Source organism: Nicotiana sylvestris, chromosome 7 (assembly GCF_000393655.2).
Source record: "Nicotiana sylvestris chromosome 7, ASM39365v2, whole genome shotgun sequence".
Lineage (NCBI taxonomy): Eukaryota > Viridiplantae > Streptophyta > Magnoliopsida > Solanales > Solanaceae > Nicotiana > Nicotiana sylvestris.
The window spans coordinates 112,705,466-112,777,554 of NC_091063.1; the positions used below are offsets into that span (position 1 = coordinate 112,705,466).

The window sequence follows — 72,089 nt, forward strand, 5'->3', positions numbered from 1 at the left end:
GATGATGGTATGAGAGTATGTGTTTGTAAACACGTGATTTTTGCCCTATATGAGAATTACTCCCAAAAATTCAAAATAAAACAATTTTCCTTTTGTGTGCAATTTTGAGGATTTTGTGGCATTTTTGGATAATTATTTGTATTTGTCTGTGCATGTTTATTTGTTAAATTAATAAAAAATACAAAAATATGTCGCATTTGCATTTAGGATTTAATTCTACAATTAGGAGCAATTATATTTGTTTTACAAGAACAAAAAATCATAAAAATAACGTACATTGAATTTTTAGCATTTAATGTCCAAATTGTGTGATTTTATCGTAATTGCTATTTAATTGTGTGTTAATTTTTATTAAGAGTTAATTAGCATTTTTATAAATTGATTTAGTTCTATAGGTTAATTTAGGATTTTTAGAATTTTAGTTTTACTTTAAGAAAAATAAAATCAGATTGGGTCTTTTCTTCAATTTTAAACCACAGGCCCAAACCAAATAACCCCTTATCCAACCCAAACCCCCACCGGATCAACCCGACCCGGTCCGCCCCATAACCCAAACGAGTTACCCCCCCTCTTCCCATTTTTCATTCTTCATTTTCCCTAAACCCTAAAAACATCCGCCCCCTCTTCTCCAAACGACCCCAAGCTCCAGCTCCCATGGCTGACCCCAACCTCCAGCTCCTTCGTCGTCCATGGCTGTTCTTCCTCGTCTTCTTCGAACCAACAGCCCAGCCTCCATAACCACCAGCGACGCAGCCAACCAGACGATGCCATGGCTTCTTCTTCTTCTTCTTCTTCTTCGTCGGTCTGCTCAACGCGCACACATATAGCCTCACGTCCAAACGACCCCTCCAGTCGCCGGAAAAACCAGTACGACGCCTCCCTCACGTCCAAACAACCATAGCTGCTTCGTCATTCATCGAACACCAAACGCAGCTGCTTCCTTCTTCAGCCCATCGCACAGCCTCGCAAACACCATTTCCGTCCAGTTTCATCGTCAAACGACCACCCCTGGAAACTCAGCTGCTATCTCATTGTTCTTCAGGTTCAATCCGTCGAGATCGTCGTTTGTCGTTCTGAGTTCGTCGAGGTTAAAAGAGAAGGTGGGTTTTCGTTGAGTCGAGATCCGGTACGTCGAGGTTGCTGTCCGAGTTTCTATTCCGTTGCAGTCATTTCCGGTTAGTTGGTTTAAGTTTCATTTCTGTCCGTATTTTGTTTGATATTCTCGGATCTAAAATCAGTATATGTTTGATTCTTTTCTTGTTTGTTGTTTGTCATTTCTTGATTATTTATTCAGTTTGTTTTTATTCATTTGTTCTTGTTTAGTTTTAATATAGAAGTGTGTTAGTTTAATCACTTGAATCCTTTATCTTGGTTGTAATGTTGTTAGATTTAATTTGAAGTTCAATTGATTATTGAGTTTAGTGATTTGAATCTACTTGTTTGTTATGTTCAATTTGTTACTGTTATTGAATCTGAAAGTATGTTTGTTGTTAAAAATGTTGTTCAGTCAAAATGATTTCAGTTGTTTCTTTATTGTTCATCATATGGTTTGGTTCCCTGAATCCTTAGTCTTTGTTTTGATGATATTTGACATAATCTGAGTTTCTAGCGTAAATTTGTTGATGAAATTTGATTAGGAATTGGTTATAGCTGCTGTATTTTGGTTAATTGATTAGGTGAATTGGTTATAGCTGATGGGGGTAGAATGGTAAATTGCAGTATTTTCAGGGGTAGAATGGTAATTTCAGTAGTTTCAGGGGCATTTTCGGGATTTTAAGTTTTAAAAAATGATTAATTTGAGTGTTCTGTCCACTAAGTACTAATAATATTAAATTGATACATTTTTTAATACATGGTGGGGGACAAGACAAGTGGTAGTGAGAATTAATATATTTGTTTAATATAGTGGGAGACAAAGCATGCGGTGGTGGGGAATGAGAGAATTAAATAAAGAAAAGATATGTGTTAGTGGGAATTAATATTTTTTTAATATAGTGGGGGACAAAATATTAAGTAGTGGGATTCAAAATGGGGATGGGTAGAAGATGGTGAGAATTAATTTGAGTGCTTCAAGTTTGGCTATAAATAAGGGGGTTGACACAAGTTAAGGGAGCAGATTTTGAAGGGTAAAACATTAACTGGTCTTTCAATTTAAGTTTTAAAAAAAGGTGAGTAACTTAAGAAATAAAAACTGAAAGAGTGAGGTCTTGCTTTGACTACTGAAAATCAGAATTAGCGTTTTTTTGTTTTTGAATTGAAGTTCTGAGTTTCTTTCCTTAAGAGTCTGAAAGACAGAGAGTCAGAAATCGATTGTCCTATTGCATTTCTGGTTCACTTTGTTTCTGCCCGTTGATTGTTGTTGGTGTTACTGGGATTTCATTTGGTTTGTTCCTTGAGTTTGGTTGGTTATTTGTTATTGTTTCATTGGGGTGTTGCTGAAATTCTGCTGGTTTTATTAAACACTGTTACTGGGTTGTTCTATTTCCGTTACTGGTGTTGTTGCTACTGCTCCTGCTGATCCTTTTCTTCCTTTTCCTTGTGGTCCCTTTCCAGGTACACATTTCTGAGATTAGTACTGATGTGACTTCAAACTGCAAAAATGCTAAATTAAAAGGCTTAACTATTAAAGTGTGTTCAATTAATATATTAGAATGTACATTAGGAAATATTGTATATGTTTAAGCTCATCTTAAACATGTATTTACATTGTACAACTATACTGAAAATTGGACTGTGCTTAGAACTATTCTAAGTAGTTTGAATTGTTTTCTATATGCCTATGGGTACATGAATTGATAGATAGTCATTATTGGAGATTATTTTGATTTAAGAAGTATAACTCTAAATTCATGCAAACTGGAATAGAAATGAGTCAAAGCTTGTGAATTTTTAATCATGTTAGTAATGGAGATCTGTAAATATTAGACAGAATAAAAAATGGCCAATAATCTCGTATAATTAGTAGGCCCACTATATTTTAAGTTAGGATCGTAGTAGTAATTGCTAAGATCATTAATCCAATAGGCATGAGTTGAGTTCAAACAAGACGAATTAACGATTAAGTTTGACAAACTTTCGAATAAGCATTAGTGATTAAGGTTAATTCCAGTTTCAAATAGTTATAAACAATTAATTCCAACGGTTTAATTCATCTAACAATGTGGGTTTAAATTAGTTAGAGGATAATTAGTTTATTTTGGTAATATTATTTGTAAATTCCGTATTCTATTTATAATTTCAATTTTAGTAATATTCAATTACAGAATAAGGCATGACACAATCTCCCTTTGTCTCGATTGTAATTTTCAGTTTGCATTTGTCTTAATCCGATAAATAAGTAGCGGCCTTTTCAAGCATGTAATTAATTAGAATTTTTTTCTTTTTTAGAGACGAACTTAATAAAAATGTAGTCACTTTAGGATTGTCCTTTTAAAATAAATGAGATGAGCCTCGCCTAGCAAAATGCACAGATTGCGGGGCCCTCACAAATGAACGTATTAATTACTTAGAACTCGGGATCGGCCGCTTAGCGAACTTCGCGGCCTTTTCCCAAAACAACCGCGCGTTAGTCTCTTTAGGCGCGTACTTTAATAATTTACCTCCTTAAACTCGGGTGCACATTTATGTGACCCAAATCCAAATCTCAACAGAGTCGAGATGTGTCAACAACCACGGGTGCATTGATTGTGACGTGGTTCGAGATGCGTGTCCATGACGTTGCAAATTCCTTTAAAAAATAATGAATGAGACGAGCCTCGACAAACAAGAATACACAAATTGCGGGCCCCTCAACGGATAGTTATTTCGAATGCTTAGATTTCGAGACAGGTCGCATAGCAAACTTTACGACTTTTCTCAAAATAACAATGCGTTAGTCTTTGGGCGCGTATTTAATAATGTTATTTTCCTAAACTCGGGTGCACATTTATGTGACCCAAATCCAAATCTCAACGAAGTTGGAATGTATCAAAAATTGCGGGTACATTTATGTGGCGCAATTCGAGATGTATTCTCACGACGTTGCAATTCTTTGAATAAATAATAACAAAGCGGTAAACAGTTAAAATTTGAACGTAGGTTCATAATTGTATAAAATCAGATAATCAAGCCGAATATGACAGTTGAGCGATCGTTCTAGAACCACGGAACTCGGGAATGCCTAACACCTTCTCCCGGATTAACAGAATTCCTTATCCGGATTTCTGGTGCGCAGACTGTTAAACAGAGTCATTCTTTTCCTCGTTTCGGGATTCAACGGGTGACTTGGGACACCATAAATCTCCCAAGTGGCGACTCTGAAATAAATAAATAAATCCCATTTTGATTGTCCTTTAATTGGAAAAACTCCCTTCTGCGCCCCTTAGCGGGGGCACTGGTGAAAAAGGAGGTATGACAGTGTTAACTAATGAAAGAACGTTAATGTGTCCAAATGTGGGAATGTGTATAATGGCTAAAACCCTGCGTGGTAAGTAATGAAAGATGGTATTGTGAAATAACTTAAATGAGTTGAACGATTACGACAACACCTTGTACATGAATTACTGCTTGGTGACATCTATGGTGTCTTGGGCCCAAATGTATGAATTGTTGATATGAACTTATGCTTCCTTGAAATGATGATTCTTGTGATTAATATGCTTTAAACGTTGTTGGTTAAGTCTCGCGATATAATGGTGTAAGTAAATGGCAACAAACCAAGTGTGTGTGTGTGTGAATGTGTTCATGTGGTAAGAACTGTGTAACAAATGATGGAAAGAACTCGTAATTGATGCAATTGAAACAACTGTGGTAATATCATACGTGACTTGTTGCGGGCAATTATCGTTGTGACTTAAATTGTATACGGGCTGTTGCATATGATGGAAATGGTATTGATGTTATGAAATTTTTTTTGTGAATTATTGTTGTTGTCGTGTGAAATTTGATTGTCCGGTGGGATCGGGTTGCGCGCTGCAACACAAAGTTATAAGGTGTGGGTTGTGGTGATAAGGGTGGCCGAGGTAATAAGGGTGGAAAAGTGATCGAAATCACTATTGAAATGAAAATATGTGAAAGTTGTGAAACCATTGATGTGATGAAATAATGTTGAAAGGGGAAAATGAGAGATTGTGGAACTTATTTGGCTTTAGTTGTTCCTTTCATGTGCATTGGATTGTTCATTCTATTACTGTTTGTTACCTGTGTATTTCTTGATTTTACTTGGGGTAAAGTTTGTTCATACATACCAGTACAATTCAAATGTACTGACATCCCTTTTGCCGGGGGCGCTACATTCGTGTTATGATTGTAGGTGGTTCTATAACAGGTACTCCAGTCCACCGACAGTAGCACTCCTTCACTCTCCGTCATCTATATTGGTGAGCCCCTTTTTCCTCTCGGGGCCTTGCATGGCTTATGCCGCTTTTCCCTCACGGCAATCTTATTTTAGTATTTGCGTAAGGTATAGCCGGAGCCTTGTTACCGGCAAGTATTGTAACACTCTTTTGTATCCCTAGAGGCTCCGTAGACAGGAAATGTGGGTTATGCACTTATGTATTTTGTATTTGCGCAGTGTAACATGTAAACCACGCTAAGTAACTATGTATGTTATGTAAATCTTGTAAGAATGTGTTCAAATTTACAAATGGATATTTTACTTGGTTGACGGATAAAGGAAAATGCGGGGTAACACGTGGGATAGGAAAGGCACCCAGGTACGCTTGACTGGGGCTACCCGGTCAAGCACTGGTCGCGCCCCTCGGTTTTGGGACGTGACAAACTTGATATCTGTAAAATGAAAAAAAACTGAAAAAATATATTTTGTAGAGGGCTACAATCAAGCCCATGACATAAGGGTCATGGCCACCACTCAACCTACCATTTAACTAGTGCACCATCCTTTACCTTTGTTGCCCACTTTGTTGGTTAAGTACACTTGAAGCACATAACGCATGCCTTCCATGCGCTATGTGACCCCTCCCCCCACCCACCCACATAGTGCATTATCATTAACCGGGAGCGTTATCAAAAAGAAGAAGAAAGAACGGGCGGCGATCATTAACCTGGAGCGTTATCAAAAAGTCATATAGCGCATTGCATGTATGCGCTATATGTCTTTGTGTTCTTTTTTTATTTATTTATATATATTAGTTTGCTTCTTCCAGTTATTTTTTCCCTTACTTTGGTTTTAGACTGAGGCCACTGTTACTGAAGGTGCTTGTTCCATCTCAATTTCGTACAACACATTATTTTATTTTGGAATGTTTGAAATTGTTTGACACAATTTTATATGCAACTTTCATAACTTTTAAATTTTGATCATTGATGTGATTTTTACCTTATAAACTGACTTTTTAGTCATTACTTCATATTCTTCCTATCCTTTCTTCTTTTTTTTCTCTCTCTCTATATATGATCCAGAGAAGTAAGGATTATTATTCTTGTTTTTAACTTGCTCTTTTGTGGTATTGACGGATAAAAATTTTAGATCTATATATACATATACATATATTGTGATCCTTACTAATCTACACTGTAAGTTGTTATGTTAAGGAAAAATTACTAGACATTCCCAAAAAGGTAATTAGTAGGCTTCAGATGGTTATTTATAACTATTGGGTCATCTAATTGTTGATAACTAATTTTTTCCTATGTATTTCTTTTACATGCAAATACTTTCAAATATCATATACATACATATATAAGTATGCCCAAGTGTTTTAGTATTTTTTCAATTTTTAAAAGATTTTTAAATTGATTTATTGCTCAATAATTATTCCCAAAATTATCACTTTGGTGAATAACTTATCTTATTCTTATATTTATACCAAAATATAGGTAGGTTACTTTTCATATATTTTTACAAATTAATTTGGTATTTTAAAATCTAAATTGCATATAATTGCAATTTTAGCCTGCTTTAAGATTTAATAGCATTTTATAATTATGAAACTGGTTCCAATATTTTTAAATTAATATTTATATACTATTAACGGATCCAGTGCTTTTAATTTGCTTTCAAAATCATTTTTTACTATTTTTATAAAATAAAAAGGGAAAACTGGCTATTTAAATTTTGGCCTCAGTTCGTTTCAATTGTAGCCCCATTACATTTCGATTTTAGCCTAAAATTGACCCAATTTCAAACTCAAATTCGGACTAGCCCAATTCCTTTTGACCCAACCCCTAACCCAACTCAAACGACCCAACCCGGTTCCCCATCTACCTTCTTAAATCTAGGCCGTTGATCATTCGGATCAACGACCACTATTCGCCCTACCATAATTAAACACAGGTGACTACCCTAATCCCTTATTCTCACCTGGCCCGCCGCCTTTGAATCCCAAACCCTCTCAAATCCTCTCAAAAACTCTCCGAAACCCTAGCCTCCTCTTACCCCATTTTCAACCACCGGTCACCGGAATCCATGGCTTCTCAGGCCATGGATAGTTGGTACTCACCTATCTTCACCAATAATCTAGGGTTGTTCGAAGCTTCGAGGCCTGACCTCGACGATTCCCTCTCCGATCTTCTCAGACCTTTGATTTCATGGCTCCTCCGGCCATGCTCCGGCATATTCAAGACTCAGGAGCCTGATTCTTGACCTCTCCGACTCAAGATCGGACATGTTTTCAAGCCTTTCTTATTTCTAGGGTTTCTCCGAAACCCTAAGCTATTCAAGGTCCTTTTACCGTTATTTGCTTAGATCTATACTGTATCTATGCTTTTCTTGCCATCTAAAGTGTTTTCCCCAAAAGTTTCTTTTCAAAATCGTTTCTCTTTGATTTTAGGGTTTCTGAAAGGATTTTTTAGGAAAAACCTTTCTGATTTTTCTTCTTCTTTACTTTATGTGTGTTTGTCCATACCCTGCTGGTGTGATTACTCTTTATTATGCATGTACTTCTTCTACCTTTTCTTTTCTGCTATGCATGTTACTCCTGTTAATCCCTGCTTAGTTTTCTTTACTCTTTTACTATGTGTGTTTACCGTTACGTTATTTGATCTTGTTTACTGGACTCTGTTCATGTTCTTACATGTTTCATCTACTTGTGTTCACGTTTGTATTATCTCCTTCTTCTGAACTTGTTTAGCTTCCGAGATTTCTCAAATATGTTCTTCATGATTTTTTCTTCCTTTGTCATTCAAACATGCTATCATATCTGTTTTGTTGAGACTCTGAAACAAATGACTTGCTTTCTCACTTCCATGTCTGATTCAATTTTGAAACCCTAGGATTTGGGGGGTTTCCTTTGACGATTTTGATTTTTGTGTTCGAGTTAAGGCTCCACTTTGGGACCCTGAACTCTCAGACTCACTATGAGTCTGCAAATTGAACCTGTATCTTTTTGCTTATGATTCTGAACTTCTCTTCGATTAAACTCTCTTCTAAATAATTTGACAGCCTCTTCTTGATTCACATATTTGTGTGCTTTATATATGAGAACTCTTCTTTCAAAAGGTTTTGCCAACTACTAATTGATTCCGAATTCCTTTAATGGTGTTTACTTGATTGTTACTGATTTTCCCTAATTGAACCTTTCTTTACCCTTTTTCTGACTTGGTTCATTCGAACAAAGCTTGCAGCTTTGATTTTACTAACTGTTTGATTGATTCCCTTTCCTTATTTTTAACAAACCATGTACCATTGGACTTTTGCCTTAAATAAACCCTGCGTATTTACCCTTATTATGTTACTTTGGAAAAGGTTTTAATCAAATTCTTTCCTTAATTGTCTTATGCCCGTTCGAAATCAAAATCCCTTAACCAAAGGGAGACTTTATGTGATTGATTGCAAACTATTTTCTTACCTTTTCTTACTTGTTTTCTGCACTATAAAAGGGGACTACCCTTCTGCACTTGAACACACTTTGAATTGCATACTCTTACACACACACACACTCTCAATTACAATACTCTTTCAATTCCCTACTCTCTTCTGAGATCTTTTGTACTGCTTGCTTGCAATTTAGCTTACAAGACTTCTGCTTTCACTTATTTGTTTCCCTGAAACTGGTATGTCCTAATTTTGATTCCAGCATCATCCCTATGTGTTTACTTTACAGTTGCTACACTCTTGGCTACTTTCCTGTTCATGTTCTGTATTGAATATGCTACTTTCTCTTTGCATATGTTGTTTGTTGTGAATTCCCCATACCCCTACTCCATTCTATGTGTTTGAGTTAAGGTTTATGGCCTGGCAGTATCCAAATTGCTGCTCAGGTCTGAACCTGATCCTCAATGGATCTTAACTCCCAAAATGTGGCCTAGTAGACTGGTTAGGGTGTGCCAGCACTCCTTATTGTTGGGTATGACCACCAGTTTACGCAAGACTTCCCCTAATTCCCCTCTATTGCACTTGCACTTACTCCTAGCCTCTAAGTTCCGCCCCCCTCCTATGAGCCTTGCCTTGGGACTTTGAGTTCCCTCTGAGCTTGGACATTTAAGGGCTGGCCCTTCCACACTGCACTATAATCTAATTCTGCAATAATATTTGGGGGTGTAAGCATTGCATGGAGTTCTTGACGCTCCTTGGAACTTTGACACATCCCAAATAAGATAAAGGCTTTGGAAATCTGATCTTTGGAAGTTGGTTTATTTCATATTTCAGACCCAGGGTTTGAATTAGGCTCTCCTTGGTTGGAATCTTTAATTTCTGATATATTTCTTATCTTTTTCTTATTCATTCTGGTATGTAATAATCTTGTAATAAACTGTTGGGGTGTTAGTGAAAAAGGGAGGGTCAGTCCTGCATGCAAAAGGGTAGATACCATGTTCATAGGGAATTACTATACTTCTGAAATTCTGCATCTCATGTAGATACCATGTTCATAGGGAATTACTATACTTCTGAAATTCTGCATCTCATGTAGATACCATGTTCATAGGGAATTCCTATACTTCTGAAATTCTGCATTTCATGTAAATACCATGTTCATAGGTTTTTCTGCACTTCATATAGATACTATGTCTATAAGTCGTTTTTGAAATTCTGCATATCATATAGGTAATATGCCTATAGGACTTCCTGCATTTTGCATATGCATCTGTCACTAGGCAAACCTGTTTATAAGATTTAAATAACTAACTGCATATAGATGACCTGCCTATAGGATTTCTGCATGACAATAACAACGCTTAAAATCAGTAACGCCTAGAAAGCATGCCTACAGGAGCTATCAACCAAACCTGAATCGTCAACTCGCTTATAAGCCTAAAATCAGTAGCAATAATGCTTAACGCCTGCAGATCTTATGTCCTTGTAATTGACAATTCTTTTTTCTACAATCAGTTTACTTCTTTATTTCTGAACTAATAGATATCATGCCTATAGGTTCCGTTTAACACCTAGGCAAGCTTTAGGGTAAAAACTATAATTGCACCAGTCATTGATAATTACAACCAGCAGGCAGGCCTAATTCGGACTTCTTATCTGAAAAATATGTGATAAATCAGCCTGCCTTAATGTTTAAGTTTAATTCAGACCTAATCAGTACGTGTAAGACATGCTAAACTATATGATTTTCTCTGATTTAAGGAGGTTTATTTGAGCCATATCTGCTTACTTGCTTTCCCAATACTTGATGTATATGTTTTGAATGTCGCCTTAGAATTTTATCCTTTTAAAAAACTGCAAAAGCCCCAGCTCCCCCCCTTTAGGATTAGTAGTCCCATATGCCTCCGGGACTGATAGGATTTGGACGAGTAATAGCATGCAATAAGTAACGATACTATTCAGCACTTTAATACCTTAACGGGGTGTGAAGGGTAGATATGGAGATGATGACCGATGCGCTAATATCACGTGCGACCCCTCTTTTTGAGGAGTGATTGCTGGGTATTGCATTGAAGTGATCCATATTAATCGTAAACCTAGGACCCCCTCTCCTTATTTGCTTTCATCTCTTCTCGTGAAACCATTCAAATCTTTTTTTCATAAATTTCTGTTCTCTCTACTTACCTTCAAAAGTTTTCAACCTAATTGCAATGTTGTATGCAAGTCCTTATTTGAGCCTTGACTGTTTACTTGTAAAGTCACAATTGTAACTTGGCCGGGACCACACTAGTGGATCTTGAGGGGTGCCTAACACCTTCCTCTCGAGATAATTTCTAGCCCTTACCCGAACTCTGGTTTTTTTCCAACTCAAACCTTTCTTAAAGTGTCCTAATGCACTATAATCATTAGGTGGCGACTCTTCAAAATTCCAAAACCCAATTCTCGAAAGGGAAAGAGTTGTCATCCCAATGTTGTATACCCGATTTCGACCCATAGAAAAAGGGGGCGTCGACACTAATAAGAAGAACTTATTAGAAAATGATCAGATTTGGCTATTATGTATAAAAGAAACCATGTATCCATTTATTTAACTTCTAGATCAAATTTTTATGTGTAATATTAAGTTAGGAACTTAAATATTTTGAGCCGAGAATAGGAAGCATTTAAGTTATTATTGTACTTTTTCCAACTAGTTACTTGGAGGACTAACTATGGCATTCTTCCACCCTTTCTTTTCCTCTTCCAAAAACTCCTTTCCTTCTCCAGCTTCTTCTTCTTCCTCCTCATCTAATTCTAAGCTCAAAGAAGAGATTAGCTTTTTTGATTAGTAGAAATCAATTGATGACTAGAAAATCCCTAAACATTCTTAGTCCATTATTTACAAGTCTTCAAGATGGCTCTTAACCAATGATTATCATAGTTCAACCATCAAGCTAACCATTCCTCTTGAGTCAGATCGTGAGGACATTAGACTTTTAAACCCTAAGTCTATAGAGAAATATAGACGAAAATACAACTATCTCCATTTTGGTTTAGTTCAAATTGTAGCTACACCACTTTTTCAGAGAAGGTCTAGACAAATCTCTGCTCCTCTGTCTTAGAGATTCTAGATATCTAGACTTTAATGATTCCCACTTAGGAATGGTAGAAATCAGCCAATTATAAGACCAAACTGGGATCCCTTCCAGAAGCCATTATTTATAGAATTCAATATAAGGTAATGAGTTCAGCCTTTAATACTAGAGCTATGAAAATCCTCCATAAGGGTGAAATTGTTCTTTTCCAAATAGATTTACATAGGTCTCATTTGTCAATTCCAAAACCCATTTCCAGGAGCCAAGTCTCTCTGCACAGAACTGGTTGTTGCAAGATACTACTCCAGCTGAGAAGCCAAGAAAAACTAATATCTCTCAAATTCAGTAGTATTCTAGCGAATCTGTAGCCATTTCCTTCCGAATATCCCTTAGTCAAAGAGTCCCTACCTCTTTGTTGCTCCCAATTACACACACAAGTATACATGATCAACAAGTAATATAGTGATGAACAGAGTGTCAAACCCACACAGACTTGTTATCAACTACCTATTAATTCAACTAGAATTATTATCAAATCAAGTCGAGCAAATGGTTGAGTGTTGTTATTATCAACTAAGACGAATAATTAAAAACAGAGATCTAGACTAGCACAACAGAGAATTTGTTGTTGAAGTTGCTTCAATAGAGATAAACATTCGAAGGTTGTAATCAATTCACTAGTCCTATTGAGTTTTAGTTAATTCCCCTTTAATGCAATTCGCTTATACCTGCTAATTTACCGGATTGTATTTACTTTTAATTCCCTTTTAATGCAATTCGCTTATACCTGCTAATATACCGAATTGTATTTACTTGTATTACTACTCGCCTTCTCAGGATAGATTAACTTCTATATTTCTATGAAATTAACCTACCAAGAACGTATTAAGATCACAATATTCAGTTATGCTATGTGAGTATTTATAATTCTGTCCTCACCACCTTAGAGTTAAGATCATACTCTCATCAATCCTTCTCTAATCTAAACCTAGTTTTATCAAGCATAATCTAGATATTTGCTAGAACTTGACCGTTGGTCAGACAATCAAGCAATTAAGCATACAATTGAAGAAACAATCATAGAATAGCAAATTATATTTACTGAGAAAATAATGTCAAACGTCAATATTTATGGATAATCATAACCCAAAACTAATGGGTTTTAGCCACACATGATAATTCTAATCAAATTCCCAAGTGTTTGAATAATTGAAAATACTAAGATGAATGAAAGAAAACTGATAATCCTTGTTACAAAGTGCTCCCCACGTGTAGTTATCTCCAAAAGTGGCGTGTCTCCCCCAAATTAGGTTTAGGATCCTTTTTATACGACTTAGGTCGTGTAGGGACGAAAAAATAAAGTCTTGGGTGAAATAGGTGATTTTTTGGACCTAGCGTCCAGGGCAGCGAGTCACGCTAGCCCTGCACTGGCCAGCTTTTTTACTTCATTCACGTCTGACTCCAGCGCCATAGGCAGTGCCTAGCGCTGGTCTACGCATAGGAAATTTCCTTGTGCCTGTTTCCATCTTATTTTGTTCTATCTCTTACCTTTTTCGTTCCAATTCGTTTCTTGTTGGATCCTACATATAACAACACCAAGAAATGTATTCGTAATTGCGAGAAATGTGTCGCATTTGTGACATTGGTGAATCTAAAGGTAACTTCCCAATTGCGAAGCATGGATCGCTTTTGCGGAAGCGGGGGTATTCGTATTTGCTAATGGTTTTGTCGCATTTGCGAAATCTCTGGATCAGGAGCTGGTTCGCAATTGTGAGTTGTTCACCCTTGCGATACCTCCAGCTGGGTAAAATATTGGTATTTCAGGACTTAGCTCATTTTATTTCATTTTTGAAAATTAGACTCCATAAAGGCAATTTTTGGAGAGTAATAACTTCATAGGTTAGTAACTTTAACTTATTTTCATTCAATATCCATTAATTTTTCATAAACTTCATTATCAAATTCATGGAGTAGAAATTGGGAGTTTTGGGTAGAAACTAGGAATTTTCGTAAAATTGAGATTTAGACCTCAAATTGGGGTCAGGTATCGAAACAAATCACATATTTGGATTCGGGGATGAATGGATAATCGTGATTTGGTCTTAATTAAGAATTTTAACCATGTGGACTTGGGTTGATTTTTTGTTATTTTTTTCCAATTATGTTAAAGAGCATACCTTTTTCGTACGAGGGTAGTTTCTAAAGCTTGTTTTGACTTGTTTCAATAATAATTGACTAGATTCAAGTGGTTTAGAGGCTTGTTCTAAAGGAAAAGCCGTGTTGAGTTGTTAATCTTGTTCCGGAAAGAGGTAAGCATCATGGTTAACCATGATTTGAGTGAATTAAAATATGATTGGTCTATTTGCTACGTGATCTATGGTTGGGGACGGCGTATATATAAGGTGATGAGTGTATATGTGTTGTCATGTGTTTAAGCATGTAGGGTGTATTACTTTATTTTGCGTCTTTAATTATGCCATTTCTTTACTTATTTCTTGTTATTACTTGTTAGGTGCTCACTCTTGATATCTTACTTGATATATGTGTCCTTACTTGTTATATGTCCTTAATTATTACATGTTCTAGCTTATTTCATACTTTTAATTATTGTACGCCTTTATTTGTTACGTGCTCTTACATGTTATTAGATAGATGATTTTATCTGTCTCATGTCTTTACTTGCCTTGCCGTTACTTTTTCCTGTTTCACTGTACTAAGTTATGTTGGATTGCCTTAGAGAATTATGCATTTTAGTTCCCTTATATGTTAAATTGTGGTATTCGACGTATTTGGTTGTTTCTGATATATTGGATCGGGTTACACGCTGCAACAATATTATTATATATTAGATCAATTTGCACACCGCAATAATATTATTATACATATTGGATCGGTTGCACACCGCAAAATTATTAATATATATTGGATCGTGTTGTATGCCACAACAGTATTATTATATATATTATATCGGATTGTGCGCTGTAAAAATAATAATATATATATATATATAATATATATAATATATGTAAAAAAAATAATATATATATAAAAGATCGGGTTGCGCACCGCAATGATATTGTTAGTGATAGTTGGGATCGGGTTGTGCCGCAACGGGAAGGATATTATGTCGTTATTCTAGGTTGTATGCTCCATTATTGTATTGTGTTGTAAGGTTGCGAAGTGATGTTTTATCTGGGGTCCTTTGTTATCTACTTCTTTTTATTTCTTTCGTTATGAAATTAATCGTTTCTCTACACTATTATTGTTTCTCTGCTTAATACTCATACAATTTTACAGTGCGCGCTTGTCATAGCCTCGTCACTACTTCTTCGAGGTTAGACTCTGTCACGCCCCGAACCTGGAGGGCGAGACCGGCACCCGGTTCCTCACCTAACCTTGCGTACCAACTTGCGACTAAGGGACTCTGAGCATATAATGTCATACTTTGGCCATGAGACTATATTGCAATACAATTTGCGAAGCAAAACATAAAACTGAACGGAAATTAACGCTGACTAAACATCAATATAATAATGGACCGACAAGGCCGTCATAACTACTACAGCTGGCAAACCAACAAAATATGCATATAAGGTCTACAAGCCCAACATACTCCACTAACTGACATGATATGTCTACAAACCTTTACTGATGGATATATTATGATCGGAATAGGGCCTCGACCTACCCATAACATATATACATATATACGTAAGATGTACACAAAACTCTAGACCCGGCAACTCCGAAGGACGTGAAGCTTACCGATCAGGCTAAACTCGGGAAACACCTACTGAGGAGGTCTACCCGTCTGTCTGTCTGCACCTGCATGCATGAAATGCATCGCCCCCATAAAAGAGATGTCAGTACGAAATAATGTACCAAGTATGTAAGGCAATAAAATAACTGAAAGCTGAAACTGAACTGATAATATGATAACTTGGAGTCAAAGATGATCTGGAGATATACTTACCTACTGATACTGATTCAACTCTCTCAATATAGTAAGTAAATAAATGTCCGGCCCTATAAGGCTCGGAACGTGTAACTGCTCCGCCATAGTAGGCTCGCTCATAAGTGCTCGGCCATACTAGGCTCTGTATCTCGGCTATTCTGGGCTCGTTCATATGCGCTCAGCCACAGTAGGCTTGGTATATAATTTACCATCTGATCTGAGGTTGCCCAATAGGGGCCTACCCATCGATTATAACTCGATGGTGGTGAGAATACTGTAATACTGTGTATATATTTATATATAGACCCTCTGCTCTCTTGACTGGAAGAAGATAATACTCAATTGAATATAAAATCCCGATAAGGGAGAATATTGTAACTTATGAGACTAAGATAATGTATATAAATTCGGGAGTATGAACTTCTCTTTATGCCTCATTATCCGACACACGTAGTTATGAGATCATGCCAAAATAAAGGAAGGGCTTAGCCTTAATATACCTTTTTACAATCTTTCCAATCACCAAGTTTAACTCACCTCTTTGCACCTTAATCTACAACACCGATAATGATACTATTATTAAGTTATGGAAGATACAACTATCGCACAACGAATGACAAGCTTATTTTGTATAAAAATGGGCAACATCTCCCCTATAATCCTTACTTCCTCCAAATTCAAGATAACTCCAACAACACAAGAACAAAATAATAACAACATATATACATTATTTTTCAGCCATATATTTCACCATCAAATACTACAAAACAGCCCAACACACCCCAATCTTTTCATATACAAAACAACCACCGTAGCAGCGTCAAACGACCCAGAAATGTTATGACGAATGGTCAGACCACCACCCTACATTTATATGGTGTTTCTCCACACCCTTCCTTCTCCAAATCTCCATAAAATAGTAGTAAAACACGCAGCCCAACAACAATACAAAACAATCCGCTACAAGTGAATAACTCGAACTCAGGGCTTCCAATCACCGTCCCGTGAGTTCTTACAAGTATAGAACGACCTACCATGAAATTACAGCAGAAAAAATAGATGAAAGAGAGAACTAGACTTACCTTACTTATTGGATAACTCAGCCCCTATCTTGGTTCTTCAAACTCTAGGTTTTACCCCCTTAAATGCGCTCTTTGGCCGACCCAAAATTGCTTCTTTTTGACAGCTTGTCATAGATCTGTATATGTTCATAAAGTGAGGCCTATAGATTGGCTAAAAGCTGCAGGACAATGGGGAGAAAAATCACATATATGCAGGACAGAGTTGTACAGGCTGCATGACATAAGGTAGCAACAGTTATGAGATTGGAAGCATTCCGACCACAAGTTGTGGTGTTAGAAAGAGGCCTAAAGAGGGAAATGCCCTAGACTTCGGATTTATTAACAGAACAGTTGCCTAGATGGAAAGGATAGTATTAAAATATTCATAACAGCTATGGGTTATGAGACTGATAAGTGCATCAGCCAACATTCGAGGACGAATGTTCCAAGGGGGGGGGATGATGTTACACCCCATGTTTTCGTACGTAAGAGTACATCTTAAGACAATTGATGTAGGATCAGAAATGAGATCATCTTTGAAAGTAAATAAAGTAAGTTATCATGATACCATGGAGGTTATAAATATTTAAGATCATGAATACCAAGTACCAAGAGGGTTGGGACGCATAGAAGCTAAACCAATTGAAAGTTTCAATGAAAGTCGACAAGTTGGGAATGTTATAACATGTACGTTTGGGGTGAGAATAGGGTGCTTAAAATGATAAGGATGTTATGCTATGAGTAATTTTAGCCATATGATAGACGTGTGTTATGTTTTGAAGCAGAGTGAGTTGCAGAATAAAAGTTGGAAAAGGTCATCTCAAGTTACATTCATAAATGTGTTGAAACTTAGGTCAAATACACCAGAGCTTTTCTCCCAATATGCTTGGAATTAGGGAATGATATACCTACCAAATAGAAGATCTACGAGTCTAGTTTTCGATGCATTAAACCGTTTGTCGATACTACATAGGAGTAGAGAGATATTTGCAATTTTACGAGACTTTGCAGACTGCATAGGTGACAAGTAGGTGTGTCACTAAAGTTTTTTGATCAATACATTTCGTGTGTTATATGAGGTATTTTTGGGACATTTTATATACCAAATTGAAGGTTTTGGAATGTAGTTTCTAATTCGCTTAACTGTTCTTTCATATGACATCCAGATAAAATGACATAAGCGTCTGTATAAGTGCCAATAATAGGGTACAAAGCTAGCACCTTTTTGACTTTTTAAAAATGGGTATATAGGCCTTATGTCGTCTCTTTCTTCACTTTTCCACATACGATGTAAGTATCGCTATATCACCTCTCTTTTTCTTTGTAGTTTGAGTTTTGGAAGGTACTTCATAGTTAATAAAACATATAATTTCTATAATTAAGCTTTAAATATCAAGGAAGGTTGATAAATTTATTTCCTAATAGTTAGAACTCACAGGACGGTGATTGGAAGCCGTGAGTTCGAGTTATTCGACTTGTAGTGGACTGTTTTGTGGGCTGTTTCGTGTTACTTTTGGGCTGTATATTTTGCTGATGTTTTATGGAGTTTTGGAGGATAAAAGGTGTGGAGAAACACACATAATGATGGAATGGTGGGCTGGTCATTCATCGTTACATTTTTAGGCTGTTTGACACTACTTTTGTTGTCGTTTTATGTATAAAGTGATTTGGGGGTGGGGGCTATTTTGTGATATATCGTGATGGAGATAAGGTTAGAAAATGATGCATACATGTTGTTATTATTTTGTTCTTGGTGTTGCTGGTATATGGTATTGGAGTAGGGCTTGTTATAGGGGAGATGCTGCCCAAATTTATGTAAACGAGCTACTAGTTTAAGTTGCGAACTTAGCCTTTACTCAGCACTGATTTTGAATCTTCTTATGTTGTAGTAGATTGAGTTGAGTTATTTGAAGAATTCCTTGGAAGGTATTAAAGACTCAACAGAATCAAGGTATGTTAAGGCTAAACCTTTCTTTCATTTTGGCATGATCCAGTAACTACATGTGTTTGATAACGAGACATAATGAGAAGATCATATTCCTGAATTTATGTGCATTTTCCTAGTTCATAAGTTACAACATTCTCCCTTATCGGGACTTTATGTTCAGTTTAGTTTTGTTTTTTGTCAGCCAAGAGAGAAAAGAGTCTATATATATATATACACACACACAATATTACAGTATTTTCACCATCATCGAGCTATAATCGATGGGCAGGCCCCTATTGGGCAACCTCTGATCAGATGGTGAATTATATACCAAGCCTACTGTGGCCAAGCGCCTATGAGCGAGACCAGAATAGCCGAGATACAAAACCTAGTATGGACGAGCGCCTATGAGCGAGCCTACTACTACAAAGCAGTTACACATACCGAGCCTTATAAGGCCGGACATCTATTTTACTTACTATATTGAGAGAGTTGAGTCAGTATCACCAGGTAAGCATATCTTCAGATTATCTTTGACTCCCAGTTACTTTCAGTTATTATATTATCATTTCAGTTTCAGCTTTCAGTTCTGTTGCCTTACATACTCGGTACATTATTTCGTACTGACGTCCCTTTTTTTGGGGACGCTGCATTTCATGCCTACAGGTCCTGATTGACAGTTGGATAGACCCTTCCAGCAAATAAAGTCAAATATCAGCTTGGTTGGTAAGCTTCACTTCCTCGGTGTTACCACGTTTAGACCTTGGAGTCTATTTTATATATACAAGTTTGATGGGTAGGTCGAGACCCTGTCCCGACCATGGTACAATTCAGTTATCTCTAGAGGCTTGTAGACGAGTCCTGTATATTTTTTATAGCAATAGATATTCATGGCGGCTTCGTCGGTCTGCACAATTATATATATCAACTTTTGGGCGTGTTTACCCCTCATATGAGAGACATTATTTTCAGATGATTCAGAATATGGCCTTATCGGCCAAAGTTGAGGGTTACCCCTCAAGAGTTCACAATTATAGAGTGGTACGCTCGACCCGAGTATGGCACTAGGTGCTGGCCACGCCTCTTCATGTTTGGGGCGTGACAGACTCGATACTTACTAAGTACATGGGATCGGGTGTACTTATACTATACTTCTACACTTTTTGTGCTTGCTTCCTTCAGCACTATTGCTTAGACTGTGATATTAAATGATAAATTTGAAGAAAGGGATGATTAAGTAAAAAATGGTGACCAATGATAGCTGCAAAGTGATGGAAAGACCCTCTTGAAAAGAATGTGACATGAAAAAAAAGAGAAAAAAAATTTGCTTTAAAAAGAATGTTCTTGATATGAGGGAAGTACTTGTGAAACAATTGATGAAGAGAGGGTTGAAAAATAAAATTAAGAGATGAAAATAACAGGTGATGAAGTTTAAAAGTGCAAAGTGCTTATGGAAGTGTAAGCCACTATTATATAGTTCTTCTATCCGCCCCCTATTACACTACATATTTTCGTACATGAAAATACGCCATAGATAAATTAATGAGAGCCCGTAAGTAAGATGTCACGCCCCGCAGTATTACATTACGGTGATGTCGCGTTTCGCAGTATTAAGTTACGACGATGATGCACCCTAAAGTATTGTACGTCAAAAATTTCGTTTTCAGTTAACCGATGTAAGACTCGGGGATGAGATCATCTTGACGTTAACGTACTTACGCTATTTATAGTAAGCAAGTAATAAGTGTTTTGAAGAATAAGAGGGTACACAGATTAAAGAAAACGAGCTTCGTTGAAAGTGGTCAATTTAGAATAAAATATGGGTCGAACGATAATACCCGATAATTATAAACTAGTACCATCGAAAGTGGTCAATTTGGAATAAACTACGGGTCGAACGAAAATACCCGATAATTATAAACTAGTACCATGTAAGGTACCATATGACCACAGTAGTATAATATATAAAGTATATATGAAGTATTTCAAAAATAAATAGAATTTTAAGTAATTTATGGTAATTTTTAAAATATGCGGGTAATGGATTAATTACCGGGTAACGAAACATTACCCGGTTAACTAATAAGTGGATAAGATTAAATCCCTCCCCCAAGAAAACGTGGCAGAAGGCCACATTTGAGAAAGTGACTCATATTGATCTTTGGGTAGGTGGCTGCCAAGGATCTATAAGTGTCAATTTGTATATTAATTCTCTTTCTTGATTCTCTTATGCCAACAGAAGAAGACTACGTGAGTTATCACAATTGTATAGCAACATTGATATTGCAAGGATGACTTTGATTTATAAAAATCCTCAAGTTAAAATACATAGATGTTGATGTCCCATAGGGACGAAAAAAACAACCATCCGTTGCTTTTAGTAGAAAGAATTAATTAGGCAGTTTCTAACATTCAGCAATCAATAAGTGCAATAAGCTGATCAACCACACTAGGATCAACCACACTGCTTTTAATTAGAAAGGAGTAACGTATCCATTCCTCAAAAAGCAAGAAAAATTTTCTTTCTTGGTTCAAATACGGTAACACCAAGAACAAAAGCTCAATCGTTCAAACATTTCAACGAGCAGAAGCTTAATTCCGTCCAAATTTTGCGGTTCTAAAAGAGTACAGACAATCTTCGCCAAGAATATTATACAGAGTTTTCTCTATCCCAGGTATGTTAAGGCTATTCCTTCTTTCTTTTGGCATGATCCATACGATACGAACGAAACGTGCAAATGCACAAATTCCATAAATGACTCTATTCATAGAAGTATTAGAGATATCTATGTTCCTGAATTTCCATGTGTCATACTATTTTATCATTTGTTCATGGGACTAAAAAAATATGAAAGTTGAGAAAAAAAAGTTTACTTTATGATATTACTCAAGACAAAATAGTCTTATGAAATTCCGAAAGATTTTATTAACGTACCTTTCATGCATTGCATTCATGTGCATTGACCCATGACCAGATGGCGTTATATACGTGTATATATGTAAATATATGTATATGGGATATGGGAAAAGGTTACGACGTTATATACGCACTACTACCTGACCAGCTGGTATATGATGATGATGTTGCCTAAAGTGGCTGTAATATGATTCAAATGGCGTTATATACACGTATGTTTTTGTATGCATATATATGTATATGGGATATGGGAAAGGTTATGGCGTTATATACACACCACCACCTGATCAGCTGGTATACGATGATGATTTTGCCCACAGTGGCCGATATGATATGATGGGATGCCCTCAGAGGCTGATGATGCTATAAAACATGTACCTATGCATGACATGACATACATATGCATATGCATGACGCTAAAAGTAATTTATAATTTACAAGTTATTCAGACTTATAGGTTGAGTCATGTACTCTATATTTCTTCCATGTCTCTTATGTATTTATTTATGTGCCTTACATACTTGGTACATTACTCGTACTAACGTCCCTTTTGCCTGGGGATGCTGCGTTTCATGCCCGCAGGTCCCGATAGACAGGTCGAGAGCCCTCCAAGTAGGCTATTAGCTCAGCGGAAGATGTTGCGCTCCAATTGATTCGGAGTTGCTTGTTTGGCTGTATGTATGTACTCTTAGAGGCTTGTAGACATATGTCGCGTACGTGAAAGATTGTACGGCCTGGCCGGACTATATTTTGAGTTTATAAAGGATCATGTTGGCCTATTAGGCCCGTATGTCATGTGTATATAATGATGTAATAAGAAAGATACGTTACATTGGTACTGAGTTGTGTAAGGTACCGGTTGCCCGTCGTGACCCATCGGTTTGAGTTGTGACAAAAGTGGTATCAGAGCAGTTCTGTCCTAGGGAGTCTACAAGCCGTGTCTAGTAGAGTCTTATTTATGGGTGTGTCGTGCACCACACTTATAAGCAGGAGGCTACAGGGCATTTAGGATTGTCACTCTTTCTTCTTACTCTAGATCGTGTGGTAGAACTCACTTATAAGAATTCAAGTCCCGAACTTCTATTCGTAATAAGACGATGCCTACATTCAGCAAGACGATCGATAAGAGATACATCTGTGGAATTATTGATTTAGTTTCATCCTGCTTATGATAAGTAAATATGAGGTCTTTAGCAAATCATGGGTTTACTGAAAGGTGTAAGCCTCTTAATAAGGGACCTTAAGGCAAGAATATTTATCCACTTTTATGGTAAAAGACAATGCTTTAAAGAAGTAAAAGAAGCAAGGTGAAGAAGGGTACGGGGCGCCTAGTTAATGAAGATTATCGATATTACAGTTCTGGTAGAAAAATATGAGCATTAAGAGTTACCCTCAACAGTAACAGAGATATGTACAATTGGCCGTACCCATCTCAGTTATGCCCTATGGGGGCTAACAGGTGTATTTTAAGAAAATGACAGAACATCAGGACCTGGCTGGGGTTAGAGTAAACCAAAATGGTGAATGGATTGTTTGTGTTAGTTGACATTTCCAAAGGATATTGCAAGTGTGCTAGTAGATCTCCTCGTGAGACACCTAGATGGTACACCCTAAAATATTAAAGCTAGATATGAGCACTGGAAGCCTTGAAGGAATAAATATTATCTTAGTATGGCTCCTGCCCCCAGTAAAGAAAGAATGTTAGGCAATTGAAAGAGCCAAGGGATGAAGCAAGGGGAGCCAAAGGCAAAAGAATTTTTTGTTCGAGTTTTTAGAATAAAGTAGTAGACATAGATAATTAGCGGGAGATAAGAAGAGAGTTAAGGAAGCATTATGAATAAGGTGTAATACATAGATGAAAACTGTAGAGTGTTACAGAACCTATAGTCAAATGAAAGAAGAGACGAAAGGTGATGGGCCTTAAGACAACAAAAGAGTACAGGCCATAAGGTTATATCCTTATTTCGAGAAATAAGTTCACAACTCCAACACGACTACTAGAGGGGAGAGTTAATCCCCAGAGTAACAGAGATATGGACTGGTAAACAAGATAAACTAAATATGAATTAGGGACTAAATGATTGGAAAGTACTCGGCATCATGGTATTTTCAGATTCTGTTCCGGCGGTAATAGAATGGACCACAGAAGAAGATTCATGATGAATTCAGAGAATGGTCATTCAGGGAGATGCTTCCCTAGAGCAAGCAATGTAAGCAGAGTTAAGCTTAAGAGACTGTATTTGCCAGTTACGCTAAGTGTCACCCTCACAAGTAAGGGAATTTGTCATCCTTGGTACAGAAGGATTGCCACAAGGCGAGTAAGGATCATTGATGTTGAGAAACGACGCCAAAAATGAAGAGTTAAAACATCTATAGGTAGATCCTCGTGGCTTCAGCTTTTTGTACACCACTGAAGGGGGGGAGGGGATATGGAGTGATGTGACATTAAGTCAGAATTAAGTGGTTTAAGTGACTATGGAATGATAAAGGAAGAACGCGATAAGAATGAGAAAGGGATGAGATTGTACTTATCAAAATGTTACAAATATGCTATGATTCTAGAACATTATGTAAGCACGACACCAAGAAAAGAAAGTAAGGGTTCCTGCCTGGAATGTTTTTGATAAATAAGGAGCCAGTGCGAGACGTAAGTCAAGACAAAAGAAATAACCCAAGAAAGATTACGAGGAATATTGATATGAAAATGGGTCAACGAGTAGTTAGTAATTGGTCAGGAAGATCCCAGTTATGGCTAAATAGGAAGTTCCAGACGAGTCATCAGATCGTGTAAGATAAACATAGTAGAACCCAACATGGAGAATTCAGCCTCAAAGAATATCATTATAATACTTGAGATATCTTCAAACAAGAGTCAGGATAGTTAAAGGTACCGTATGAGTGCTACGGGGATAAAATAATGTGCCACTGGGAAGGCAGTCAAGATATCAGTTCAGAAGCATCCATACAAGCACAAGGGCATGGAAATAAGCAACTACGGAAGATTATAGGCAAATAAGGACATAAAAAAAAGACCCGTAATAAGCTCACAACTTTACGAGAATCAAGGGTTCTCCCTAAGTACTACAACGAAAGACTAGCTGAGGAGATAAGAAAGAAGGCTTCAACCTAAGCATAATGACCTAAAGAGGAAATGGTCGTGTAACAACAATCTCGCAACAACATTGTAAGCATTCCAAAGGAAAGTGGCACCTACCGTGTCTAATGAACAGGAAGTAAGAATTAAAAGTAATATTCGAGATCATATGAGTTGTATGAAAAATCTGGCAAGTGTGGGCACTAAGATAAGCTAAGTATGGATGCAACAAGGGGGCAGAAAGACCAGGAAAAGTAATAGCTTACGTTGAAAGAAAGATAAGATGGAACGAAATAATTATTCGATCAATGATCCAGAGTTAGTACGTTATGGATACATTCAAGATTGTAGAGCATTATCTAGGCAGCATATTTGTTAACAATCATACAACCATAGAAGACTCTAATATAAGTTTAAAGAAAGAATTGAGCCCAGAGCATAGACAAAGGATTGAATTGTTAGAAGATTGTATCATGGATATTCCATAACGCCCATGAAAGGCTAAGGTAATTACGTAGGTAATAGCTTAAGCCTATGTAAAGGCTGATCAGAAGGAAGAGGAAACTAAAAAGTTACATCAACTAAGTAAATCAAGAGTTTGATTATTGAACCCAAAAAATTATGGACATAGTGATTGAGAGCATAGCAGAATCACTCTTAATATTGAGGCGCAAAAGAGATAGCACAACAACCATAATCTATAATGGCTCTATAAGAAAGCCAGTTAGAAGAAGTAACAGCCTCATAAGAAGTCAAAGCTCCCATCGGATAGTGTATGTAACAGAGGTGCGAGTATTATAATAGAGCTTCAAGTTATGGACGTGAATTATACCTATGTGGAGGGAAGGTCATGAAAGATATAGAAGATGCGATACGAAATTTTAAGGTAAGTAAGGTAAAGGTGAACAACGTACGAGATACTCAAAGGCAGAAGATCGTGAATAATCCATACTTCGGATAGAAGTCTATAAGTGCGGGGATTCAATATCCAGGAATGATAGCAGCGACGTCAGTAGCATATCTTCCAGCCTATGGTCTAGGTATCGAAAAGCCTGATTATGAGAGTAAATGATAGTTAAAGACGATGTGATGTCTCGCTTGATGTTCCAGAATAACATAAGAAAATCTATGGTGCAAGCAAGTTGAAGGAAAGTTTATAAATGGATATATATAGGTCGCAAGCTAAAGTATGGTAGAGCAATAAAGTTTTAAGGAAGCATGAGTAAGGATGAGGAAAGACAAGTGAAAAGGTGACGAGAATGGATCAATCTTTAGGTTTAAGCCCATGAAAACAAGAAGAGCAGATAGTTTCTCTATGTTATACAAATCTCGCTATAGCTTTAATGAACTCAAAGGAGTCTAAGATTAATAGCATTTAGAAGGAATGAAATGCTGACCTGGTAATAAAATGAGGGTATAATTGTAACATATACAAGATGACGTTTGGGCCTTTGTTTGAATAATAATTTAAAAAAAAGAGAGATGATAAGGAGAAAAGATTTCGCTGGCAGCATGAAATTAGAATACCCCCATAAGGTGAATCACATTGAGACACTATGAAATATGATTATGGGAATCACTTCGAATATTCCTTGAGGTAACGTAAGCCCTAGGGGCAAAGTATTACGTGAGAAGTTTCAAGTTATTAGTGGTATATTGTATATCAATATTGAGGTGAATCAACAATAGATGGACAAAAGTCACAAAGTATGAGATGAGATTGGGCCGTCATTCTAAAGATGAGCAGTAATGAGGAAGCATTAAAGGACTTAAATTTATACATATGGAATAAGCAACGACAGTAAGCTGGGATTTGGTAGCAGACCTTAGCAATGATATTTTAAAGTAAGAGTTATGGCAGTAAATTCACTTGAATGGCTAAACGGACCAAGGCGATGAGATATAGCAATATTTGTGAATTCAACAAAGTACCGAGCGAAGAACTTCAATATACTCATATATGCCGAAAGGGACATCTTATCAAGCTCTACATATGAATTCTAGAGATTGGGCACACTTACAAGGTCAGTATCGTAGAAGCTGCATGATGGGAGGTAGCAACAATTATGAGATTGGAAGGAATTTGATCACAAGTCATAGCGTGGGAAAGAGGCCTAAAGGGGGGGAATACCCTGGCCTTTGGACTTATTCACAGAACAGTTGCCTAGATGGCAAGATGACTACTAAAGTATTCGCAAGAGCTATAGGATATGAGAACGATAAGCGCATCAGTCAACATTCGAGGACGAATGTTCCAAAGGGGGGAATGATGTTACACCCCATAATTTCGTACATGAAAATACGCCATAAATAAATTAATGAGAGCCCGAAAGTGAGATGTCACGTCCCGCAGTATTACATTACGGTGATGTCGCGTTTCGCAGTATTAAGTTACGACCATGTTGTACCCTAAAGTATTGTACGTTAAAATTTCGTTTTCAGTTAACCGATGTAAGACTTAGGGATGAGATCATCTTGACGTTAACATACTTACGCTATTTATAGTAAGAAATAAATAAGTGTTATGAAGAATAAGATGGTACATAGATTAAAGAAAACGAGTTTCGTTGAAAGTGGTCAATTTGGAATAAAATAAGGGTCGAGTGATAATACCCGACAATTATAAACTAGTATCATGTAAGGTACCATATCACCACGGTAGTATAATATATAAAGTATATATGAAGTATTGTAAAAATAATAGAATTTTAAGTAATTTGTGATAATTTTTAAATTATGCGGGTAATGGATTAATTATCGGGTAACGAAACATTACCCAGTTAACTAATAAGTGGATAAGATTAAATCCCTCCCCCCCAAGAAAACGTGGCAGAAGGCCACATTTGAGAAAGTGACTCATATTGATCTTTGGGTAGGTGGCTGCCAAGGATCTATGAGTGTCAATTTATATATTAATTCTCTTTCTTGATTCTCTTATGCCAACAGAAGAAGACTACGTGAGTTATCACAATTGTATAGCAACATTGATGTTGCAAGGATGACTTTGATTTAGAAAAATACTCCAGTTAAAATACATAGATGTTGATGTCCCATAGGGACGAAAAAAACAACCATCCGTTGCTTTTAGTAAAAAGAATTAATTAGGCAGTTTCTAACATTCAGCAATCAACAAGTGCAATAAGCTGATCAACCACACTAGGATCAACCACACTGCTTCTAATTAGAAAGGAGTAACATATCCATTCCTCAAAAAGCAAGAAAAATTTTCTTTCTTGGTTCAAATACGGTAACACCAAGAACAGAAGCTCAATCGTTCAAACATTTCAACCAGCAGAAGCTTAATTCTATCTAAATTTTGCGATTCTAAAAGAGTACGATGTAATCTTCGTCAAGAATATTATACGGAGTTTTCTCTACCCCAGATATGTTAATACTATCCATTCTTTCTTTTGGCATGATCCATACGATACGACGAAATGTGCAAAGGAACAAATTCCATAAATGACTCTATTCATAGAAGTATTAGAGATATCTATGTTCCTGAATTTTTATGTGTCATACTATTTTATCATCTGTTCATGGGTCTCAGAAAAATATGAAAGTTAAGAAAAAGAAAGTTTACTTTATGATATTGCTCAAGACAAAATGGTCTTACGAAATTCCGAAAGATTTTATTAACGTACTTTTCATCATTGCATTCATGTGCATTGACCCATGACCAGATGGTGTTATATACGCGTATATATGTAAATATATGTATATGGGATATGGAAAAGGTTACAACGTTATATACGCACTACCACCTGATCAGCTGGTATATGATGATGATGTTGCCCACAGTGGCTGAAATATGATTCAAACGGCGTTATATACGCGTATATATGTATGTATGTATGTATGTATATATATGTATATGGGATATGGGAAAGGTTATGGCGTTATATACACACCACCACCTGATCAGCTTGTATACGATGATGATTTTGCCCACAGTGGCCGATATGATATGATGGGATGCCCTCAGAGGCTGATGATGCTATAAAACATGTACCTATGCATGACATGACATACATATGCATATGCATGACGCTAAAAGTAATTTATAATTTACAAAGTTATTCAGACTTATAGGTTGAGTCATGTACTCTATATTTCTTCCATGTCTCTTATGTATTTATTTATGTACCTTACATACTCGGTACATTACTCGTACTGACGTCCCTTTTGCCTGGGGACGGTGTGTTTCATGCCCGCAGGTCCCGATAGACAGGTCGAGAGCCCTCCAAGTAGGCTATCAGTTCAACGAAAGATGTTGGTGCGCTCCAATTGCTTCGGAGTTGCTTGTTTGGCTGGTATAATTTAGACGTGTATTGTTTGGTATGGCGGGACTATATCCCTACCTTTATGACATTTATGTACTCTTAGAGGCTTGTAGACATATGTCGTGTACGTGAAAAATTGTATGGCCTGACCGGACTATAAGTTTATAAAGGATCATGTTGGCCTATTAAGCCCGTATGACATGTGTATATAATGATGTAATAAGAAAGATACGTTACATTGGTACTCGGTTGAGTAAGGTACCGGGTGCCCGTTGCGGCCCATCGGTTTGGGTCGTGACACCCCCCTAACTAACATTACAACCCATTAAAATCTTATTTGATTCTAGTCGAGCATACTTAATTAGTAGAGATATACATAATGGGCAAGCCTATGGTTCTTTGTGCATACATGTGAATTCGTTTGTGTGTGCTAGAGTGTTCTTTGATGCTAAGTCCTTAAATTATATTCGTTCTTTGATTTGAGTGTGTTGACTATTTCTTCTTGTGAGAGCACTTGTTTCATGATAGATATGTGATGTTATTAGATTTCTTTGACAGAGTAGGTGAACAAGCTTAAATTGATAAGTTAGAATTCGTCTCTGAGGTTAGGAGGTTAGAAGTTTATTGTTTGTTTGTGACTTGTATATCTTGCACGATGATTAGGAAGTGTATATCTGGTGGATTGAGTTGAGTAGCTCTAGGGCCTAATTGTTAGTATCAACCGAAATAGTAGTGTTTCTAGGCTTGATTTATTGAGAGTGATTTTAATGCTTACTCGAGGACGAGCACGAGTTTAAGTGTGGGGTTGTGATATTTAGCCAAAAATACATATATTTACCCATTGTTACCTCACATTCTAATACTTTTAATCATCTTTTGAGTGTTAATTATATTACTTTATACTTAATATTATAATTTAACTGTGTAGGAATAAAACGGTATGAAGATAAAGAGATTTGGAGCAAAATTGAATAAAACGCGGAAGAAAAAAAAAAGAAAATTAAAAGAATAAAAAGGGGGGGTGGGGGGTGAGGACATCCTTTGGGTTTTGTCCCCCCAAAAGAAAATTAAGAGATTTGTGCTTATTTGATTGTTTGATCACCAATTAAATACTATCTAGGAATCTAGGATTGAACTCGAGAAAGAGAATTCTAGATTGCATATAAGATTAAGTAGAGCGAGATCTTGAACTTAGTATCGGGAATGAATTTTCGGTTAGGATAGGGATATATCTAATCGCCTTGCTTGGTTATTATACAGGAATTATTAGTGCGTTCTTGTTAAACCTAATTCCATAGGAATATATGCGTTAGGTTAGCTTGAATAGGCGAGTAGTACTTCGGGAGAATACTAGGAGTAATATTAACCCTGTAAAATCAATAAACCAGATAAATTAATTGGACAATTTAAGTGGAAGACTCAACGGGATTGTTAACTAACCCATAACTCTGGAATATTTTCTACCAATGAATTCATATCTAATCTTGCGACGTGCTTTCTTTAATTTCTTAGTTTTCAACTCTAGGTTACTTGTAGTTAATAATCTTTAGAAAAGTGCTTGAATAGATTAATTATTTTAGTTTAATTTAATAAATAGTTAATTACAAGTCTTTGTGGGTACGATATCTGGACTTAAATTTCTATATTACTTGTACGACCACGTATACTTGCGTGTGCATTTAGGAGCAACAGTTATCTATGTATTTTGGCCTATTTTTTACATACATATATATACACGAAGAAGAAACAGGAAAGAAAGGATACTAAAAAATGACATTGGTTACCAATTTTGAGATATACGATTTGGTCTCCAATATTAATTAAGGGCTACTTAACTAGTTAATTATGTGTAATATACTAATTTTACTAAATTAGTCTGGCAAATACTCCAATATTAGGGACGAAAACCACAGGGCATTCTTGTATTTTAATCATTATATTTTGACATAATCTTTGTTTTTCATGGACATCCTCAAGTTCATCGATATTTCCCTGCAGTATAATTTTAGCTTACATGCATGAATCCCCTACGTAAAGCTAAACAGTATAATTTTAGCTTCCTACTTTGGTTTAGAACCACCCCGCCCCCCCACCAAAAAGAAAAAAAAAAAACAAATGGCGAAGGTATTTGTCCATTAAAAATTGTTGAAACCGAATATGGGTCGTAAGTTGAGTCATCCAATTAAATTATCAAATTAATTGGGTGACTCAACTCGCGAATGGCGATTATAACAACATCACTACTTGACAAACAAAAAGCTAATTCACTATCTACCTTTACAAGAAATAATATATAGAGCAATATCAAATAAGTAGGTCGATTAATCAATGTCTTTACCAAGGAGAATTATCAATCAAATTTTCCAATATAACTCAAATTCAAAACCAACAATCCACACAAAAATAATTTTTACTTAGTGAAGAAGGAACGCAGGGGGAGCTAGGCGCAGACGACTGAAACAAAACTTGAACAAGTTTTGATTGGTTTTATTTATTTTGTAGCATACCTATTATGCTTCGGGTCAGAATAAATAGGTTCTGTGATTTTAAAGATGAGGTTTTAATATGACAAAAAGAAATGCCAATAATAATAACAGCAAAGTGGAAAATACACATATAGCAATATAAAACAAGGCAGAGCATACGGACAACAGTAACAAAAAGGTGGCAAATGATAGAAATTAAGGTAGGAGAACATAAATTTCACTAAAAGTAGAAGGTTTAGATGAGAGCACAACAAACGAGAAAAGACATAGATGTAAATATAACAAACAAGACGGAAAGCATGATTGTGACTACATAACATATAGAAAGCGTGGATAGAACACTAATAATTAAGGTACGAGGCAAAGACGTGACAACAACAACAAGAAGTCACATAGAAAGCATAGGTGCAACAATGAAAATTCAGAATGAAGACATAAATGTATATGCAATGGCATGACATCACCCTTCATGGTTTACACTCTTCCTCACATGATAATGTAAAATAATGGCACGACAGTATCTTTCGTGCGTAATAATGTATATGAAATGGCATGACATCACCCTTGGTGCTTTACACTCTTCCTCACATGATAATGTATATGCAATGGAACGACATCACTCTTCGTGCTTTACACTCTTTCTCGCATGATAATATATATGCAGTGGCATGGCATCACCCTTCGTTCTTTACACTCTTCCTCACTAAGCACATGTATATCAATAACAAGTAAAGTAGGAAGCATGAATAACATCAAGAAGAGTGTTTAAGCAAATACACCAAGTGAACATCAATCACGGCTCTTGAACCAATACATAATTCAATAAACATCAAAAACCTTATTGTTCAAGTATCTCAACAAAGCTCGAACATGCTTTTCAACAAAAGTATCGAACCCAAGTACCTTAGAATTACGGTCATAGACATGTATTTGTGATTAGGTATAGTGATGACCAAATTTAGCACATCAAAAGTTTCATAAAGAGGCCGCCAAATTTAATCTAGTTATGACAAGCTGAAACAAGATTTCTTACATCGAAATTCATATTTATATTATTATAAAAGTCAAGTAAAATATGAGGCAAGAAAATCACATAATCCAGCAAGGCACAACGAACCAAATAATCAACCCCGAGCATAGATAACCCTAGCATATGCATATACGCTCGTCATTTCGCATATACATCATCCCCGCATGCAGCAAATGATATCATTTTATTTGGAAAAATACCCTCAACAAATCTAGGCAAGACACTTACCTCAAACAAGACAAATCGAAACACTAGAAGCACCACCCCGCACGAATCGACCTCCGAACGGCTCGAAACTAGCCAAAAATAACTCAAATTTATCAAATAGTGCCATAGGAATCGAATCCAAACGAAAAAGGTCAAATCTTTAATCAAATGCTCAAAGTCAACCAAAAATTCAACTCGGGCCCGCACCTCAAAATATGACAAAATTTACAAATTCTGACAACCATTCGAATACGAGTCCAACCATACTAATTTCACTCAAATCTGACTCCAAATCGATGTTCAAATCTCAAATATTCACTTTAGAAAAGCTTTGACAAAAATCCCCAATTTCTCTTTTAAATTCACCAATCAATTTCCAAAATCGAAGATGGAATCATGTAATATAATCAAAACTGAGTCAAAAATACTTGTCCCAATTCAAATCGTGAAAATCGCCTCCAAGATCGCCCAAATTCGAGCTCTATCACTCAAAATGTGATAAAATAACTAAAACTTTCGAAATAGAGTACTTTATAATATTGCTTCAGGGATACCTATCGCGATCGTGGGAAAATCTTCGCGATCTCGAAGCACAAAAGTCACTGCCCAAAAAGACCTTCAGCGTTCGCCTCTCCAGTACAACAAGCGCGATTCACTAATTTGCCAAGCCTTCGCGAATGCGGCACCTCACCTACGAACACGAAGAACAACTCATGCCTGCCACATTCCTACTATGCGAACGCGGAAGCCTCACCGAGAACGCGATTAACAACCCAGTCAGCTAACAAAATACTCATCGCAATCGAGTTTGTTCTCCCGCGAACGTGAAGTTCAACTGGAACACCAGAAAACCAACAACTCATGCAAACTCCGAATGGTCCGAAATGAATTCGAAGAACACCCGACCCTCTTAGGACCCCATCCGAACATACCAACGAGTCCCAAAATATAAGGACCTACTCGAGTTCTGAAATCACGCAAAATAACATCAAAACTACGAATCGTCGATCAAGATCGAACTCTTAAGTTCATAAACTTCAAACTTCAACCAAGCGTCCGGTTCAAGCCTAACCAATCTGGAATGAACCAAAATCTTGCACACAAGTTTCAAATGACATAAGAACCTATTCTAAATCCTAGGACAATAATCTAAACCCGATAATATAGAAGTCAACTCCCGATAAAACCTATGAACTTTCCAAATCTTTAAATCACCAATTTTCGCCAATTAGAGTTAAAACCCTCTAGAAATATCCAAATGCAAATCTGGGCATAGTCCCAAGTCCAGAATTACCATCCAGACCTAGTGGAACTATAAAAACTCCTATCCGAGGTCAAATTCATAAAAGTCAAACTAGGTCAATTCTTCTAACTTAAAGCTTCAATAATAATAAGCATTCTTCCAAATCAACCCCGAATCATTCGAAAACCAACACCGATGATACACACAAGTCATAATACACTATATGAAGCTATTTATGACCTCAAACTACCAAACTGAATGCAAATTATCAAAACGATCGGTCTGGTCGTTACAAGGTATGAGTGGCCCCTGTGAAGGACAAGATGTGGGAAGCTAGGCTGAGGTGGTATGAGCACGTGAAGAGGAGGTGCACAGATGCCCCAGTGAGGAGGTGCAAGAGGTTGGCCATGATAGGGCTAAGAAGAGGTAGAGGTAGAGGTAGACATAAGAAGTCTTGGGGAGAGGTGATTAGGCGGGATATGGCGCGACTCCGGCTTATTGAGGACATGACCTTTGATAGGAGAGTCCGGAGGTTGAAGATTATGGTCGAAGGTTAGTCTATAGGTGGGTGTGTCTCCTTTTCATTCCAGTTGCATTAGCATTAGCCACTTTTATCTTTTGAATAGATAACAAATATAAAAGTGGTGCCAAGTTCAGCTATCAAAGCAAGCCCTTGCAAATTCTAACTAGAGAACTTTGTCATATGCCCAGAAATTAAAACTTGAAATGCCCTAATTTACAGTAGAAAGAGCTCAAGAAAATCTATGGAGATAAAAAATTAGGATCACTCAAACATTGAAGCAAAGAGGGCATAAAAAAGCCAGAAAGCAAGTCAAATTGAAAATAAACAACACATATCGAAAAAGTACAATCACATCCACAAGAAAATAACACTTCTCCAATTAATTGCATAAATTTAAGCAATCAACCCCAAAAATATACTTACGACTGACTACATAGCAGCTGAACCAACGAATCTTATCTACTATCCACCCAATTTCTAGCCAAATCCTAGCCTTGTCATTGTAAAGGGATGGTAGTAGCATTGCGAAAGGGGTAGAGAAGATTGAAAAGATCAAAAGGAGTTGTGGAATTTGGAAAAGTGATTTATAAGTCGAAGATATGAAATTGCCGGTCGAAATTTCTCCGGAAGAGGCTAGATGAATTTGGGAAAGGGCAGATAGGGGTTTATGGGGACGTTTAGGGGAAATGAGATTCTAGGGTATGTTGGGGGCAGGCATGGGGTGGGATATGGGCTTATGGATAGAAAATTTTGGTTTGAGTCTGACCACTTAGAGTTTCTTTGTTATTTGGTTACTTTTACTTTTTTTCACTTTTAATTATTAAAAATAAGAAAAATATGGGTTGAGTATGATTTCATTTATATGTTTAATTGATGAGTACTGTAGCTTCACCTCCTACAAATTGAAGAATATAATAATATCCTACATTCATCTATAATTTTTTATGTTTATTTTTACATTATATAAATCCTAATAAATTTATTTTTTTAATATCAAATATTCAGGAGAGTAATTGTATATTTAGACAACTTAATATTTATAATGTGAATTTAAATTAATTAGTGGTATTTTTTTTTCTTGTAGTTGTTTTAATAGTTGGGATGATTAAAAAGTCACCATAAAAGCATTACCTTTCGTGGCGAGTAAGTCGCCATAAAAACATGTGTTATTTTTTTTTTAACAAATATGCCACTAGGCTTATTTCCTAGTGGCTAAGTTATATATATATAATTAATCCCAAATAGGGTCCATATTTTACAAATTGTTCAACTACTACCAATTGATCTAACCTCCTATAAGGAATAAATATTGTCACAACCCTAAATTCGTACCCGGTTGTGATGACGCCTATCGTGAAACAAGGCCAGCCGACACAACTCCCAATTCATTTTTAAATAATTAGAATAACACAATTTAAGTCCTTAACATACTAATAATCTCATAATAAAAGTGAACTAGTACAATTTGGGGAACCAACACAGCCCAACATCGGGGTGTCACCAGTCATGAGCATCTAACATAAGTCTAAGAGTATGAAAGAGTTTATACAGTCTATTACAGAACTAGAACAAGGAAAATAAAATAGGAGGGATAAATACTGGGCTGCGAACACCGAGCAGCTACCTAGTGGACTCCGAATAGCCTGCTGGGAGCAATCAACCCTTACTGGCGGGATTCGAAGCTCCTGAATCTGTACACAGGGTACAGGGAGTAAAGTGAGTACTCCAACTCAGTGAGTAATAAAAGTAAAAGCAGCCGAGAGATAAGAAATCACGTAAAGCACAACAACATGCTATAAAGAGACAGTATAAAATCAATACAATGCAACAAAATAGTAAAAACACCTCAGTTCAGTAAATACCTTTATAAAACATCTTTTAATAGTTAAATATGTGAATTAAAAGCAGTGAGAAAAGATAAACACATAAAATCAGCCCCTCGGGCACAATACCAAGAGAAATCAGTCGCTCCGGCAATAACATGGAACAACCTCAGCCCCTCGGGCTATATCACATATCTTACTGGGTACCCGCGCTCACTTGGGGTGTACAGACTCCAGGAGGGGCCCCTTACGGCCCAAGTGCAATATCGAGCCATCTCGTTGCATAATCAATAGGCTCTCGGCCTCATATCAAGCCACCTTATGGCATAGCAACTCAAGCCCTCGGCCTTATAATCATAAATCAAACAACACTGCTGCGGCGTGCAGCCCGATCCCATAATAGCCTCACAACACAGGCTCTCGGCCTTACTCAGTTAGAAATCTCTAAAAGCCACTCGGGCACAGTAAAAATATAATGCTTAGCCCAAATTATCATTTAAGATGTAAAACAGAGTAAACATGGCTGAGTTATGAAAACAGTAAAATATAGCATGACTGAGTACAAGTATAAAGTCAAAACAGTGAGAAATAGTAGTAAAATCCCCCTAAGGGTCCAAAACAGTTTGCACGAGGCCCAAATATGGCATTCAGCCCGAAACATGATGATAACAAACCGTTTTCAATCAAATACGCAGTAAAACAATCATTTGGGATAGACTAAGTCACAATCCCCAATAGTGCACGACCCAACGCTCGTCATCTAGCGTGTGCGTCACCTCACAATAGCACAACAATGTGAAATACGGAATTTCATACCCTCAGGACAACGTTTACAATCATTACTCACCTCTATCCGGTCCAAACTCTAGCCCGCGATGCCTTTGCCTCTTGAATCGGCCTTCGAATGCTCCAAATCTAACCAGAAGTAGTGTAAAACCATCAATATATGCTAAGGGAACAAAGCCCATTCGAAAAAAATCAAATTACAACATAAATCTCGAAATTTGCCAAAGCCGACCCCCGAGTCTACGTCTCGGATTCCGCTAAAAATTACATCAATAGACTCCTTATCACTCCCCGAGTTCATTCATATCAAAAGTACCAAAATCCAACCACAAACGACCCCTCAAATCCCAAATTCTAAGTCTCCAATTATAAGCCCTAGTTCTTCAATATTTAGGCTTAAATTCTACAAATTCCATGATTAATTAGGTAGAAATCATATTAGGATGAGTATTAAGTCCATAATCTTACCTCCAAGTATTTCCCCTTGATTCCCTCTTCAATCCCCTTCAAAATCACCCCAAAATGGAGGAACTTAGGCTAAAAATCGCGGAAATGGGCCTTTTAAACATTCTTTGCAACACTTAAAAATCCTTCATCGCTAACGCGGTCAACACCTCGCGTTCGCGAAGCACAATTTGAGTTGACCAATTTTTCCTTCATCGCGATCGCGACTCCCAGTACGCGAACGTGAAGGCTTAGCTTCCTTACTCACCGCAAATGCGACTCCCCATCCGCGAACGCGAAGAACAAACCAACCTGGACCCAGATGCTCACCTTTCCTCTACGCGAACGCGATGACCATTTGCCTCAACCCTTCGCGATTGCGAGACCACCTTAGTGAATGCGAAGGCCAACTTCACAGCCTCCCATCCTAACCCTTCGCGAACGCGAGGGTCCACTCCCGAATGCGAAGAAAAACTGTCTGCAACATCAACAACAGATTTTCTACAATTTTATCCAACTTGAAATGGTCCGTTTAACCACCCGAAACTCACCTGAGGCCCTCGGGATCTCAACCAAAAATGTCAACATATCCCATAACATAATTCAAACTTGTTTCAACCTTTGGAATGCTGAAAACAACATCAAAACACCAAAATTGCATCGGATTCAAGCCTAAGAATTCTAAAAACTTCCAAATTCCGCTTTCAATCAAAAGTCTATCAAACCACGTCCGAATGACCTGAAATTTTGCACACACATCCCAAATGACACAACAGACCTACTACAACTCCCGGAATTCTATTCTGACCCATATATCAAAATCTCACCTATCAACCGGAAAACGCCAAAATTCCAATTTTGCCAATTCAAGCCTAAATCTACTCTGAACCTCCAAAATACATTATGATCACGCTCCTAAGTCCCAAATCACCTCCTGAATCTATCCGAACCATCGGAACTCACATCCGATACCTTTAACACATAAGTCAACATCCAGTTGACTTTTCCAACTTAATCTTACTCAAAAGATACTAAGTGTCTCAAACCTTACCAAAACCTCTCCGAACCCGAGCCAACCAACCCGGTAACACAAAATACAGGTGAGCAAGGCAATAAGAAGCAGAAATGGGGGAAATAGAGTGGTAACTCATGAAACGACCGGCCGGGTCGTTACATCCCCCCCACTTAAACAAACGTTCGTCCTCGAACGAGTCAAGAAACATACCTGAAGCCTCAAATAGGTGAGGATATCTGCTCCGCATCTCACGCTCGATCTCCCAGGTAGCCTCCTCCACGGGCCGACCTCTCCACTGCACTTTCATTGAAGCTATATCCTTTGATCTCAACTTTCAAACCTGACGCTCCAAAACAGCCACTGGCTCCATATCATAAGTCAAATCACCATCTAACTGAATTGTGCTGAAATCGAAAACATGAGACAGATCCCCAATATACATCCAGAGCATAGAAACATGAAATACCGGATGCACACTTGACAAGCTGGGTGGCAAAGCAAGCACATAAGCCACCTCCCCAATCCTCTGAAGCACCTCAAAAGGCCCAGTGAACCGCAAACTCAATTTACCTTTCTTCCCAAATCTCATAACACCCTTCATGGGTGAAACCTTCAACAGAACCTTCTCACCAACCATGTAGGACACATCCTGAACCTTCATGTCAGCATAATTCTTTTGTCTCGACTACGTTGTACGAAACCTCTCTCGAATCACTTTCACCTTGTCTAAAGCATACTGCCCCAAGTTTGTACCCAATAGCCTAGCCTCACCCGGCTCAAACCAACCAACTAGAGATCTATATTGCCTCCCATACAAAGCCTCATATAGAGCCATCTGAATACTCGACTGGTAACTGTTGTTATAAGCAAACTCTACGAGCGGTAGAAACTGATCCCATGACCCTCCGAAATCAATGACACAAGCGCGCAACATGTTCTCCAATATCTAAATAGTGCGCTCGGACTGCCTGTCCGTCTGAGGGTGAAAAGCTATGCTCAACTCAACCTGAGTACCCAACTCTCGCTGCACAGACCTCCAAAACTGCAAAGTAAACTGAGTGCCCCTATCTGAAATGATGGAAATTGGGACACCATGCAAATGAACAATCTCTCGGATATAGATCTCTGCCAACCGCTCTGAAGAATAGGTAGTACACACAGGAATGAAGTGCGCAGACTTAGTCAGCCGATCCACAATCACCCAAATACATCGAACTTCTTCAAAGTCCGTGGGAGCCCAACAACAAAGTCCATGGTGATCCGCTCCCACTTCCACTCTGGAATATCCATCTACTAAAGCAAGCCACCTAGTCTCTAATGCTCATATTTCACCTGCTGACAATTGAGACACCGAGCTACAAATCCCACAATGTCCTTCTTCATTCTCCTCCACCAATAATGCTGTCTCAAATCCTGATACATCTTTGCTGCACCCGGATGAATAGAATATCGCGAGCTATGGGGCTCCTCCAGAATCAACTCCCGAAGCCCATCTACATTGGGCACACTTATCCAGTCCTGCATCCTCAACACCCCATCATCACCAATAGTCACATCTCTGGCATCATCGTGCTGAACTCTGTCCTTAAGGACAAGCAAATGAGGATCATCATACTGGCACTCTCTGGCGATCAAATAAGGAAAACTAAGAAATCACACAAGCCAATACCCGACTGGGCTCCGAAATATCCAATCTCACGAACCGATTGGCCAAGGCCTGAACATCAACTGCAAGAGGTCTCTCTCCAACTGGAATATACGCCAAACTCCCCATACTCACCGCCTTCCTATTCAAGGCATCAGCCACCACATTGGCCTTCCCCAGATGGTACATAATAGTAATATCATAATCCTTTAGCAACTCCAACCATCTCCGCTGCCACAAATTGAGATCCTTCTGCTTGAACAAGTGCTGGAGGATACGATGATCAGTAAACACCTCACAAGACACACCATACAAGTAATGCATCCAAATCTTCAACGCGTGAACAATGACAGCCAACTCTAAATCATGAACAAGGTAGTTCTTCTCATGGGGCTTCAACTGACGAGAAGCATAAGCAATAACTCTACCCTCCTGCATCAACACAAACCCCAATACTAACTCTCGAAGCATCACAATACACGGTATATAAACCTGAAGCTGATGGAAAAACTAACACTGGAGCTGTGGTCAAGGTTGTCTTGAGCTTCTAAAAGCTCTCCTCACACTCGTCCGAACACATGAATGGAACACCCTTCTGAGCCAACTTGGTCAAGGGTGATGCGATCGATGAGAATCCCTGAACAAACCAGCGGTAATAACCTGCCAAACCAAGAAAGCTGCGAATCCCTGTGGATGAGGACGGTCTGGGCCAACTCTGAACCGCCTCTATATTCTTCAAATCAACCTGAATACCCTCACTGGACACCACGTGCCCCAAGAAAGCCACTAAACTGAGCCAAAACTCACACTTGGAGAACTTTCCATAAAGCTTCTCCTCCCTCAATCTCTGCAACACAAATCTCAAATACTTCGCGTGCTCCTCTTGGCTACGCGAATACACCAGAATATCATCAATGAAAACTATGACAAATGAGTCGAGATAAGACCGGAACACGCTGTTCATCAAATGCATGAATGTTGCTGGGGCATTGGTCAACCCAAAAGACATCACCAAGACTCATAATGACCATATGGGGTCCTGAAAGCTATCTTAAGAATAGCCGAGTCCCTGATCTTCAACTGGTGATAACCTGAACAGAGATCAATCTTGGAGAACACTCTCGCTCCCTGAAGCTAGTCAAACAAATCATCAACGCGAGGAAGAGGATACTTGTTCTTAATTGTTACTTTGTTCAACTGCCTATAATCAATGCACATCCTTATAGTGCCATCCTTCTTCTTCACAAATAGAACCGATGCACCCCAAAGCGACACACTAGGCCGAATGAACCCCTTATCAAGGAGTTCCTAAAGCTCCCCCTTTAACTCCTTCAACTCCGCTGGTGCCATACGATACGGTAGAATAGAAATGGACTGAGTGCCTGGCACCATATCAATACCAAAATCAATATCCCTATCCGGTGGCATGCCCGACAGGTCTGCAGGAAACATCGGAAGATTCCCTCACAATATGAATAAAATCAATACTATGAGTCTCTGCACCGACATCCCTCACAAAGGCTAGATATGAAAGACAACTCTTCCCAACCATCCGCTGGGCCTTAAAGAATGAAATTACCCTACTAGGAACATAATCAGTCGAACCTCGCCACTCAATCCTTGGCATACCCGGTATAGCCAATGTCACTATCTTAGCATGACAGTCCAAAATAGCACGACACAGAGATAGCCAATCTATGCCTAGTATAACATCGAAGTCTACCATACTTAACAACAACAGATCCACTCGGGTCTCCAAACCCCCAATAGTCACCACACATGCCCGGTACATATAGTTTACAACAACAGTATCGCCTACCGGAGTAGATACAGAAACAGATGAAATAAGAGACTCACGTGGCGTATCCAAATAACAAGCAAAGTATGATGACCCATAAGAATAAGTGGAACCTAGATCAAATAATACAGAGGCATCTCTGTGTCAGACTAAGACAATACCTGTGATCACGACGTCTGAAGTAATAACATCGGGTCGAGCTGGAAGTGCATAGAAACGGGTCTGACCACCACCTGAATGACCTCCCCCTCTGGGACGGCCCCTAGCTGACTGTCCTCCACCCCAAGTTGGCTGGGTGGGTGATGGTGAAGTAACTGGTGCTGAAGATGATGGTTGACTCCTCTGCTGAGATGAACCCCCGAGACAACGAGGACACTACCTCCACATATAACCCAACTCTCCACACTCATAGCAACTCCTTAGTGATGGAGACGGGGACTGAAGGGAACCCCTAGCACCGAAATGACTAGCAGATGCACCTGGCATAGAAGAGCCCTGAACTGATGGAGCATAGGACGAACTCTAAGCTGGAAGGGCACTAAGTGATGGCTGGCCCTTATGAGAACTATGAGAACCATGACCCAATGACATCCCACGATAACTTGGGCGAGCTGGCTGAGCATGCCTGAATGGATGGCCTCTACCATGCTGAAATTGACCTCTTGAAGGAGCACCACCATAACTACCAGATCCCCGAGGCCTCTTGGCCTCCCTCTCATCTCGCTCCTGGTGATGAACAGACTCAATCTCACGGGCAATGTCAACAACCTCCTCAAAAGTAGCACCAGACACCCTCTCCATGGTCATGAGAATACGAAGCTGATAAGTGAGGCCATCAACGAACCTCCAAATCCTCTCTCTCTCTCTGTAGGAACCAACCAAATAGCATGACGATCTAACTCAGAGAACCTCATCTCATACTACATCACAGTCATCTCTCCCTAACGCAACCACTCGAACTGCCTGCGCAACTCCTCTCTGCGAGACTGTGGCACATACTTCTCCAAAAAGAGAATGGAGAACTGCTGCTAGGTAAGGGGTGCTGCACCAATAGGCCTACGCCTCTCATAAGCCTCCCACCAAGTGAAGACAACTCCAAAAAACTAAAAAGTAGTGAAAGCGACCCCGTTGGTCTCCAGAATACCCGCTGTACGAAGTCCTCTAACACTTGTCCAAGAAACCCTGGGCATCCTCGCCCTCTACACCACTGAAAGTTGGAGGCTGAAGTCTACCAAACCTCTCCAACCTGCGTTGCTCGTCCTCTAGCATGGCAGGAGCTACATAGTCCTGAACAGTTGTAACCGACTGGGCTGGATGTGCCCCCAGTGTTTGAAGTCCCTGTACGACCTGCTCAGGTGTACGAGCGGCGGGTGTCTGAGTGCCTCCCCCAGCCTGAGAAATAGCTGCGGCTGTAGTAATTGAGACCGCCTGAGCTAGGCCAGTGTATACTGATAGAATCTGAGCTAGGGCCTCCTAAAGACCTGGAATCACAATGGGCATAGCTGGTGCTGCTGGAGTATCCACAACTGGGACCAGATCCTGAACTAGGGCGGCTAATGGATCTGTAGGTGCTGCCCTAGCTGCTGTACGGGCTACACCCCTGCCCCTACCGCGACCTCGACCACGTCCTCGGCCTCTAGTGGCCACAACTGGTGGTATTGGTGGTCGTCCATCCTGACCGGTCGCTCGTGTCCTCACCATATATGAGAGAATAAAATAACAAAAGTTTAGTACTCGGATCAACAAATTCGCACGACAAGAATTTCAAGAATATGAAGTTTTTCCTAAAGGTTCTACAGCCTCTCGAGGATAAATACAGGCGTCTCCGTACCGATTCGCGAGACTCTACTAAACCTGCTCATGACTCGTGAGGCCTACATAACCTAGGCTCTTATACCAACTTGTCATGACCCTAAATCCGTACCCGGTTGTGATGGCGCCTATAGTGAAACAAGGCCAGCTGACACAACTCCTAATTCATTTTTAAACAATTAGAATAACAAAATTTAAGTCATTAACATACTAATCATTCCAAAATAAAAGTGAACTAGTACAATTTGCGGAACCAGCACAGCCCGACATCGGGGTGTCACAAGTCAAGAGCATCTAACATAAGTGTAAGAGTATGAAAGAGTTTATACAATCTATTATAGAACTAGAACAAGGGAAATAAAATAGGAGGGAGAAACACTAGGTTGCGAACGCCGAGCAGCTACCTAGTAGACTCCGAATAGCCTGCTAGGAGTAATCAATCCTCACTAGCGGGACCCAAAGCTCCTAAATCTGCACACAGGGTGCAGGGAGTAAAGTGAGTACTCCAACTCAATGAGTAATAAAAGTAAAAGTAGCTGAGAGATAAGAAATCATGTAAAGCACAACAACATGCTATAAAGAGGCAGTTTAAAATCAATACAATGCAACAAAACAGTGAAAACTTGTAAAAACACCTAAGTTCAGTAAATACCTCTATAAAACATCTTTTAATAGTTAAACAGGTTAATGAAAAGCAACAAGAAAACATAAACACATAAAATCAGCCCCTCGGGCACAATACTAACAGAAATCAGTCCCTCGGGCAATAACATGGAACAACCTCAGCCCCTCGGGCTATATCACATATCTCACTGGGTACCCACGCTCACTAGGGGTGTACAGACTCTGGGAGGGTCCCCTTACGCCCCAAGCACAATATCGAGCCATCTCGTGGCATAATCAATAGTCTCTCAGCCTCATATCAAGCCACCTCGTGGCATAACAACTCAGTCCCTCAGCCTTATAATCATAAATCAGTACAACATTGTTGCGGCTTGTAGTCCGATCCCATAATAACCTCACAAAACAGGCCCTCGGCCCTACTCAGTCAGAAATCTCTAAAAGCCACTCGGGCACAGTAAAAATGTAATGCTCAGCCCAAATTATCATTTAAGATGTAAAAATAGAGTAAACATGGCTGAGTTATGAAAACAGTAAAATATAAATTGACTGAGTACAAGTATAAAGTCAAAACAGTGAGGAATAATAGTAAAAATCTCCTAAGTGTCCAAAACAGTTGGCACGAGGCCCAAATATAGCATTCAGCCCCAAACATGATGATGACAAACAGTTTTCAATCAAATACGCAGTAAAATAGTCATTCGGGATGGACTAAGTCACAATCCCCAACAGTGCACGACCCCACACTCATCATCTAGTGTGTGTGTCACCTCACAATAGCACAACGATGTGAAATTCGAGGTTTCATACCCTCAGGACAACATTTACAATCATTACTCACCTCTATCTGGTTCAAACTCTAGCCCGCGATGCCTTTACCTCTCGAATCAGCCTTTGGATACTGCAAATATAACCAAAATTAGTGCAAAACCATCAATATATGCTAAGGGAATAAAGCGCACTCGAAAGAAATCAAATTACAACACAAATCCCGAAATTGGCCAAACCTGACCCCCGGGCCTACGTTTCGGATTCCGATAAAAATTACATCAATAGACTCCTTATCACTCCCCGTGTTTATTCATACCAAAAGTACCAAAATCCAACCACAAACGACCCCTCAAATCCCAAATTCTAGATCTCCAATTACAAGCCCTAGTTCTTCAATATTTAGGCTTAAATTTTACAAATTCCATGATTAATTAGGTAGAAATCACATTAGGATTAAGTATTGAGTCCATAAATATTACCTCCAAGTGTTCTCCCTTGATTCCCTCTTCAATCCCCTTCAAAAAGCTTCAAAATAGCCCAAAAATGGAGGAACTTAGGCTAAAAATCGCGGAAATGGGTCTTTTAAACATTCTATCCAGCACTTAAAAATCCTTCATCGCGAACGCGGTCAATGCCTCGCATTAGTGAAGCACAATTTGAGTTGACCAATTTTTCCTTCCTCACAATCACGACTCCCAGTATGCGAACGCGAAGGCTTAGCTTCCTTACTCACCGCGAACGCGACTCCCCATCCACGAATGCGAAGAACAAACCAACCTGGACCCAGCTGCTCACCTTTCCTCTACGCGAACGCGATGACCATTGGCCTCAACCCTTTGCTATCATGGGACCACCTTCGCGAATGCGAAGGCCAACTTCACAGCCTCCCATCCTAACCCTTCGTGAACGCGAAGAACAACTGTCTGCAATATCAACAACATATATTCTGCAATTTTATCCAACTTGAAATGGTCCGTTTAACCACCCGAAACTCACCCGAGGCCATCGAGACCTGAACCAAATATGACAACATATCCCATAACATCATTCAAACTCTTCCAACCTTCGGAACGCTCAAAACAACATCAAAAGACCAAATTTGCATCGGATTCAAGCCTAAGAATTCTAAAAACATCCAAATTCCTCTTTCGATCAAAAAGTCTATCAAACCACGTTCGAATGACCTGAAATTTTGCACACACATCCCAAATGACACAACAGACCTACTGCTACTTCCGGAATTTCATTCCGACCCCTATATCAAAATCTCACTTATCAATCGGAAAACGCCAAAATTCCAATTTCGCCAATTCAAGCCTAAATATACTCTGAATCTCCAAAATACATTTCGATCATGCTCCTAAGTCCCAAATCACCTCCCAAATCTATCTGAACCGTCAGAACTCATATCCTAGCCCTTTAACACATAAGTCAATATCCGGTTAACTTTTCCAACTTAAGCTTACTCAAAAGAGACTAAGTGTCTCAAACCTTACCAAAACCTCTCCGAACCCGACCCAAATAACTCGATAACACAAAATATAGCTGAACAAGGCAATAAGAAGTAGAAATGAGGGAAATGGAGCGGTAACTCATGAAACAACCGGCTGGGTCATTACAAATATGCAGATAATTAAACTAGCTATTACATAAGCATCAGACGAATAATTCAATAGGAATATGGTGTATGTAACTTCACAAGCCAAGTGCAAACACCCCACAGTAGCACCTATAAAACTCTCACCGGGCGCCAGGTTTTGTGTTCCAAAGGACAAGGCAAATGTGAAACTCCTATGACTACATCACTCCTTAGCAGCCGTCTAAAAGACTCTGCCAATATATATGCAGTATGTAGCCTTTAATGAGATCGTGTGAGCTCTAACTAACCTCGCTTCAATTTGGTAATGTGCAGTTATGAACCTCGCCTCCAGCATGATATAAATTGGCCAATACTTGTACCAATACGTAGTAATCCAACTATCTTGGATGCTTCTTGCATGACTGCATGTATGAAGACATAGAAGTACCCGTATGTGACTTTGTGTACTCATATATGCAATAGAAGATCTCATGCATGCTGTAATTGCTTCGTACATTATAGAGCCACCACCAGATTAAGCATGTAACCATGCTAATACCATTGGCAAGCAACTCAACAACATACAAAGTCTAGTGAAGATAGCCAAGGCAGACAGTGTTATAGTATCAACTAACATCAGTCTGGTTCTCTTCTTTTTGCTATCCTAACACTAAAGTTAGGTAATTGAGCCTTTTCAATGTTAAGTAGTCTCCTTCCTGCACTTGGCAGTTCAGAGAAAGAGTGAAACTCAAGTGTACCTACAAAGAAAATACAAGGTTAGTTAAAAAATCTACCAGTGTGTTGGCTTCTCTCAGAACATGCTGGAATAGCACATTGAAGTGCTCCTTAATCCCCTGTATCCTCCTAACCTCAGTTATAATACACAATAGTGGATCCCATTCCCCTTCAATAATCTTTTTCATCCCCAAATAATCTATTTCCAATATGAGATGGTGTAGGTCGTGAGCCATACAGTAAGATAAGCCTCTTCAATGGCCTTAGCCTCAACAACAATATTTGTTATGTCCTCCAGTACTTTTGCTTTGCATACACCAGGTACCTACATCATCCCTCACACAGAATACTATAGAACTAGGTCCTGGATTTCCCCTCGAAGCTCCATCAGTATTGCAATTATACCATCCACTATGAGGCAGTTGCCAAGTCACCCTTCTTGTCATTACAACTGGCTTGTATCCCTCAAAAAATTTGATCATGTCTAGCCAAAGATATGCGATACCAGTAAGCCACTTGTATCTTGTTTTTGCTAAGAATTATATGGTCTTGTTTACAATAAAAATCTTGTGTTATTGTTTAGTTAATATTTGTGGCGACTTTACATTGTTTTGGTTTTGCAATTGTTTTTGTCGCCACAAATTTTTTTGCTTTTGTTGAGATTTTATAGGTTGCCACTACAAATATCATGGTATGTGGCGACTTTAATAGGTCGCCATGAAAACCCTTACTTGTTGTGGCAACTACGAGGGTCGTCACGAATCATCGCCACTAAAAACTCTATTTCGTGTAGTGTCTCGCTGTTGTTCCAATTGTTATTTCTTTTCCTTCTTTCCTTTTTTGAGTCGGGGGTCTATCTGAAGCAGTCTTTCTACCTTTACTAAGTAGGGGTAAGGTTTGCGTATACTCTATCCCCTCAGATCCCACTATGTGAGATTACAATAGGTTTGTTGTTGGTGTGGTAAATAAGAAAAAGAGTTTTCAACAACAAACTTTTGTGGCAAAAATAAGCTGCCACTATTTTTTCTTGAAATATTAATATCATATTATAACGATTATAAAACCCATATAACCTTTTTTCAAAAAAAATAAAAATTTAAACCATATAATGGGGGTTTATAAAGCACCACAATATTTCTTTTGAACCATTGTGATCATATTGAAGGGGTTTATAAACACCTGCAGTAATTTGTTTTTGGCAAGTTCAAATCATATCGCAGGGGTTTTAAAAAACTCACAAATTCAAAATTCATTTGTGGCGGTTGTCGTGGATGTTTTAAAAAATCACCACAATAATGTTATCATGGCCCAATTCCTGCTATAGGTTTGTTTACACGTAAAATGGTACAGTTGAATTTATACGTGATTTCTATACAAGTGAACTAATTTGATCCTGAAAATAATAAAATAAGTAAAGAATTATGCAATACTTAGCCTTAAAATGTAGATAAAATAACAGAGATGACAGTTCCGGGAATAACGATGATGAAATCAAAAAATCAAGAAATAAAATTATATTAAGCTTTCTGCAGAATGTAGTTTAAGTTTGCCAGAAAATTCATATCCTTTACAATGATAACTAAGATCACTATTTATAGATATGTCTTGGGAAGGAGGCCCTAGTATCGTGTTCTCCTTTAATATCAATTATGAGAGTCATTAATGAAGATGTAACTGTTACACCCTATATTTTGGTACGTAAAAGTGCGTCATAAGCAAACTAATGTGGGACAAAAAATGAGATAATATTTGAAAGTATATAAAGTAAGTTAATGATGTTACCTCAAATATTACAAATATTGAAGATCATGAACAACAAGTACAAAGATGGTTGGAAGGTTCAAAAGCTAAAAGAATTGAAGAAAATAATGTTTCGTCGAAAGTCGACAAGTTAGGAATGTTATAACATGTAATTTTGGGGTGAGACTAGGATACTTAACATGATAAGGAGGTTATGTTATGATTTATGTTAGTCGTATGATAGTCGTGTGTTATATTTTGAAGTCAAGCTAGTTGTAGAACAAAAGTCGATAAAAGTCGTCACAAGTTACGTTCATAGTCGTATGGGGTTTTCCATCCCTAAAATTGAAAATCTATGAGTCTATTTTCTAACGCATTAAACCGTTTGTCAATATAACATCAGAGTAGAGAGATATGGGCATTTTTGCGAGACTACGTAGACTGCTAGGTGACAAGTCGGTGTGTCACCTACTTGCTTAAATGAGTTCAAAAATGGGCCAGTTTGGGTCATCCAAACAGGACTTTTAAAGGCCTATTTTCCTTCATATATTATACTGATAATATGGCATAATAACCAGACATAAGCTTTGTAAAAGTTCTCCCAAAAATTGCCCACAAACCCTAAAAGATTTTCTCTCCCTTTCAAGTTCTAATCGGAGGTAAAACCTAAAGTTTGAAAAACCAAGATAGGAGCTGAGTTATCCAACAAATAAGGTAATTTTACTGCTTTTTTTTTCATCCATTTTCCTGCTGTAAATGCATGGCAAGTCGTTCTATATTTTTAAGAACTCAAGGGATGGTGATTAGAAGCAATGAGTTCGAGTTATCTACTTGTAGCAGACTGTTTTATGGACTATTTTGTGTTGCTATTGGTCTGCTTGTTTTACTACTGTTTTGTGGAGTTTTGGATGAGTAAGGGTATGGAGAAACAACACATAAATGTAGGGTGGTGGGTTGGTCGTTCGTCATAATATTTTCGGGCTATTTGACACTACTACGGTAATCGTTTTGTGTGTAAAGAGATTGGGGTATGTTGGGTTGTTTTGTAGTATTTTGTGGTGTATATAAGGTTGGAAAATAATGTATATATTTTGTTATAATTGTGTTGTTGGTATTATCTTGAATTTGGAGGAAGTAAGGATTATAGGGGATATGCTGCCCATTTTAATACAAAATAAGCTCGACGTTCGTTGTGCTATAGTTGTACCTTTCTTAACTTAATGATAGTATTATCATCGTTGTTGTAGATTAAGGTGCAAAGAGGCAAGTTCAACTTGGTGATTAGAAATATTGTGATAAGATATGTTAAGGCTAAGCCCTTCCTTTATTTGGGCATGATCTCGTAACTACATGTGTTTGATAATAAGGCATAAAGAGAAGTTTATACTCCCGAATTTATATACATTATCCTAGTCTCATAAGTTACAGTATTCTCCCTTATCGGGGCTTTATATTCAATTGACTATTGTCTTCTTCCAGCCAAGAGAGCAGAGGGTATATATATATATATATATATATATATATATATATATATATAGTATTACAATATTTTCACCACCATTGAGCTATAATCGTTAGGCAGTCCCCTATTGGGCAACCTCTAATCAGATGGTAAATTATATATCGAGCCTACTAAGGCTGAGCGCCTATGAGAGAACCTAGAATGGTCGAGATATAGAGCCTAGTGTGGCTGAGCGCCTATAAGCGTGCCTGCTACGGCCAAGCAGTTACACATACCGAGCCTTATAGGGCCGAACATTTAATTTTACTTACTATATTGAGAGAGTTGAGTTAGTATCAGCAGGTAAGTATATCTCCAGGTCATATTTGACTCCCAGTTACTTTTAGTTATTATTTTATCAGTTCAGTTTCAGCTTTCCATTATTTTATTGCCTTACATATTCAGTATATTATTTCGTACTTATGTCCCTTTTTTGGGGATGCTGCATTTCATGTGTGCAGGTTCAGATAGACAGACGGGTAGACCTCCTCAGTAGGTGTTGCCCGAGTTCAGCCTGATCGGTAAGCTCCACGTCCTTCGGAGTTGCCTGGTCTAAGATTTTGTGTACATTTTTTGTATGTATGTATATATGTTATGAGTAGGCCGGGGACCTAATCCGATCACAGTACATCCATCACTAGTGGTTTGTAGACATATCCTGTTAGTTAGTGCAGTATGTTGGGCTTGTAGGCCTTGTATGTATATTTTGTTGGTTTGTTAGTTGTAGTAGTATGACGGCCTTGTCGGCTTAGCTTTATATTGATGTTTAGTCAGTGCTAGTTTCCGTTCAGTTTTATATTTTTCTTCGCAAATTGTCTTGCAATGTGGCCCAATGGCCAAAGTATGACATTATATGTTCAGTGTCCCTTAGTTATAAGTTGGTACGCTAGGTTAGTTTAGGCATCGGGTGCTGATCTCGTCCCCCAGATTTGGGGTGTGACAAAATTGGTATTAGAGTAGTTCTATCCTATGAATACTACAAGCCGTGTCTAGTAGGGTCTTGTTTATAGATATGTTATGCACCATATCATATAAGAAGGGAACTACAGGGCATTAGGATTTGGTTATCCTTCTTTCAAATCTAAATCATGATGTAGAACTGAGTTACAGGAAATTTACGTTAAATTTACGTGTTGGTGTTTGCATAAATAGATGACCATGACTAGGAAGACTATAGCTAGCGAGAGGGGGACCAACAAGGTACCCCAGTAGATAGGGCGCAGTCTGAGGCCTAGGGCGAGACCCCTACTCAGCCATTACCAGCTCCTCCACCACCTGAGGAGATTCCTAGGGATACCACACATCTAGTTCCCCCTTCAGTTCCATTAGATCAGGACTTGAGGAGTGCGGTGCATTTGTTGACACAGTTGGTATCTACCCTGCAACAAGTTAGGGCATCAGCTAGTGCAGGATCTTCTGAGGGGTTTGGGAGTTTAAGAGTCGGAGAGTTTATTGTTTTGGGTCCCCATAGTTCATGGGGACATATCAGAGGGAGGACCCGCATGATTTCATAGATCAGCTTCACAGGATCTTTCGGGTTATGCATGCCATAGAGAAAGAGGCAGTTAAGCTAGCAACTTTTCGACTCCGAGATATAGCCATCCTTTGGTACAAGGGATGGGATAGGTCCAGGGAACGTGATGCACCTCCAGCTATTTGGGAGAATTTTTTAGATGCCTTCCTTGACCAGTACTTACTGCGGGAGATCCAACAGGCTCGGGTCGATCAGTTTCTAGCCCTCAAGTAGGGCAATATGAGTATTCGAGAGTATAGTCTCCATTTTGACTCATTGGCCAGATATGCACCATCCATAGTTGCTACTATGCGGGACAAGATCCATACGTTTATGGCAGGGTTGGCCCCAGAGTTGATCGAGGCATGTGCCACCGTTGCATTGCAGGATAGTATAGATATCTCCCTGATTCAGGCATTCATCCAGAATATAGAAAGGGGTAGGCGTCGGTAGGAAGGTACTGAGAGGACTAAGCAAGGGCCGTGTAAGAGGATGAGATTTCCCAGGTCTCAGGAGCAGTCTCAAGGTAGTTATAGGCCCCAATACTTCGGACGACCACCTAGGCCTCTGCCACCTTAGTTACAGGGTTATAGGTATGACCGGTATACTCAGTCATGACCAAGTGAGAGTTATATGCATCGGGTTTGCAGCGACAGCGAGGTTCAGGGCAGATATGGTCATTTTTGCCACAGTGTGACATCTGCGATAGAGGACACTTGGGCCAATGCCGAGCAGGTTCTGATGCTTGTTATACATGTGGACGCCCAGGGCATATGATGCGAGATTGCCCAAATAGAGATTCTGAGAGTATAGCACAACCAGCGAGTTCAGCAATAGGATCATCTATATCTGTGCATCCTTCAGGGTGTAAGTCTCAGTCTTCAGTTGGTAGAGGTCGAGGAAGAGGTAGAGGTTCCAGTTTAGGTGGTAATCAGAACCGTATCTATGCTTTAGCGGGTCGACAGGACCATGAGTCTTCATCAGACGTTGTGATAGGTATATTGACCATTTTCTCTCACAATGCTTATGACTTGATAGACCCATGATCTACTTTATCGTATATTACCCCATTTGTCTTAGGGAAGTTTGGTTTAGTGCCTGAAATACTAACTGATGCTTTTGCAGTATCTACACCGATCGGAGAATCAGTTATTGCTAGACGGGTATACCGAGGTTGTATGGTGATAGTTTGTAGTCGTCAGACCTCAGCCGACCTAGTTGATCTAGAGATGAAGGATTTTGATGCTATTATGGGCATGGACTGGTTAGCTGCTTGATATGCCATAGTTGATTGCGAGCAAAGGCCGCCAGATTTCATTTTTCGAGTGAGTCAGTCCTTGAATGGGTAGGTAATATAGCGACACCCAGAGGTAGGTTTATTTCTTATTTGAAGGCAAGGAAAATGATCTCAAAAGGGTACATTTAACATATTGTGCAAGTTAGAGATGCAGATGCTGAGATACCTACACTTCAATCTATTCCCGTAGTCAAAGAGTATACAGATTTGTTTCTGGATGAACTTCCAATATTCCTCCAGAGTGAGAGATTAATTTTAGCATGATTTGCTTCTAGGAACTTAACCAATATCCATCCCTCCGTATAGAATGGCACCTGCTGAATTGAAGGAGTTGAAGGAGCAGTTAAAAGATTTGCTGGAGAAAGATTTCATCAAGCCCAGTACCTCACCTTGGGGGGCACCAATACTATTTGTGCAGAAGAAAGATCGTTCGCTGAGGATGTGTATCGATTATAGGCAACTGAACAAGGTAACTATTAAGAATAAGTATGCACTTCCAAGGATCGATGACTTGTTTGATTAGTTGTAGGGGATAGATTATTTTCAAAGATAGATTTGAGGTCGGGATACCACCAGGTCAGAGTTTGAGAGAAAGATATTTTAAAGACAGCCTTCAGGACCCAATATGGCTACTTTGAGTTCCTTGTCATGTTATTCGGGTTGACGAATGCACCCGCCGTATTTATGGACTTGATGAATAGCCTATTCCGGCCATTTTTAGATCTGTTAGTGATATTATTTATTAATGATATTCTAGTTTATTCACGTTTAGAGGATGAGCATACGGACCACCTACGAGCGGTACTCTAAACCCTACGTGATCATAAGTTGTATGCTAAATGTTCTAAATGTGAGTTCTGGTTGAAGTCTGTAGAATTCTTGGGGCATATTGTATCCGATGAAGGTATAAGGTAGACACTCAGAAGATTAAGGCCGTGAAATCTTGACCTAGACCTACCACTCCAACAGAGGTCTGTAGCTTTCTAGGCTAAGCAGGATACTACTGGAGGTTTGTAAAGGGTTTTTCTTCCCTTTCGGCACCATTGATGAAGTTGAAGCAGAAAGCAACTAAGTTTCAGTGGATGGAGGATTGCGAGCGGAGTTTCCAATAGCCTAAGAATATGTTGAACTCAACACCAGTTCTAACACTTCCAGAGGGTCCAGACGGTTATGCCGTGTATTATGATGCCTCAGGTGTTGGGTTAGGATGTGTCCTGATAAAACATGGGAAGGTAATTGCGTAAGCATCAAGGCAGTTAAGGAAGCACAAGAGGAATTATCCAACCCACGACCTTGAGTTAGTTGCAGTTGTCCATGCACTTAAGATATGATGACATTATTTATATAGTGTTCATGTTGATGTATTTACAGATCATAAAAGCCTGCAATATATCTTCAAGCAAAAAAAAATTGAATTTGCGGCAGAAGCGATGGCTTGAGTTATTGAAAAATTACGATGTTAACATTCTCTACCATCTAGGGAAAGCTAATATTGTAGTAGATGCCTTAAGTCGTCGATCTATTGGTAGCTTAGCACATGTAGAGGCTAAGAAAAGAAAACTAACTAGGGATATTCATCAATTGGCTTGTGTGGGGGTTCGGTTAGTAGATTCTGACAATAGTGGAGTTGTACTCCAAAACACTGCAAAATCATCTCTCATAGCTGAAGTCAAGAAAAGGTAGTACGAGGACCCAGAGTTAGTCGAGTTGAGAGAGCGAGTTCCACAGCAGAAGAAGCCATTGTTAGAGATCAAGGGAGATGGGGTTCTCAGATACAGGGGTCATCTGTGTGTTCCAGATGTAGCAGGGCTACGAGACAGGATTATGTTAGAGGCACATTATTTGTGGTACTCCATTCATCCTGGGTCGACGAAGATGTATCATGACATTAAGGATGTGTATTGATGGAACGATATAAAGAAGAAAATTGTTGAGTTTGTCGCCCAGTGTCCTAGTTGCCAGCAGGTGAAGATAGAGCACCAAAAGCCCTGAGGGCTAATGCATACTATAGAGATCCCGATGTGGAAATGGAAGGCGATAAACATAGACTTTGTCACGGGTTTACCTTGTTCTCATCGTATGTTCGATTCTATATGGGTGATAGTCAATAGGCTTACGAAAAATCAGCTCATTTCCTACCGGTCAGATTTACATATACAACAGAAGATTATGCAAAGTTATATATTAAGTAGATAGTGCAGCTACACGGAGTACCAATATCTATTATATCTGACCGTGTGGCCTAGTTTACAACACATTTTTGGAGGTCATTTCAGAGAGGTCTAGGGACTCAGGTGAACTTCAGCACAACTTTTCATCCACAGACTGATGGACATGCCGAGTGCACAATTCAGATGCTCGAGGATATATTACGAGCATGTGTGTTGGATTTTAAAAGAAGTTGGGATGAACATCTACCTCTAATCGAGTTTTCATATAATAATACTTACCACTCCAGTATCAAGATGGCTCCGTACGAGGATTTGTATGGGCATAAGTGTAGGTATCCTATATGGTGGTTTGATGTTGGAGAATCTGGGTTACATGGGCCAGACCTGGTTTAGTAGGCCGTAGAGAAAGTAAAGCTTATCTGGGAGTGACTATTGACAGCTCAAAGTCGTCAAAAGTCATATTCTGACGTGCGACGACGAGACTTAGAGTTTGGGGTTAATGGCTGAGTATTCTTAAAGGTATCACCTGTGAAGTGACATAATGAGGTTTGGCAAGAAAGGCAAACTTAGCCCATGGTATATTAGTCCTTATAGGATCATTATTAGGGTGGACCAAGTAGCTTATGAGTTAGAATTGCCCTCAGAATTGGAGTCCGTCCATCCGGTTTTTCATGTATCTATGCTACGGAAGTGCATTGGCTATCCTACCCGAGTGGTGCCCATGGATGATGTACAGATTACGGAGGACTTGTCATATGAGGAAATTCCAGTTGCCATCCTAGAACGACAAATCCGCAAGCCACGAAATAAGGAGGCTGCCTCCATGAAGGTTTCATGGAGAAGCAAGAATGTGGAAGAGATGACGTGGGAAGCGGAGGAAGAAATGATGTCTAAATACCCCCACCTATTTCAAACTAAAGATATGGTTCGAGATGGGATGCTACAACACAGCTCTATTCGGGTTAGTAGGTCATCAGGTAAGCTTTTATTTTTTGACTTTCAGTATTTATGATTTACAGCTGTGTGAGGCAAAGTGTTGCTATTTAAAGACATTGGCCATGTGTGGCATGCATAGTATATTTTCTGGCTACGTGCAGGTTGGTTTTAGTCTAGTGTTCGGAGGAGACTCAGGCAAAAAATTTCCGAAGTCTCTAAGAGTAAACATTCGAGGACGAATGTTCCCAAGGGGGAAATGATGTTACACCCTATATTTTTGTACGTAAAAGTGCGTCGTAAGCAAACTAATGTAGGACCAAAAAATGAGATAATATTTGAAAGTATATAAATTAAGTTAATGATGTTACATCGGATGTTACAAATATTGAAGATCATGAACAATAATTACAAAGAGGGTTGGAAAGTTCATAAGCTGAAGGAATTGAAGATAACAATGTTTTTTCGAAAGTCGACAAGTTGGAAATGTTATAACATGTAATTTTAGGATGAGACTAGGATGCTTAACATGATAAAGAGGTTATGTTATGATTTTTATTAGTGGTATGATAGCCGTGTGTTATGTTTTGAAGTCAAGCGAGTTGTGGAACAAAAGTCGATGAAAGTCATCACAAGTTACATTCATAAGTTTTACTGAAGTTTTGGGTCAAATGTAATTGTGATTTTCTCCCAATATACTTAGATTTATGGGGTTTTCCATCCATAAAATTGAATATCTATGAGTCTATTTTCTAACGCATTAGACAATTTGTCAATACAACATCGGAGTAGAGAGATATCGACATTTTTATGAGACTGCGCAGACTGCTAGGTGACAAGTAGGCGTGTCACCTACTTGCTTAAATAAGGGAGCAAAAATGGGCCAGTTTGGGTCATCCAAAGAGGCCTTTTAAAGGCCTATTTCCTTCATATATTATACTGATAATAGGGCGTAATAACTAGACATAAGCTCTGCAAAAATCCTCCCAAAAACTGCCCACAAACCCTAAATGATTTTCTCTCACTTTCAAGTTCTAATTAGAGGTAAAACCTAGAGTTTGACGAACCAAGATAGGAGTTGAGTTATCCAACAAATAAGGTAAGTTTACTGCATTCTTTCATCCATTTTTCTGCTGTGAATGCATGGTAAGTCGTTCTATATTTGTAAGAACTCACGGAACGATGATCGGAAGCTGTGAGTTCGAGTTATTCACTTGTAGCGAACTGTTTTGTGGATTGTATTATATTGTTGTTGGTCTGTGTGGATTTTTGGAGGAGGAAGGGTGTGTAGAAACACCACATAAATTCAAGGTGGTGGGCTGGTGGTTCGTCGTAACATTTTCGGGCTGTTTGACACTACTACGTTGGTCGTTTTGTGTATGAAGAAATTGGGGTGTGTTGGGCTGTTTTGTGTGAGCACGTGATTTTTGTTTCGCACGATAATCGCTCCAAAAAGAAATAAAAAATAATAATTGGCCTTGCTGTACAATTTTTGGATTTCTGTGCGGCACCTTGTTGATTTATTTGTGACTTCGGCCCATTTTTATTTATTTACTTTATTAAAACAAAATTCAAAAAAAATAAAATATGTGTGTCCTGCATAATTCGAACCGTAATCCGGTCGTTAAATAGAAAATCATGAATAGGCATCTTCGTCCGTGATTTTATTTTGTTTGACTTTACCTGTTTTGAAATATTTTAGTGTGTGTGCAAATAATTGTATTGAGTGTGTATTTAATTTTAATTTGATTTTTTGGCTTAGTTTTGTTTTAAAATAAATAAGAAAAAGGAAATAAATAAAAAAAATAAAGAAAGGACCCCTTCCCTTCCGGACTTGGGCCAATTTTAACAAAATTGGCCCAAACAAACAGCCCAAAACCCAGGCCTGTCCAGTCCAGTCCAGGTTGATACCGAGGGTGTCTAAACGACACCGTTTTAACCCAGTGTGGTCTAGGCCGTTGATCTCAGATTAATCAACGGCCAAGATCACATTTCCATAACCCACCAATGGCCCCGACCCGTTTACACCCAGACCGAACCCAAACCCTCAACACTTGAAACGACACCGTTTCACTTAAGACCATCAGATCCAAACCGTAGATCTAGATTGATCTAACGGTTGAGATCAACCCACCCACTAACTATATAAGCCCAGATCCTTACCCTGCCCCCCCATCCGACACCCCAGCCTCCGTCTTCAACCTCATCCTTATCAAACCCTAGAGCCGCCCCTGTATCCCCCACCATGAAAACCGGCGGCATGAACGCCGGTGACCTTCCCCTTAACACCCTAGAACCCCCTTTCCATCCTGAACATGGATCTGTTAACCATGTAGTTCGAATCATCCCCTAGGTCCTCGAATCTTCATTTGAAGATTCGAGTCAAAACTCGGTTTATACCAACCAACCCTAGCTTCACACCAGACACTCCCCAGACCCTCCTCGTGACCAAACCATACTTGGTTTGGTCCGAATCTAACCAGGGAAGCCTGAATCCCAGATCTAAGTTTTGAAAGTTTTGTGTTCCTCCGTCACTGGTTCAACCGAAGAGATTAAGGTCTAATGGACTTTAATCAAAGTGTTTCTCATCTGAGAAACACTTCGTTTAAAGTCCGTTCAGCCTTAAGAAAGGCCTGACCAAGTCCGAGTTAAGGTTTTGATCTTTTGCGGTTTAAGGTGAGTTTCTTTCTTTTCTTAGTTGTTTTGGTTCGTTTGATTGTTGTAAGGGTCTGTTCGTTTTCTGTCCTTGACTTCTATCAACTGTGCTTCAACCGCTTTTCCTGAACCTCTGTTTGTTTGTCTAAAATCCCCCTCCTATTCTGATAAGACATATGTATTTGTTGTACAATAATTGAGCTTCAAATGTTGACTGAGCAATTGGTTCCTCGAGTACCACTTTGCTCAGTCAGTATAATTCGAATTATGGGTCGATACTGTTAAATGTCGGATTTTTGGTTACGATTGTGTATGTTAATGCTAATATAGTCGAGTCGACATGTGTCGTCAATTAGTTTCAACTGTCCGAACAATAACAAATCGATTTACTTCTGCTAAGCATTTGTTGAGTCAATTAAGAACCAGTTTTTGTTTACTTATAGCTGTTTGAATTGATCAGTAATGTAAAAAGGATTGTTTGTTTAAAGTTCTGAAATGGAGGGCATGTGCACTTAGCACAGCATGTGCATTGGTGCACCTCATGTGCCTTGTGCACAGCCTGTTTTCCTGCATAAAAGGGCTTTCAATTTTAAAATGGTTTGACAGCATATGCTGTCAGATATATTCTACTGCCCATACTTGCTTTTAGTTAATAAAATGGAAAAGTTGAATCTGCCAGGGAATGTGAATGGGGTCTAATACTTAATTAGCTAAAGTTGGGATGGAAAATGGGAGGCACATGGGAGGGGTATTGGTGATAATCTATCAGGCTGTAAAAGGGGTAATATGAAGGCTTATAAAAGGGAGGACATACAGAGATAAGAAAAGAAAGAATCAGAACTGAAAAAGAAAAAAAAATACACACACTGTGAGGAGTTTTGAAAGAGAGAGCTGATAGAGATACACAGAAAAAACATACAGAGATAGAGAGAGACACTGAGAGGGAACATCTGAGAGTTCAAATTCTGAAAACAGAAACTGGAAAAGTTTTCTCTTTGATAATCCAAATAGATTTCAAATTGAGGACTGACATTAGAACTTGAAAAGAAAGGAGATAGGGAAAGGGATATCACAAAAATCAGGAATTGTCTTCTCCCTACTGTTTGTTCGATTCTCATTTTGTTCAAACTGTCCAAGTTAGTCCTGTTTTCCTTCAAGTGTTAGTTAAGTCTATTGTTTGGATTTGTGTTGTTGGCTTCCCCTGGAATTGGATTGCTTGATTCTCTGACTCCATTCCTACTGCATTGTTTGCTGCTACCTGTCTACCATTTCTTGTCGGTTCTAACTGTATCTTGCACTGGGAGTTGTTCTATTGGTACCTGCTGTTACTGCTGCTGTTTGGTATCGCTTCTATTGCCCTACTGACCCCTTGCTCCTTCTGTTGTATCCAATATCCAGGTACATACTAAGACTCGCATTTGATGTAACAATGAAAGCATGAATCAAAAGATTTGAAGGAGTTAGAAGCACCTGTTGTATTGCTTATGAATTGCTTTTTAATGTTGTTAAGATATGTAGTTTCTTGGTCTGTTAGCCTAATAGAGACACATTAGTAAGGTTGTACTTAATTAAAGTTTATGCCAATCTGAAACTGTGACATTTTATTCGTTTAGTAGTACATAAGATGTAAATACAATCCATGAAATGTGCAGCCATTTTAATACAATTGTTAACTCAAACTCGCTATTTAAGCATGTTTCGAATATGTAAGGGCAAATGATTGTTTAGATCTAGCTAAAGACAATACAGTTTCAAACTCTTGAGTTTCAGTTTGCGTGAAGCAGTTTACAGGATGAGTTTCAAATACCACTAGTCGCATTTCCTAAACAAGCAATTTTAATTAATCTTGTCTGAATAAGTTAAAGTTAGGGAGCTCTTGTAACAGTCGTAGCATTTCATCAATCCCATATACATTTCTTTTATCAAGTTCAAAGCATGTTTTCATGAGGTACAATGTTTCTTCAGTCCGTAAATAATTAATCGGACGATTAGCTAAAATCCGGATTTGGGCCAAACACATAGTTAAAAATAGCACGCATCTTTTCTTCTATTTTTAAGAGATAAACACATCAGAAATGTAACCGTTTTAGGATGTTCCTTCTAAAATAATGAGACGAGCCTCGCCAAATGAGATGTAAATCGCGGGGCCCTCAATAAATAACCTTGATAATTATCTAGAATTCAGGATAGGCCATTTAATAAATTTCATGGCCTTCTACAAATAATAACGCGCTAGACCCCCTTAGGCGCCCTTAATAAATTACACTATTAAACTTGGGTGCACATTGATGTGACCCGAATCCAAATCTCAACGGAGTCGAAACGTGTTAACAACTACGGGTGCATTGATTGTGACGTGGTTCGAGATGCATTTTCACGACGTTGCAATTCTATAAAAATAAATGATAATGATAAAAGCGGTTTTAAATTTAATAAAAGCATATATAGTCATAACATGTATTTGAATCAGATATTTAGCCATTATAACAATTTAAGCGACCGTGCTAGAACCACGGGATTCGAGGGTGCCTAACACCTTCCCTCGGGTCAACAGAATTCCTTACTTAGAATTTCTGGTTCGCAGACTTCATTTGGAAAAGTCTAAAAATTCCTCGATTTGGGATTCAAGATAAACCGGTGACTTGGGACACCAAAAGCCAAACCTTTTCCAAGTGGCGACTCTGAATTAAATAAATAATCCCATTTCGAATATTGTCACTTAAATTGGAAAAACTCCCTCGCGCATTTAACCCTTCGGGGCGGGCGCGCAAAAAGGAGGTGTGACAGCTCTGGCGACTCCGCTGGGGAACAATGACCCAGAACCACTGGTTCAGGGTCCAAGAATTCGAGCTTAGAATAATTGTTATATTTGGCTTTATTATCTGATCTTTATTACATGTTTTGCATAAAAGTGCTAAATGTTGTCTTTTACCGCTTTTGATATTATCTGAACTGTATATAAACTGTGCCGAAACCCTTCTTTTCTTACCTCCGGGGAGAAGCTCGCTGGTCGAGACTCCCTATTCTGTTAGTGTCAATACCTGAAATAAGAAAGAGGTCGGACAAGTTACAAAGCCGGACGATCTCGCGGGTCCCCGGTACGTAGCCCCCTCCTCGACTCGAGTTGTCCGCTCGGGTACACAGTCTAGAACAAATACCAAGGTTTAAACCTAGTATAACGAAACTTCATGCCGGATCCCTAGTAGGAACGCTTATTTGCATCATATTGCATTTGACTTAGGGGACTCAACACAGGGGTTGGGTCCGTCTAGGACAGGCAACCTGAAATGGAAAAGACCATCATGCTGCATTCCTATCTGTGTTGTGCATTTATTTGCTTCGGTTCCGCATGTCGACCGGTTCCTAAAAAAAAGGGGAAAATAGCAGCGTAGGGGAGATAATTACTTATTTTTGGAAAATAAAACCAATGTCCAAGTAGTGTCAAAACCTCGCCGGAATTTTTCTAAAAAAAAACTGTCTTGTTTATTGAGAGTTATTAAAAAAAAATATAAAAATTTTCTTTTATCACTTTCAAAATCAAAAAAAAAGGTATTTATTTTAAAAGTAAAAAAAAATCGAAAATTCATAATTCAAAAAATGTGTTGTTTCTTTCGTAGTACCCCTTTTATGAATTCAGACTAATAGTCCAAATTTTTTCTAAAAAAAATAATATAAAAAATAAATAGTTTCTTTAATCTTTATCTCTTTTCAAAAAAAAATGTAAAAAAATACGCATTCCTGATTTCTAGGTTTATTCGATTTTTTTTCCTATTTTACGATATCCCGAACTACGCCGGTTTGATTCTCACCGGATGTGAGATACGTAGGCAACCCTCGTCGGGTTCAACCCCATTTTTCTAAATAGCCAAAAATCAGTAAATAAATAAATAAAAGATGTGTCAAATTTTTAAAAGAGTCGTAAATAAGTCAGGTGACGTTGTTTTATCATAAATAGCCGAATGTTCCCGAAAGGGACGCCGGAAGGCTGACTTTGCATAAACAGCCACCTTTGGGTCTTGTTTAGCGTTTTTATCCAATAGACCCGCACGGCCTTAAAATCTTCGTCTCCGAAGTGTTTAAAGGCCGTGTTCAAAACTTGATCCTCTCTGTAAAAATATTTTTGAGTCAGTCATTTTTGTTAAAATCACCTTAATAAATGTGCAGGATGAGCACGATGCAAAATGAACATTTTTCAATAATGACCAAAATCCCTGTCAAGTTACGGCTATGGTGGAATGATCTAGGTGTTGAAGGACAAAATGAGGTTAAGAAATATCTGAAAGGTCTTGTGGGTCTGTTGGAAATCCAGCCTCGGGGAGATATCATAAGAGCTTTGGTTACCTATTGGGACCCGGCGCACAATGTTTTTCATTTCTCTGATTTTGAACTCACCCCGACTTTGGAAGAAATGGCCGGATACATCGGGAATACTGAACTTCCCTTGAGGGAAAAATACTTGGTCGCCCCAAGAGTCGTCACGGTACATCGGTTCCTAGATTCATTGAAGATACCTAGAACAGTCCACAACCCGGATCTGGCAGCCGGATTTTGTACTCCATGCTTCATATATGATAGGTACGGTCATGAGGGGGGATTCAATAATCCAATCAACAAACTGTGCAGCAAAGGAGTTCGTCAGAAGTGGGACAAGCACAGACGGGTAGCGTTCATGATGATGTTCCTGGGTCTTCTGGTATTTCCGAGGAAAGATGGAAACATCGATTTGAAGATATCTGGGGTCGTCAGCACTTTACTCACGCAAAGTGACAGTACTCTCGCGCCAATGGTGGTATCTGACATCTTTCGAGCTCTCACAGCTTGTAAAGCTGGGGGAAATTTCTTCGAAGGTTGTAATTTGCTCCTACAGATATGGATGACCGAGCACCTCTGCCATCATTCCGAGATTTTGAGCCATGGTTCCCCGGAAAAGACCCGCATAGAAGAATCTTACACGAGAACCAGAGAGATCATTTGGCCCAAAGGAGTCCTGGCATGGACCTCGTTCTTGCAAGCTCTTACTGCCAGCCAAATACAATGGACGTTGGGATGGTTGCCTGTTGATGAGATCTTATATATGTCGGCGGCTAAAACTCATTTCTTACTGATGGGGCTTAAGAGCATTCAACCTTACGCACCCGGCCGAGTTTTGAGACAGTTCGGAAGATGCCAGACAGTACCTCATGAGGAAGATCTTAGCGCTCAAACAGTTGAGATAAGTCCTAACGGACAGTTCCCAGAAGCGAAGATTCGCCAAATCTGGAATGAGGGTCAATATTTGAAATCAGATACTTGCGTGCGGGATCGAGCCAAAGGAGAAACGGCGCCAGGTTACCTTGCATGGTATAGAAGGGAACTCGAGCATGAAAGGCCAGCTAAGAGACCCCACATCCGGGATTTCACCGAGTCATCGCAAAGGCATTGGGATTGGTTAGCAAAGGAAAGAGGTTATTGTGCCGAAATCAGCAGATTAAAGCAACAAGTAGAAGGCATGAAATACGAGCACAGCGTGCAAATTGCTACCGATCTGGGAGAGCGGAACAGGTTAATTCAAGAAAATGAAATGCTCAGAGCCCAGATCAAACAGATAAGGTTGGATGCAGATAGACAACCAAGGCGTCGATCGGACGAGCAGCTGATAAAAGGGCTAAAAGGTGAAATCAGGGAATGGCGAGATGGTTTGGAGAAATCTGAAAACATCATAGCAGAGCTCAAAGCACAGTGGGATACAAGAACGGATAAGCATCGCGAAAGTCTGGCCTCGCACTCATATTTCACGAGGTCAAGGAAAAGTGTTCAACCACCTGTTGTTAGGGCCAGAAGCAGTACTCACACTTACTTCACCAGGTCGAAAGGAAGTGTGGAAATGTCTTCAGAAATTCCATTGCAAACGATCCCTGTTTCTGAGGAGAGCTCAATCTCAGCCGTCCTCACACCTGAATCCACAACTGCGGAGGAAAATAGAATCCTACGGCTCCGCATGTTGGAAATGCTGGACGACTGGAACAATGGGAAAGAGCCGCCAAGTGTCGTCCCCGGATTCCCTGAATTATTCTCCAGGTCAAGTGGGACTTCTAATGTCCCCATAAATTATCCTGCTACCCCATTCGGGTACCCAGCCACCTCAGCCTTCTCCGCTGGATCGCCTTCTGAACCTCATCCCCGAATGTCGGCCACTGATGCAAGCATGAACATCTTTACTGCATCGCCTTGCCCGGTTACGGCACAACCTACCACATACAAGCCAAGCCTTGACTCATCATCTTTTACATTCCAAGCCCCATCGTTCTCAATGGAACCAACTAGGTTCGCTACCAATACTAATCCTCTACCACCTCAGTGCGAGCTTGCACCCGGGCAGGATCAGAACCCCAGATTTGCAGAACAAAATGAGATTGCCAAAAGGATGAGAAGCCTTGAACAAAGTCTGAAGAATATGCAAGGATTGAGCGGGCAAAAGAGCGTCTCTTACGCCGACCTGTGCATGTTTCCTCACGTGCACCTGCCAACGGGTTTCAAGACCCCCAAGTTTGAGAAATACGATGGGCACGGTGACCCCATTGCACATCTTAAGAAATACTGCAACCAATTGCGGGGAGCCGGCGGAAAAGAAGAACTGCTAATGGCATACTTTGGGGAAAGTCTAGTAGGGATAGCTTCGGAATGGTATATGGATCAGGAAATGTCCCGATGGCATATATGGGATGATCTCGCCAGAGATTTTGTAAAACAATTCCAGTATAACATCGACATTGCGCCAGACCGAAACTCCCTGTCGAATTTGAAGAAGAAGCCTTCAGAAAGCTTTAGAGAGTATGCTATTAAGTGACGTGAACAGGCGTCGAGAGTGAAGCCTCCCATGGATGAAGTGGAAATGGTCACTACCTTTCTCCAGGCTCAAGAGTCAGACTATTTCCAAAACATGATGTCGGCTATGGGTAAGCCATTCGCGGAAGCGATCAAGATTGGAGAGATGGTGGAAAATGGGTTGAAAACGGGAAGGATTTTGAGTCAAGCAGCCATAAGGGCAACCTCTCAGGCCGTCCAAAGCGGATCTGGAGGAACGACAAGGGGGAAGAAGAAGGAAGAAGCGACTATGGTAGCCTCTGAAACAAGGGAGTATCGTCATCCCAGGCCCCATTTTCCGGAAAGAGCCCCACAACACTATTACCCCCACTCAAATTTGGCATATGCTCATCAGCCTTATATGGTCATGAATGCCCAACCTTATAACCATCCACCACAACAAGCCAACCGAGGCCCAGCTCCACCTCCCAGAAATCAGCCTCCTTACCGCAACCACTATAACCCACAACCCCCGCAGAATAATTACCGCCCCCAGGAGCCACCCCGACGGCGGACTTTCACGCCCATCGGTGAACAATACTCTACTTTGTTCCCTAAGCTAGTCCAGTTGGGTTTCTTGCAACCAATTCCCCAAACGAGGCAAAGGCCAACATCGCCTTCTTACAAAGCCGGAGTCAGATGCGCCTATCATTCAGGAGCCGAGGGACATGATACAAACGACTGCTGGTCATTGAAAAGAGTGGTCGAAAATTTGATAGAGTAGGGGAAAATAGTGCTAAGGGACGAAGAGATCCCAAATGTGACTAACAATCCATTGCCCGCTCACAATAATGGGCCGCTGATCGGAATGATTTGTGAGGACAAAGAGTTCGACCCTGCTTTGAAAGCCATAATTGCCATTGTCGACACGGGGAAGAGGCCTGAAATAGACCAGAAACCAGAAAAGGGGGAAGAGGTCAAAGCTATAAAGAACAAGCCTGAAAAGAAGGTAGAGAAGAAAGTGGTACCTGTAAAAAATGAAGTTCTTTACATACCACGAGGTCGAGCTGAGAAGGCGCAGAACTTCGGGATCAAAAAGACAAAACCTATGTACGTGCCAAAAGGGGCCTATGTGGTCCGGGGGACGATTCAACCACCTTCGGCTGAATGAGCCAGTGGTTATCGGACGCGTGCCACAAAAGCCAATGACCAACCCGTCCACAGTGCCGTGGAATTATCAAAAGACTTTGGTGATGTACAAAGGTAAAGAGGTCATGGGAGAACTTCCAGAAAATACTTTCATTGGAAGGTATTCAAATACCCAAGAACTGAGCAACACCACACAAAGGCGCTTCCCGCCAAAGAAGCCCGTAAGTGTTGAGGAAGCGGAATTGTTCTTCCAACAAATGAAAATGCCGGATTACGAAGTGATAGATCAGCTGCGCAAGTACCCTGAGCAAGTATCCATGCTGTCATTATTGATGAGGTCAACCGAGCATCAAAAGATCCTGCTGAAAACCCTGAATGAAGCATATGTACCAGTTGAAACCTCGGTGGAGCAACTAGAGCGGATGACAGAAAGATTCTTCGCCATCAACCAAATCTCTTTCAGCAAGAATGATTTACCCCCGGAAGGAGTAGCACACAACAAGGCTTTGCATCTAACAGTTAAATGCGAAGACTATTATGTCAAGCGGGTAATGTTGGATGGAGGCTCAGGCGTTGACATTTGCCCGCTCTCCACGCTACAAAGAATGGAAATTGGGACCGGAAGAATCCGACCCAACAATGTCTGCGTAAGAGCTTTCGACGGCATCAAGAGAGATACCATGGGAGAAATAGACCTGTTGTTGGTCATAGGACCAGTCGAATTTCGAGTAACCTTCCAGGTGATCGACATGGACACATCCTACAATTTCCTCCTTGGCAGACCTTGGATCCATGCGGCAGGAGCCGTGCCTTCCACTCTTCACCAGATGGTGAAGTTCGAGTACGAAGACCGAGAGATCGTGGTCCATGGGGAAGATGAGCATGCCATTTATCGGGACCCATCCATCCCGTACCTTGAACCAAGAGAAGGAAGCGAACATACGGTCTATCAAGCTTTCGAGGTTGTACTGACAGAGCAACACGAAGAAGGAATACCCTGCCCCCAGCCTTTCTTGTCTAACGCCTCGTTTATGGTGGTCGAAGAAATGATCCGGCACGGATTTAGGCCAGGGAAGGGACTTGGACGAACCCTTCAGGGAATAACAGAACCCGTTACTTTGCCAGTCATCAAGAAACCTTTTGGACTAGGTTTTAAACCTACTCCAGCAGACGAAGAATGGGCAAAGAAAAGGAGAAATGAGGGTTGGAAGTTACCTCGACCGCTGCCGGATTTATATGCGACTTTCATCAGGCCAAGGTACATCGAAGAAGGAGATGATGAGGTCTTCACAGCTGAGGAAATCGAGGAGATATGTGGGGCAATGAGGGAAATGCTCTACGAGATCCACATGGTTCAGCCAGGTGAAGGAACAAGCATTGCTGAGATGATGTACATGGGGCCGAACGCCAAACTTCAAAACTGGGAGGCTACGCCATTCCCGACTAGACGGAAGTCCGGGTAGACCTGTCCTGCCACCTTTCCTGTGTCACAAGTTATCTCCAGGACATAACTTGAACGTTTTCTTCTTTTCAATTGTTGCTTTGAATTCCTAGTTGTAAACATTGTTGTCTTCCAACTTTCCAAAGAAAATATAAATAAAAAAAATCATCATTGCTTTCCTATTCTTTCTTTTGTTCTGATTTTTATCATTTTTCCTTTTATTTTCCTTTTCAGTCCTAATAATGCGGCTTTAAATATGACATGCTTGCGGACTTCACGCCCGGATCACAATGAGTTATTTAACTGCGAATTAATGAACCCAGAACCAGAATATGATGCGGAAGAGGCTTTTAGGGAGATAAACCAAGAGTTGGAATATTTCGAGAATAAACCTAAGCCAAATCTGAATGACACTGAACCGGTAAATTTAGGAACCCCGGAAGAAATCCGGGAGACCAAAATAAGCATTCACACGGACAAGAAAACGCGAGAGGCAATAATTCAACTTCTTCTTGAATTCAAAGACGTGTTTGCTTGGTCATATGATGACATGCCGGGACTAGGTGTTGATCTAGTGGTTCATAAATTGCCGATTCATCCTGATTATCCTCCAGTTCAACAAAAGCAACGAAAGTTCAAAACTGAGGTCAGTGACAAGATTAAAGAGGAGATCACCAAGCAGCTGAAAACGGGAGTGATTCGGGTAGTCCAATATACAACATGGCTGGCGAATGTGGTTCCAGTACCAAAAAAGGACGGGAAAACTCGGGTATGTGTAGATTACCGAGATCTAAACAGAGCAAGTCCTAAAGATAATTTCCCGCTGCCCAACATCCACATCCTCGTTGATAATTGCGCCAAACACGAGATACAGTCTTTCGTAGATTGTTACGCTGGATATCATCAGGTACTGATGGATGAAGAGGACGCCGAGAAGACTGCTTTCACCACGCCTTGGGGCACCTACTGTTATTCGGGTCATGCCATTTGGTCTGAAGAATGCTGGAGCTACTTACATGAGGGCCATGACTGCCATTTTCCATGACATGATGCATCAGGAAATAGAGGTGTACGTGGATGACGTGATAGTCAAGTCTAGAACGCAGGATAATCACATCCAAGACTTGAGGAAATTCTTCGAGAGGCTAAGAAAGTATGACTTGAAGCTAAACCCAGCCAAATGTGCTTTCGGAGTTCCGTCGGGCAAACTTTTGGGCTTCATCGTAAGCAGGAGAGGTATCGAGCTAGATCCAACTAAGATAAAATCCATCAGAGATCTGCCTCCCCCAAGAACAAAGAAAGACGTGATGAGTCTTTTGGGCAGGTTGAACTACATCAGTCGGTTTATTGCCCAGCTGACAAGCACGTGTGAGCCCATATTCAAGCTATTAAGGAAAGATGCGGCGATCAAATGGACACCTGAGTGTCAAGAAGCCTTTGATAAAGTCAAAGAGTACCTTTCGAATCCCCCAGTCTTGGTCCCTCCGGAACCAGGAAGGCCACTTTTCTTGTATCTGACAGTCTTGGAGAATTCTTTCGGCTGCGTCCTCGGGCAACATGACGTAACCGGAAAGAAGGAGCAAGCAATTTACTACTTGAGCAAGAAATTCACCGGCTACGAGGCCAAATACACTCTGCTGGAAAGGACATGCTGCGCTCTCACATGGGTTGCTCAAAAGCTGAGACATTATCTCCAAGCCCACACTACATTCCTCATAAGCAGGTTGGATCCTTTGAAGTATATATTTCAGAAACCAATGCCTACTGGGAGACTGGCTAAATGGAAAATCTTGCTTACGGAATTCGACATAGTTTATGTCACCCGCACGGCGATGAAAGCCCAGGCGTTAGCAGATCATTTGGCCGAAAATCCGGTCGATGAGGAATACCAGCCATTGGATACCTACTTTCCAGATGAAGAAGTAAACACCGTAGAAGTGATCTCGGAGGAAGCTCATGTTTGGAAGATGTTCTTTGACGGAGCCGTGAACGCCAAGGGTGTAGGGATTGGGGCAATTTTGATCTCGCCTTCTGGTCAGCATTATCCCGCCACAGCTAGACTTCGTTTCTTTTGCACAAATAATACAGCTGAGTATGAAGCTTGCATCATGGGCATGCATATGGCAATCGATCAGGATGTCGAAGACTTACTGATTATGGGAGATTCTGACCTGATCATCCGACAAGTTCAAGGCGAATGGGAAACTCGGGATGTCAAACTTATCCCATACCGACAACATGTGGAGGACCTCAGCAAGCGCTTTACCTCAATAGAGTTCAGGTATATTCCAAGGTGTCACAATGAATTGGCAGATGCACTTGCTACTCTGGCTTCTATGCTACCCTACCCGGGCAACGCCCACGTCGATCCTTTGGAAATCCAAATCAAGGAAAGACACGGTTACTGCAGTGTAATCGAGGCGGGATCAAATACGCAGCTTTGGTACCATGACATCAAGAAATTCCTGAAGACACAAGAATACACCGAGCACGCTACTGGAGATCAAAAAAGGACCATTAGGCGACATGCAAGTGGTTTCTTTCTGAGCGGCGAATTGTTGTATAAGAGGACCCCGGACCTCAATCTCCTCAGATGTGTCGATATCGAGGAAGCGAGAAAGATCATGCACGAAGTACACGCAGGTGTGTGCGGACCTCACATGAACGGGTATGTCTTAGCAAAGAAAATCCTTAGAGCAGGTTATTACTGGATGACCATGGAAAAGGATTGCTTCAGCTTCGTTTGGAAATGTCATCAGTGTCAGGTGCACGGTGATTTGATTCATGCACCTCCCACGGAACTGCATCCCATGTCTATGCCTTGGCCATTTATCGCCTGGGGCATGGACGTCATTGGACCAATTGAACCAAAGGCCTCGAATGGACACAGGTTTATACTGGTTGCCATCGATTACTTCACAAAATGGGTAGAAGCTGTCACTCTCAAGTCGGTCACTAAGAAAGCTGTAGTAGATTTTGTGCACTCAAATCTTATCTGTCGTTTCGGTATTCCTGCGACTATCATTACAGATAATGCAGCAAACTTGAACAGTCACTTGATGGGAGATGTATGCGAGCAGTTCAAGATAACGCATAGGAATTCTACTCCTTATCGGCCGAAAGCCAATGGTGCTGTGGAAGCTGCAAATAAAAACATCAAGAAGATTTTGAGGAAAACAATACAAAGTTCCCGACAGTGGCATGAGCAGTTACCTTTTGCATTATTGGGGTACCGCACTACGGTACGCACATCGGTGGGAGCGACTCCTTATCTTTTGGTTTATGGGACCGAGGCTGTAATACCGGCAGAGGTAGAAATTCCTTC

The 72,089-nt window shown here is 39.5% G+C and overlaps 1 protein-coding gene and 1 long non-coding RNA gene across 3 annotated transcripts; both read right to left on the reverse strand.

Annotated features, from left to right (window-relative positions):
* Positions 1 to 15,327: 15,327 nt before the first annotated feature.
* LOC104230821 (uncharacterized) lies at positions 15,328 to 35,284 on the reverse strand. 2 transcript variants are annotated; one of them, XR_711952.2, is made up of 4 exons: positions 34,976 to 35,284; positions 32,808 to 32,875; positions 16,864 to 16,979; positions 15,328 to 15,651 (listed from the first exon to the last, which is right to left on the reverse strand). It is a non-coding gene; the product is annotated as an uncharacterized lncRNA (long non-coding RNA). The 2 variants fall into 2 exon arrangements; XR_711953.2 differs by lacking the exon at positions 16,864 to 16,979.
* Positions 35,285 to 38,954: 3,670 nt separating this feature from the next.
* Positions 38,955 to 39,281, reverse strand: LOC138873637 (uncharacterized). Its single transcript, XM_070152112.1, has one exon. The coding sequence runs from the start codon at positions 39,279 to 39,281 to the stop codon at positions 38,955 to 38,957; it is 327 nt and encodes a 108-aa protein (XP_070008213.1).
* Positions 39,282 to 72,089: the final 32,808 nt, after the last annotated feature.

Coding starts and splice junctions, on each gene's coding strand:
- LOC138873637 (XM_070152112.1), bottom strand. CDS start 39,281: ATGAAGGTTCAGGATGTGTCCTACATGGTTGGTGAGAAGGTTCTGTTG.